At 44.8% G+C, this 71,007-nt stretch overlaps 7 protein-coding genes across 7 annotated transcripts; 3 read left to right on the top strand and 4 right to left on the bottom strand.

The window, feature by feature from the left end:
- Positions 1 to 8,783: 8,783 nt before the first annotated feature.
- On the bottom strand, positions 8,784 to 9,728 carry LOC129338579 (olfactory receptor 10S1-like). The gene has a single exon (XM_054992920.1). The coding sequence runs from the start codon at positions 9,726 to 9,728 to the stop codon at positions 8,784 to 8,786; it is 945 nt and encodes a 314-aa protein (XP_054848895.1).
- Positions 9,729 to 18,404: 8,676 nt separating this feature from the next.
- LOC129339798 (olfactory receptor 10G6-like) lies at positions 18,405 to 21,300 on the bottom strand. Its single transcript, XM_054994377.1, has 2 exons — positions 20,399 to 21,300; positions 18,405 to 18,510 (listed from the first exon to the last, which is right to left on the bottom strand). The coding sequence occupies exons 1-2, from the start codon at positions 21,298 to 21,300 to the stop codon at positions 18,405 to 18,407; spliced, it is 1,008 nt and encodes a 335-aa protein (XP_054850352.1).
- Positions 21,301 to 37,063: 15,763 nt separating this feature from the next.
- Positions 37,064 to 38,017, bottom strand: LOC129339797 (olfactory receptor 10G4-like). The gene has a single exon (XM_054994376.1). It carries the CDS (start codon positions 38,015 to 38,017, stop codon positions 37,064 to 37,066), a length of 954 nt encoding a protein of 317 aa, XP_054850351.1.
- Positions 38,018 to 43,368: 5,351 nt separating this feature from the next.
- Positions 43,369 to 44,298, bottom strand: LOC129339796 (olfactory receptor 10G4-like). Its single transcript, XM_054994375.1, has one exon. It carries the CDS (start codon positions 44,296 to 44,298, stop codon positions 43,369 to 43,371), a length of 930 nt encoding a protein of 309 aa, XP_054850350.1.
- A 6,655-nt stretch (positions 44,299 to 50,953) lies between these two features.
- Positions 50,954 to 51,883, top strand: LOC129340232 (olfactory receptor 10G6-like). The gene has a single exon (XM_054994892.1). It carries the CDS (start codon positions 50,954 to 50,956, stop codon positions 51,881 to 51,883), a length of 930 nt encoding a protein of 309 aa, XP_054850867.1.
- Positions 51,884 to 59,664: 7,781 nt separating this feature from the next.
- Positions 59,665 to 60,591, top strand: LOC129339795 (olfactory receptor 10G6-like). The gene has a single exon (XM_054994374.1). The coding sequence runs from the start codon at positions 59,665 to 59,667 to the stop codon at positions 60,589 to 60,591; it is 927 nt and encodes a 308-aa protein (XP_054850349.1).
- A 6,738-nt stretch (positions 60,592 to 67,329) lies between these two features.
- Positions 67,330 to 68,256, top strand: LOC129339794 (olfactory receptor 10G6-like). The gene has a single exon (XM_054994373.1). The coding sequence runs from the start codon at positions 67,330 to 67,332 to the stop codon at positions 68,254 to 68,256; it is 927 nt and encodes a 308-aa protein (XP_054850348.1).
- The last annotated feature ends 2,751 nt before the right edge of the window (positions 68,257 to 71,007 follow it).

Below are 71,007 nucleotides of genomic sequence, written 5' to 3'. Positions count from 1 at the left end.
CGAGCAGGTTCAAATCTCCCACCTCGCCCTGGAAACTCACTGGGAGACCCTGACCCCGTTCCAGTCTCTCAGTCTAGCCTACCTCACAAGGTTGTTATTGTGAGGCTTGAGTGGTGGAGGGAAGAATGATGTAATAAGCTTCTTTGGATCCCAGTTAGGGGGAAAGACAGGATATTAACATAAATATAATGAAATGAGGCCATTCAACAGCCAGGCCTAAGAACACAACAGCAAATGGGCATGATCAGATCAGTTCATCTGGTCTAGCATCCTGTTTCACAGATACCCCCAGAAAGCCTACAAGCGAGGCATAGAGGCTGAAGCCTCCACCTGCACTGCTGTTCGGAGGGTTACTGCCCCTGAACATGGAGGTTTCATTTAATCATGACAGATAACAGCCATGGATGAACCTCTCCTGCCATGCCAGAAATTCCTCAAGTTAAAGACTTTTATGAGTTCAGTAAGGAAACCTATCTAGCCATTCATTGATGATCAAAATAAGCAGAGAAACATCGGCTTGGAGAGTGAAGAAGGGCCACTAGATGGCAGCATGTGAGAGGGAAAATACAGTTGCAAAGTAAAAGCATCACACCAAACTTGTAGCACTGTAATTTGCAAACAGGAGCTTCGTTCATATCCTGGTCTTCTCAAAATTTCGTGTTTCAAATTTCTGTGACATGCGTGTTTATGTTTTTAAAAAGCGGGAATAACCGATAGTGTCTCGTTGTCTGTACTTTGAATAAGTCTCTTCCTAGATGAGTTTGGAGAATGGAGCACACTTCTGAAAATGTCTGAAAGAGATTTGGGGAGAGGTTGTGGATCATTGCTAGAGTTCATGCTTTGTACACGAAAGGTCCCAAGTTTGATCTTTAGCATCTCTAATTAAATTTAGGATGATGGGAAAGCCCTTCTTCTGAGGGGGAGCCGCTGCTGATAAGAAAATAGAAGCACTGAGCTAAATGGCACATTGACTGGAATTGGTATTTATTTAGGTAGTTATGCCTCACTTTTCTTCCCCAATGGGGACCCAAAGGAGCTTTTATCATCATTCTCTCCAATTCCTCACAACACCCACCCTGTGAGGTAGGTTAGGCTGAGAGAGAGTGACTGGCCCAAAGTCACACAGAAAGCTTCCATGGCAAAAGTGGGGATTAGAGAACTTATACCTCCCATTTCAACGCACTAACCACTACTCTACACCATGCTGGCCTCATCTGTATGGATTAGATCACACATGGCATTTTTTCCTGTATGGAGTTAAAGAAAAAAAATCATCTGTATTCACCATTACATGTGAAGATATGTGGCAATGCCAATAAGGGCGATGATTATAGGTGCGTAAAATGTAAATGCAAACTAAAAAGGCAGATTCCAAACAGGCGATCATGTTCATCGGTAGAGGCATGAAAAAAAATATTATTCCTGCTAACCAAGGCTGAGCCAGATGTTGCAGTTCTGCAATCAGATTCTGCAAGCACAGATATAGCGCTGAGTGCAGAATTCAGCATCTTCAGAATAGCCCCCTATCAAGCAAGAGCTACACGTTCCCCTTTCTTTGTTGGCAAATTAAAACCACATTTGTGAACTCCAAGTACAAATCTAATCTCCAATCAAACTCTAGCCAGCAATATGAAAAGTTAACTTCTCTATAATGCTGCAGAGTTTTTGCCCAGGCTGCCACAGCACCTGCCTCAATGTGCTTCCACAGCACAGAAGTAGGTGGCGGCATCTCTGAGACGGACCTCTGAGATGCGTAGACGACTTGACTTCTCCTGTTTGTTAAGGTTGGCACTGAAGTTGGGTTCCTCGCTGGCTTCCTTTCCAGTTAGTGTGAGCAGATGTGTAGGCATCTCTCCTGGGAACTGTCTGTACCATTGCAAGCTATAGAAACTGCTTGTTTCATACTTGCAGGCGATGGTGGAATTCTCTCCTTCCCTGGTGTACTCCCGCAGGCTCTGGTTCACCTGGACTTGGCAACTGACCCCTGCATGAGAGTGCCTGTCAGGATAGGCTTTGGAAATCCCTGGATGAAACTCCCACTAAAATGGGGAAATATCTATGATGTTCTACAGAACTTAGAGCCAAACTAAAAGTGACGTCTTACACAGGTTGGACACTAGTCGGCTTCCCTCAAGTTTGGATGGGAAATGTAGGCATCCTGGTCTTGCAGCTGTAATGGAGAGCCAAGCTGTAAAACCAGGACGCCTACATTTCCCATCAAAACTTGAGGGAAGCCGACTAGTGTCCAACCTGTGTAAGACGTCACTTGTAGTTTGGCTCTTAGTGTCACTGGGAGAAAAGAGGACACCTTAAACTGCGAGACGCTTTGCTGTGTCAAAGAGGAGAAAAGAATAGTCAATACATACCAAGAACAAATATTGACAGTATAATAGCCAAAACCCACTGGAACATCTTCATCATAACTCTTGATTTTTTTCTGCTTGAAGCCCCAAGCGATACCAATTCTTTCAGCTCAGAAAACATCACAACAGTTAAATCATTCACCACACACATGAGTCTTAGAGCTATACTCAGCCAATCCGAAGGAAGGGTGTCAGCCTATGAGGGAGGCATATTTTCAGTGCTTTTTTGTGGTGTCGTGCTTGAGGAAAAACTCAGCGGAGTAATGGTTTACACCAGGAGGGGAACGAATGGTTGATGTGGTTTTTGGTTAAGCCTCATTTCCCCAGCCCCCTTGAGAAGAACAATGGGTGAGTGTACAGCCACCCAACCCTCACCTTGATGCCTTCCCCAAGCTTTGTGCGCTCAAACTTTGTGTGTTGCGGGGGGGGGGGGGAGAGTTCTGTGCAATTTTGGTGCTATTCACTGCAAAAACAGCTGCCCCCAAAGAGCCTGGAAGCCCTCATTGCAAAGAACAGGTCATGATAACGGGAAAAAATCAAATGGTTTAGATCCAAGCTGGTGATGCCCAAACTGAAAAAAAAAACAGTAATGGTACATAGTTGGTTTGGAACCCCCAGATCCGAAACAGAAATGGAAATTTTTTTCAGCGCACACATCTAGTGGGGATCCCAACCTCTAATAGAGGCCTGCAGAGGTGTAGACTAAGTACTGGCATTCTTTGGAGGAGGGGGGGGTTTCTCAAGTTCCAAGAGGTGGGAATTGGTGGAAATCAATGCTACCTTATATATGAGTGCCAGCATCTCTTCTTTTCCACAAAAAAGCATTGAATATATATATAAATATGCTGTCCTGTCCTCATTTAGTTCCACTCTGTCAAAAAGATGCCGTAAGAAAAATTAGATTTGAATCAAAGTTCAGCATTGGGATGCTCAAACACCTACCAGTTCAGCAAGGTTTCTATGGTTTTACCATTGCTAGAGCTGCCCCACGTCACTTTCAAGTTTTCCACAGAAATGACACTGTGACATGGCTGATGTTGCTTTAATCTCCCAGTACTGCTTGAAGCCCATTCTGAGTTACATCAAAGATTATTCCAGAACAATCTTCTGGTGGGCGTAGCCAACATAGACTTCCTGGTTGCCCACTGGTGGCAGGCAATCTCCCAGAGGTTTGCCTAGTTGCCCCCCGGTGATCACCTGCCACTGGCAGGCAACCTAGGGAAGCGTGCACCGCCACACGCCTGGTGGGCATGACAACATAACTTCCTAAAGTAACATCATCATGCCAGCCGTGAGCTTGCTCCCATGCTTTGCTGGGGCCAATTCTGGCTCCAAATGGGTCAGAATGAGTCCCAAGCAAAGCACAGGAGTGTGCTCATGGCTAGGGTGATGACATCACTTCCTGGAAGTGACATCATCATGCAAGTTCTGGGAGCAGCACAGCAGCACACACAAGGCATGAGGTAAGTGCCAGGTGCCCCCACCCCTAACGCTAGGTGAGTATAGGGACCTGGCAACCCTAAGCCAACATCCAGAAAATGTGGGTGCTGTGTCCTCTCGTGGCTTTTATTTGCCTACTTTTGAGGTAGGGCTAGCCCTGTGTTGGCAACTCTCAGGAGCTTTTGGGGGTGGAGCACAGAGAAGGGCGCATCGCTGATGCAAGGAGCTCATTTTCAAGGAATCATCTTGAAGTGAAGTCACCGCATAGGCAATGCTGTAGGAATTCTCTATGGTAGGGTTGTGAGTGGGGAAAGGCGCAGGCAAGAGATGTTCGCTACATTGTGACAGGACTTGCTGAAAAGTCGATGGTAAAACTTATGGTAAATTTCCTATGTCACGATCAGGTTTTACCCAGAAGTGATGTGATGTAGCCAGCATTGCTGCTTTTAATTTTTTTTTTCAGAGTAGACAACAGGAAATGTGAGTGGGACATCCTCTACCCCCACTGGAGGTGTGGAAGCTCTAGGGTGGAGCCTGGGTAGGACAGGGTATGATGCCATAGATTCCACCCTCCAGAGGAGCCATTTTCTCCAGGGGAAACTTATCTCTGTAGCCTGGAGATCAGCTGTACCCCTCCCTATGCTGAGCAAAATTGCTGGGGTTGTCTTTGCTCACAACTGGCCATCAGGGCACAGTGATGCACCAGGAAGCTTCCTTGTAAGCTAAGTGCCCAGTCCATCCCTACATCTAGGGTTGCCAGGTCCCCCTAGCCCCCCAGCAGGAGATGTACAGCTTGGTTCCTAATGTTGTTGTCTCTCTTCATGTGTGCACTCCCAGCTAGCATGATGACATCGCTTCTGGGAAGTGACATCATTGTGTGGTTCACCGGCTGCCCTGGGAGTGCTCCCGCACTCCCCGGGAGGCTGGATCAATCATTTGGCATGATTCGGCCCAATTGGCCCGAATTTGCATAGATTCGGGCCAGATCAGACTCGAATCAGCTTGAATCTGGCCGCTGCAGCATGCAGGAGCACGCCGCACTGGCCAGCAGTGCACCGTGCTGACTGTGGACATGCCCAGGGAGGTGTGTTCCCCACCACTGGCCAAGTAAGCAGGGGCAGGGGGTGGAGGGTGGGAGTGGAGGATCCCCTGCCCCTGGTGGGGGACTGGCATCCCTACCTGCATCCTTCCTCCAAGGTGCTTGCAGCAGCCTAATGAGTGGCCCGAGGTCACCTGGTGAGCTTCCTGGCTGGGTGGAGACTTGGACCTGTGTCTCTGCAATCTCAGTTGGTACCTCAATGACTACATCATATTGGCCTCATTCTGAGGACAGAATTTCCTTGAGAGGATCATGGACTCCAATTAGGCAATCCCAGACAGCCTCACAAAACTACTATTCCCAGTGATCCTTGCACAAAAACATTGTTTTCTCTAGAGTCAATATATGCCTGAGCAACCAGTGCTCCGTAGGTGGCAGCAAAGGGCTAAAAACCATGAATAGCTCATATGGGGGCTGCCTCAGCAGGGACTTCAAGGAGCGATGCTCCTAGAGTGCTTTATCTAGAGCTGCTTACAGTGGCAGATTTAAAGGCGCACTGAACCCTGGGAAGTTCCAGTACGGATAATAATGTGAATTCTTTTCTAAGCTGCCCGAGACCAAATCTGACCATGGGGAGTGGGGAAGAGCTTGACTGTTCCTGCAAATCCCCCTTTGAGAGATGCAGCGCTCGCTGTACGGGAGGGTGTTTTGCAACATAACAGTGAGTTCTGTTGGATCTTCAATGAGTTGGATCTTCTACTCATAAAGGAGACGTCTGCCGCTGCAGGGACCCCCAGCCTGAGCGACGATTCCTTTATGAGCTAAAAGTTACTTTGGGATCCTACATTTTAGATGGAGGGAGGGAGGAGAATGCCCTCAAGTCATAGCTGACTTATGGCACCCCCCTAGTGGGGTTTTCATGGCAAGAGACTAACAGAGGTGGTTTGCCTTTGCCTGCCTCTGCAACCCTGGTCTTCTTTGGAGGTCTTCCAATTACTAACCCAGGTCAACCCTGCTTAGCTTCTGAGGGCCAAGCTACCAGTGACGCCTGACACAGGTTGGACACTTGTCAGCTTCCCTCAAGTTTTGATGGGAAATGTAGGCATCCTGGTCTTGCAGCTTGGCTCTCCGACTGCTGTCCAATGGACTTTTCAACTGTCACTTGTCCAACGTTCTGCCAAGTTGCCTACATTTCCCATCAAAACTTGAGGGAAGCTGACAAGTGTCCAACCTGTGTCATTCGTCACTTGTAGTTTGGCCCTCAGTTACATCGAGATCTGGCTTGCCTGGGTTATCCAGATCAGGATCCTATATCCTAGAGAGACTGGCCCAATATGTTTTTTAAAAAATTGTAATTGTAAGTCCAATATTGTATATACAGTATTTTAATTCCTGAGCAAGGCCCCATACTTTTGAAGAGTCCAACAGGCCGAACTGTGATAGGTGAAAATAGATATTTTGTCTACCAACTGCACTGGCTTCTCAGACCACACTTGGTTTATGACTATTTTACACCTATCATAAGGGCCAGAAACTTTCTTGCAAAAGAAAAAATGCTAAGATTTATCAGGATGCTGAATTCTGCCCTCTTAGCAGTGTTTCTATCTTCTCCCCGAATTGCCAGCACTCTTGCAGAAGTGAATGATTGTTAAACACTCAACTGTCTACCATCAGAAACAAAAAGGCAAGGAAGAAGACACCTCTAGTCAACTTCCTCCTTCAGAGATACTTTTAGTTTCCCGGTTGCTAAGACACGTGGTTTCCATGTGAACTTCTGATCCTCACTGGAACTTATTAGAGGCACCGGCAGTTCTCAACTTCGCATAATCTTTAATTGTCTCCTTTGCTGCTAATAGCTTTCAGGGCATGCAATTCCCCATGGTTAATTAAGCAGTGCCTGTAACTCAACTCCCTCCAGTGTCTTGTTAGGCACAGCCGCTGATCACAACAGTGTTTGGAAGCTTGGAGAGCCCCAGTGCGAATTCAGCACCCAAAACTATTTCTAGTTTCACAGAACTGGAATTTGGCCAGCACAGCCAGTTAAATAAGACAATTCCCTCTAGGCCAATTAGAACAGAAGACATAGCAACAGGTATAGAAGGGCCAGGTGTGAAGTTGCTACGGATCCGAATTGCTTTGCATCAAGTTGCATGTTCAATTACACCAATCGGAGGTCACTTTTATTGGAATCATTAGGACCGTTCACCACATGGAGTTTTCTCTCTCCCAAAGGATCTCTTGCTAATGAAATGAACATGGCAGGCTGGTGAGCAGATGGTAAGGCTAAGAGAAAGTGTATCATATAACATTTCCACATCAAATGGCCTAGCATAACCTTATGGATCTCATTCCTTGGGGAATGAAAAAGAAGTTCTTTGCCTCTCCTGGGACTCATGCTATGTGAGTGGAATGAGTTTAGGAATGGCCTTCTAATGTCAAAAGAGATGAGTAGCAGCCCTCTTAGATGCCAACATTCCTACACTGTACTATTTCAAACTGAGAGCAGAACCACAAGTGACAAAAAGCACAGATTGGACACTTGTCAGCTTCCCTCAAGTTTTGATGGGAAATGTAGGCATCCTGGTCTCGTAGCTTCGCTCTCTGCCTGCTGCCCAATGGACTTTTCAACTGTCACTTGTCCAACATTCCGCCGAGCTGCCTACATTTCCCATCAAAACTTGAGGGAAGCTGACAAGTGTCCAATCTGTGCCTTTTGTCACTTGTGGTTCTGCTCTGAAAAGAGAGGGCAGAATATTTCAGAAATATTCTGAAGAATATTCAGGGCAGCATATAGGATTGCCAGTCTCCAGATGGGGCCTGAAGACCTCTCAGAATTAGAACTGATCTCCATATGACAGAGATCAGTTCCCCTAGAAGTAATGGCTGCTTTGGCGGGTAGACTCTATGCATTATACCCCACTGAACTACTTCTACACTTCAAACCTGGCCACCCCCAAAATCTCCAGGAATTCCCCAAGCCACAGTTGGCAACCCTAGCAGCACACCTGGTTCTCCTTTCCCCATTTTATCCTCCAGACCACCCTGTGTGGGACATTAGGCTGAGAGAGGGTGACTGGCCCCAAGTCTCCCAGCGAGGTTCATAGCAGAAAGGAGGACTGAAACCTACTCTGACATGCTAACCACATTGGTACGTGTGAGAGACTGTTCATATGTACAAAACTAAAGGAAAAATCAGGACTCAAAACTCCTGCTGATCTTAAGTGCATATAAGGAGCATTTAGTTGAAAGGGAGAATTCCTACTTTGGTTCTCCTATCTGGAGTTTAATTCATAGAGGCCATGTCCCCCTGGGAGAGAATATGCCCCACTACTCAAAGAACCCATTTGATCCATAGTGTCTCCAGATAAAGGGTCTGAAATAGCGCATGTTGGGAAAGACCTTTCTCCATCAGATTCCTTGATATTCAGTGTAAAGTCTACCAAATACATACAATATGCAAAATGTTCTATATTAAAAGAATGAAGTGGAGAGAGCCCTCAAGTCATAGCTGACTTACAGCAACCCCTGGTGGAGTTTCCATGGCAAGAGACTAACAGAGGTGGTTTGCCATTGCCTACCCCTGCAACCCTTGGTCTTCACTGGAGGTCTCCCATCCAATTACTAACCAAGGCCGATCCTGCTTAGCTTTTGACCAGATCAGACTCACCTAGGCTATCCAGATCGGGGCATTTTAAAAGGATAAGTTCAAGAAATAAGATTTGTTAAAGTTCTGAGGTAAGAACCGTGTAATTTTACTTCTAGCTAAGATTCCGTACATTGCACTGAGATCAAAACTCCATTTTTCACATATTTGGTGATGGCAATGGGATCAGCCCTTCATGTTCTGCACTTAAATCCTCTCAAAAGGCCCTCTTAATCTACATGCATAAATCTGTCTACCACCCACCAACAGATTTGGTTTCTCCAGTGAACTGCTCGTTCTATCTGTCCTGAAGAACTGTGTGTCCACTGAAAAGTTTCCACAAAGCATTTTTCACTTCCTTGTTCCTCAACGTGTATATGAATGGGTTCAACATCGGGGTGACGATGGTGTAGAACACAGCCAGTGCCCCATAGGTGGAGTCACTTGAAGACGGGCGCATATATATAAAGACTGGAGGCCCATAATATAGCAGCACCACTGTGAGGTGAGCACTGCACGTGGAGAAGGCCCGATGTCTTCCCTGCGTTGTTTGGATTTTCAAAATGGCGGCTGCAATGTAAGCATAGGAAATGCAGATGAGCATAAAACAGCCAGCAGCTACTATTCCGATGTTGGCTAATATGACGGTGTGGTTCACAGCTGTGTCGGCACAGGCCAGCTTTAGCACCGGGGGTATATCGCAAAAGAAATAGTCAACATGGTTGGGTCCACAGTAGGGCAGTCGAAAAGTTAGGCTGGTATGTATGGCAGCATGAAAGGAACCAGTGAGCCATGTGCCGGCTGTAAGCCCGGAGCAGACTCTCCTGTTCATGCGCGTGGCATAGTTCAATGGGCTGCAGATGGCAAGGTAGCGGTCGTAAGCCATCACGGTATAAAGGAAACATTCGGTGCTTGCCAGGAAATGGAAGGCATAGAGTTGGATGATGCAACCTGCAAAAGAGATGGTTCTATATCTGGACGTTAAGAAACCTGCTAAAATTTTGGGAACCGTGACAGAGGAGAGGCATGTGTCAAGGAAGGAGAGGTTGCAGAGAAAGAAATACATGGGGAGATGGTTAAGTTGGGATTCAGACAAGATGGTGAAGAAGATCAGGAGATTTCCCAGCACTGTCAGTAAGTAGATAATCAAGAAGATAAGGAAGAAGAGAATCGGGAGTTGGGTGGTGTTTGGTAGCCCACCAAGGATGAAGGTATTCACTCCAGTTTGGTTTCCTGGCTCCATCGGACAGAAGAAAAAATGGATCTAATCAAAGGACAGAAAGAACAGAATATTGATAACAGTCAGTGCATGGTCATGTTGGGATTATTTACTGATAGCTTGCCCAACCTCGATCTTGTGAGATCTTGGAAGCTAAGCAGGGTCCACCTTGGTTAGTAATTGGATGGGAGACCTCCAATGAAGATAAGGATTGCAAAGGCAGGCAACGGCAAACCACCTTTGTTAGTCTCTTGCTATGAAAACCCACCAGGGGTTGCCACATGTCAGCTATGACTTGATGGCACTCTCCTCCACCACCATCACTGATAGTGCAAATAAAATGACACATTTTGAAATGGGGCCTATTTTGCAAAATCCAAATCAAAACTGCAGATTTCCTGTTCTGCTGTTATTTTGACACCTGAGCTCTCACAAATTAAAAAGTTTTGCCGTTTGAAATTTTTATTTCAAAAATCAATGGGGGGGGGGTTGGGGCTTTTTATAAACATTTTTAAATATTCTTGAAAACTGCCCAAGCAATGGTGTATTCAGTGTTCGTTCATCACACTGGTTTTTGAAAACTTGAATTCCTAGGACCACATCTCCAAATTACATGATCCCTTAATGTGTTTATTAAAAGATCTGTATGCCAGCTATCCAGATAGCTGCTTGAGGCTATAAAAGGATAAAGAACAAATTTAAAATTCAATCAGCTGAAACACAACCAGGGCTCATTTTGAGGGGGAATGTGCAGGAACACAGTTCTAGTAGTTCTCCAAAGAGGTCACATGTCAGGTGGCCCCGCCCACCTGATTTTTGGCCATTTTGGGCACATTTTGGCCTGGATTGGGCCCAAAATGGCGAGGATTGGGCCTAAAACAGCCAGGATTGGTCCCAAAACAGCCAGGATTGGGCCTCTGACAGGTGGTGGATCACTCTCCCCGCTCAGCAGTGGCCCAGTTCTAACCATTTTGGGCCCCTTTTCAGCCATTTTCAGCCTCCTTTTGCCATTTTGGGCCGAATTTCGGCCCTGAATGGCCAGGATTGGATCCAAAACAACCAGGATAAGTGAGGTCAGGGGGTGTGGCATATGCAAATCAGTTATGCTAATGACACACTTCCAGTGATGGCAAGGGGTGTGGCATATGCTAATGAGTTATGCTAATGAGTTATGCTAATGAGTCCCTGCAGCTCTTTTTCTACGAAATGACCCCTGAACACAACACAATCAAACTACCCATGCCAGTACTGAAGCCATCCCAATAAAATCTCCAGGCAATCAGGCAGCATAAAACAAACAAAACAGCCAAAAAGAATGGAGTAAAACTTCCGTTAAAAGCTTGGCGGAACAGAAATGATTTAGCCTGGTGCCTAAATTCTGCGGGGGATTCTCCACTCCCAGCCTCTGCCACCTGCTGCCACTCACCTGCCAAGCAGGGTGAAAAGGCCCCGGAGGGACAGGCCCTGGAGGCAAAAAACCTCCCAGGCCAGAATACTGTGAGCATGCTCCCACAGGCATGATGACGTCACTTCCGGTGACGTCATCATGCAGGGCACCAGGGCCGGCGCGCCCATGGAGGCCAGGTAGGCGGTGGCCTCGGGCGCGCGGGCACTGGAGGGGCGCTGGAGGGGGTGTTGGGGGCAGAGGCGTGCGCAGCGAAGCTGGCATGACAGGGCCGCCTGTAGCTACTGCTGCAGCCAGCCAGCCAGCCAGCCCCTTGCTGCCGCCGCCGCTGCCGCCGCCACACACCTCAGCCGGGCGCAGCCTCTGTGCGCCGCTCGAGCAGCGGCTCGCGGCTTCTGCGCCCAGCTGGGGCGCGCGGCGGCGGAAGCACGGAGCTGGCTGGCTGGCTGCAGCAGCAGCTGTAGCCAGCCACGCCAGCTCAGCTGCGCGCTCCTCCGCCCCAGCCGGGCGCAGAAGCCGTGAGCTGCTGCTGGGGTGGCGCACAGAGCAGCCTCCGCGCGCCGCTACAGCAGCAGCCCGCAGCTTCTGCGCTCGGCTGGGGCATGTGGCGGCGGCGGCACGGGGCTGCCTGGCTGGCTGCAGCTACTGCTGCAGCCAGCCACCTCAGCTCCGCTGCGCACTTCTCCGCCCCAGCCGAGCGCAGAAGCTGTGAGCTGCTGCTGGGGCAGCGCACGGAGCAGCCTCCACGCGCTGCTCCAGCAGCAGCCCGCAGCTCCTGCGCTCGGCGGTCCGCGCGCAGCCCAGCCCCCCTGTGGTGCGTGATGACGTCTGCGATGACGTCATCACGCCTCCCGTGGGGCGCGTGTGCGCCCGCCGCCGCAGGCGCTAAAACCTCTGGCGCCGGCCCTGCAGGGCACACTGCCCCGCTCTGCTGCAGCTACCTGCGCTGCCACCCCAAGGGTGCAGCGCAGTCTCTTATGCCCCCACAATTTCTGCACCCAGAGCAACTGCCCCTCTGCCCCCCTCCCCATGCTGCGCCACTGCTGTATCTAGCTATCATCCACTTCTCTCATGAGTGACAGCACAGAGCAGGTTTGAGACAAAGGTGATGATCTGGGCAGCACAGGTGAAAGTGGTTAATCAGTTACCCCAGTCCTGAACTGTTAAGGGTTTCATAGGTGAGCACCAGTATTTTGAACTGTGCTCAGAACCAAATACTTCATTTATACCCTGCTTTTCTCCCCTGTAGGGGCACTGACCTAACCCACCTCTGAGCAGCCCACTTCTGTTTCATCTTTGGTTGGTATCCAGCTCTCTGTCTTCAATTTTATGTATTCTTGACTATAAGATTTATGGGCAAAGGAATAACAACTCCTGCTTAGATGCATTGCCCTGACTTTATGTTGTTCTGGGGCAGAATTCTAATGAATCCACTCCACGTTGTTTTAAATTTCATCTCAGTGTTTATTGTGTGCTAGGTTGTGTATGTTTTATGGAATATATTGATGGGGTACTGTTTGTGAAATTTTTATACTACTGAGGAAGCCTTTTGTCTGGCTTTTGAGGGCTTTTTACAAACATATTGAAATTTTCTTGAAAACAGCTCAAGCAATGATGTCTTCATCATTTTGGTTCTGTACCTATGACAATGAAATGTATTATTATACCTGTATATTAGTGATTTTATTATGTATAGGTAAAGGTAGTCCCCTGTGCAAGCACCGAGTCATTACTGACCCATGAGGGGACATCGCATCACGACATTTTCTTGGCAGACTTTTTGTTATGGGGTGATTTGCTGTTGCCTTCCCCAGTCATCTACACTTTACCCCCAGGAAACTGGGTACTCATTTTACTGACCTCGGAAGGATGGAAGGCTGAGGGCCAAGCTACACATGACGAAAGACACTTGCCTGGCAAGTGGATTGAGTGGAGGGCAAGTGAACAGGGAGAAATACACTTGCTGTTCAAGTGTCATTCGTCATGTGTAGCTTGGCCCTCAGTCGACCCTGAGCTGGCTACCTGAACCCAGGTTCTGTCAGGATTGAACTCATGTCGAGAAAAAAGCTTGGGCTGCAGTACTGCAGCTTACCACTCTGCACCACAGGGCTCCTTATTTATATATATAAGATTTTAGTACTTCTATGTACAACCATATTAAGAATGTTTTCAATCTAACTGTTGTGTTTCTAATTGATTTATTAAAATTTATACCAGTGTTTCTAATTCATATTTTAGTTATATTCAATAATTGAAAATATTTTCTTTCTTTTGTTCCAACCTCTTTGGCTTGAAGCACCTGAAGAGCCAAGCAGGACCAGAGAGGTCCAGATGCCAAAGAGGCCCCGGCAGACCGTGCACCAGCAGATCCAAAAGCAGCTTACAGCTGCCCCCTCTCTAGAGTTGCCATCTCCAGGTTGGGAAATTCTGGGAGATTTTGGCTGTGAAGCCTAGATAGAATGGGGTTTGGGGAGAAGAGGGACTTCAGTAGGGTATAATGTCATACAGTCCATCCTCCAAAGCAGTCATTTTTCTCCAAGGGAACTGATCTCTATGGCCTGGAGATCAGTTGTAATTTGGGGCGATCTCCAGCCACCACCTGGAGGCTGGCAACTCTACTCCTCTCCTCTGTTGTATCCTCACAACAACTTAGTGAACTAAGTTAGGCTGAGAGGGTGTAATTGGCCCAAGGTCACCCAGCAAGCTCCCATGGCAGAGTGGGAATTCGAACCTGGGCCTCACAGATCCTAGACAATGCCTAGTCTGCCTTCTAAAGAGAAGCAATTGGTCATGTGGCCTTGAAGTGGCAACAAATGTATGGAAGGTGCACAACAGCTTTGATCTCCAGGTCAGCATCTGGGACTGTGTGGCATTCATGGTTGTTGTGGATTTTCCGGGCTGTATCGCTGTGGTCTTGGCATTGTAGTTCCTGACATCAGAAACTATAATGCCAAGACCATGGCGATATAGCTCGGAAAATCCACAACAACCATTGTTTTCCGGCCGTGAAAGCCTTCGACAATGTGTGGCATTCAGTTATAAGACGGGATGGAGAGATTTTCAGTTGAACGTGTGTGTGTGTGTGAGAGAGAGAGAGAGATTATCCATTGGCTAACATTCTGGACTGTGAATATAGTGGATGGATCCAACCACTTTTTCTACTGGTGAAAGAAGCTTTAGAAGAGTGCATAGTAAACAGAGAAACATGGGGCATGGGAGCCTGCACTGCAGAGTATGCATGGAAAAGAGAAACAAACTTTAGAAAAGAAATAAGAGTTCTTTGTTGCTGGAACTCCCTACATGATAAGAAAGACGAGAGAGAAATCTCTATCTAGCTATCGAGTCTAAAGATGCCAGTAGATGGCAGGATAAGAGGTCCTCCATCCATAGTGCAAGAAAACAGATGGAGATCGTGACAAAGAGAGGAAGATGAGGTGTCACGAAGAAGAAGTCTGCGAATAGCATTCTACACATTGAAGGATAGTGCTAGTATAATGAGAGCAAAGGGTAAACAGATCCATGACCTCTCTATCTTTCTAACTCTGAGGTTTGTCCCCCTCTGAAACTTAAGCAAGGGACAGCATCAGCCCTCCTCTTTTTACAAGGGAGATCAAAAAGTCTATGCCTAGGATGATGGGATCCATATGGACACAAGTTTTATGGAAGGAAAACTTTAATGAACTGGGAAATATCAAGCAGGCAAGTTGATAGGATCCAACCCTGTGTGTTCTTAATAGAAGGAACATTCTGAATTCAGATGTACTCACCTCCCATGAAGCTGTAGTGGATGGGTATTAACATGGCCTTCAGTATGGTGAAGTTCTTTAAGATCCATACTATATATCTATGCATCCTCTGGGGCATACCGCCTATGGGCACCTTAGAGTGTCTTGCCTGGAAAATCAAGTACACTCAGTGCTCTCAGCTTGCTGCATGTCTGATAAAGCAACTTTGTGTTTCTTGTCCCAGTGGAGATATACCCAGCTCGGAAAAAAATAAACATAGGGTTGTCCTTTGGGTTCTCAGCCAAGGAAAGCTGCATGATTCATTTCCATTCTGTATGTTCTGAAGGATCTGACAGCTACCACAAAGAATAGCAGAAATGTGAAGGCTGAGTGACATTTATGAAGTTGTTAGGAAGGAGGCAGAGAGGTTGTTTAGGGTTCAGCGAGTGTTCTCCATTCAATTTCTTTATTGCTCGTGGAATTTCTCTGCTATGGGTTTCATTCGTATTGAATTCTGGTTCAGTTTGGAACATTTCCAAAGATTAATTCCTACACCAAAACATACACAAATGCTTTCTCTTCCTTCATTTCACTTGCATCTTGCCTCCATTACTCATCATTGATAAAGCATTGCATAAAAAGCTGCCTTAACGAGATCCTAGTTACAATTAGAGATGAGCATGAACCAGAAAAAACCCAAACCATGTGGTTCATGATTCGTCAAATTTCATGAACCACGAACTTTCACGAACCTGCCCCTGGTCCGTGTACCGGCTTGTTTGGTTTGTGAAAATGTCACATCCAGGTCAGAAAATCATCACTTCGGGGTCAGCAGAAGTCACTTCCGGGTCAACAGAAGGTCTGCAGGAAGTCCATCCCCTGTTGCCTAGGAAACTGATTGATTGGCACCAGGCTGTCTGCAGTCACGAACCAAAAAATGAACCAAACGAATCAGCCTAAAGTTTGCGGCAGTTCGTCAAAAATGGGATCTGATGAACCGCGGTTCGCGAACCACGAACCGGCTAGGTTCGTGCTTAATTTTGGTTTGTATTTCAGTTCGTGCCCATCTCTAGTTACAATCCCGTCAACGTTCTTTTTGAGAACCTTGTGCCTAGGATTTGAGTCCTATGGCGCTTTAGAGATCAACAAGATTTTCAGGGAATAAGCTTTTGAGAGTCAGAGCTCCCTTCTTCATGTGCCTCCACTGATAAACCACACAAAAGAACCTTGATACAAACACATGCACAAGCACAGTAACATTGCTTTTTGGTGGCGTTTTATCATCCTACTATATAAAAGGATAAGCGTGTTCCCAATGACTCACATTTGGCACAGGTGCAGTTGTGCCCTTGCCAACTGGTCAGTCTGGGAAGGGGCAGGACTGCCAAGCACACAGCTTGCCCTGCCCAGCTGATCTGCGGCAAGTGGGCACTGCAGAGCCTGCTGCTCAACTGGGCAAGGAGAAGGCAGTTCACCCGCCATCTCCCTGCCCAGCTGATCCATGGGCAAAGGGGGGCTGCAGAGTCTGCTGGCAACCCGCTGCTACTTGAGCAGCCAGCTACTGAGGCACGGCCAGCTACTGGGCGGTTTGTCCCAGCAGCCCTCTACAGTGTAGGCTGGCTGGCTGGCGCCCTGCTAGAGCCCACTGTATTATGACACAACAGGCTCTGGTGCTAGTTGCACATAAGAGCACGTGTGCATTGACAAGACGCCACACAAAAAAAAATTTAATATAGTCATATATATCAGTGTTTCTGAAACGGAAGTCCATGGCTTGGATCCACTCACTTGTTTCCACTTGTGCTCCTCTTTGTCCATTTCAGAGACAACCCTCCATTGCAGAGTGCCTTCCTTTTGCACTAGCAGTTTTTGGCTCCCTGAGGAATATGCGCTCCACAGCACAATGGATGAAGACCACAAGCAAAAACAAGGTATAAGATCTAAACTTCTGAATTCCTAGGACTCCATGCAGGACCTCAGTGATTCATGACTGACCATCTTGTTGCAACCTTTTGGACAGTGCTTGCCATAGGAGACAACAGCAGTGATCAAACCAAAATGCCCAGGACTGTGGCTTGGCCTCAGACTTCTCAGGACAGAGGCCTCCAAGGGCCTTGTGTGGCTTGAAAACAGCACTTTGAAAGGGAGTGGGAGGTGGCCAAGGAGAACTCATTCTGCATCCTGCACAGACAAGGTGGAGGCAGAGATAACATAGGAGAAACAGGTGGCAGTTGACCCCCTTTCTCTCCATTAAGGAGGCAAGGATCAATCTGGCATGTGGTAGCTACCAGATGGGGAGAGACTGAATTTTGATTTAGAATAACCCCATCCATTTGCCCAAGTGGAAACTTGTAAACCACTGTCACTTACTGTGATATTTTGTGTAAGTGAAGGGAGGTCAGGAATCCTAACTAGGAAGAATAAGATCTTGGGAGCTAGATGTTGTGGGGATGGAGGTGGATTCACAGGATATTTCCACCGCTGTGTTTCCTCAGTGACAACACTGGGATATGAATACTGAAAAACTGCAAATGTGGACTCTGAGTCAGGCTAACGGGGATTCTGGACATGCCATGATAATGGTTGTTGGGGGTTTTCCGGGCTGTATTGCCGTGGTCTTGGCATTGTAGTTCCTGACGTTTCGCCAGCAGCTGTGGCTGGCATCTTCAGAGGTGTAGCACCAAAAGATGGAGATCTCTCAGTGACACTGAGAGATCTCCATCTTTTGGTGCTACACCTCTGAAGATGCCAGCCACAGCTGCTGGCGAAACGTCAGGAACTACAATGCCAAGACCACGGCAATACAGCCCGGAAAACCCCCAACAACCATCGTTCTCCGGCCGTGAAAGCCTTCGACAATACATGCCATGATAACATCAGAACTACTGTTTAAAAAGTAACCTATCTTGTGATGACTCATACCATGATTGTGACCAGCATCTTCATAATAAAACTTTTGGGAACATGCCCCAAAGTGGGAGACTTTAAAGTCAGTGCTCTGTTTCTGAAAGCTCCATACCCTTCCACTGACTCATCAATGGTGAACAGAAAGTCAAGATATCTTGGGTAACATGTTGGCATTTAATGATGACCAGGAGATGCGAATGTTTATCGTTCCATTTTGTGAATTCTAATCAAGTCCTCTCCTCCCGAGATTGCTAAAGCATTGGGTGGAAGGGAATTGTACATCCAGTGTGGGTGGAAGGGAATCCTACATTATGTAAGCGGTGCCCATAGAACGCTTTTGCACTCAGACAACTGGTAGTCACAGATATGGCAAGGATGATCAGGGCCATTTCCGCATGTCCTTACAGGGACAGCCCACTCATGGAACACTGGCGGCTTTTCCCCAGGAATCCAGACATCTCCGTTTTCAAAACAGTTGCAGGCTATTTGGTTTCCGTTTTTCAGGCACCTTTTTCTGGGACCACAGGAAAGTGTGGTCTCAGAAAAGGCACTGAAAGAACAGAAACCAAATAGCCTGCAATCAAACATCCTGCAACCATTTTGCAAACGGAGACATCTGGATTCCTGAGGAAAAGCTGCCGGTGTTCCGTAAGTGGGCCGTCCCTACAAGGACGTGCCGAAATGGCCCAATTCTTGGGTACAAGTGAATCTAAGCATGACTTTCCTTCTCCTTCCTTCCTTCCTTCTCCTCCTTGACTGGCGACCAACCCTGTCAAAGATCATGAGACTAACCATCTTTGGTCTGGTGGAGCACATTTTCTTGTAGAATGATTTGTATGCAGCCCAACCAAGGATTTCTAGATAGAATCTTCTATCTGTGTAGGGAACATGGAAGAACTCCCCCACTCCTTTCCTTTGTTCATTTTATACTCTTTAAAATTAGGAAACCTACCTTTTTCTGTATGCTGCAATTTGGCAAAAAATAAAATGACGTTCAAATACCAGAAAAATGTTCAAGTCATTTGGAAAAGAAATCGTAAAGAAAATGTTTCATTGAATTTCTTAGAATAAAAATGATTTATTTTTATTGAAGACCATTTGACAAGTTTACCCAATTCTCTCTGAGGAGCAGCCCTTCAATTTCCTTGTATGTGGCTCATCCTTAGCAGCAAGGCTCAAAAGCAGATATGATCAATGGTCCCTACTGGCTTCTGGGCCCGATTCAAAGTGCTGGTCATTACCTTTAAAGCTGTAACTGGTATGGTACCTGTGAGCTTAAAATACTACTTATTCCAACAAGCACCTGCCTGCCCCCTAAAACCAGGTCATGTTCCAAGGCCTTTTTGGTCCGCTGTCAAAAAAGCTTTCAAGGTCTTTTCTGTGGTGGCTCCTTTTCTATAGAAATGGCCTCTCCTTGGCTGCTTGTGTGGCACTTGATCTTCTTAGGGTCAAGCTACAAGTGACGAATGACACTTGAACGGCAAGTGGATTTAGAGGAGAGCAAGTGAACAGGGAGAAATACACTTGCCGTTCAAGTGTCGTTCGTCACTTGTAGCTTGGCCCTTAGTTTCAGGCACTCAGCAGAAATGGTTCTTTTTAACCCAGGCGTTGGACTGTTTTTCTACCTCTCCCCTTTTTATCCCACCTGTGGAAATGTCAGCCCCCATCCAGCCATCCATGCTCAGAACAAAGAATTTCCCCAAAATTCATCTCCCTGCAGCCCTTTCCAGTCTCCAGAAATATCATTCCAGGGGTAACATTACATGACCCATGTGGACCAATAGCAGTGCTGGAGTGAAGAGTGTCAAGAGGTGAAATCGGTCCTGCACTCTATTCTGCCAGTGTACTGAGAAGAGGGGGAGATCTCATCCCTTTGTTTTACCTCCAAATCAGGGCATAGCTATTTCTATATTCCGGTCCCATGATCAAAGGAATGATCTTTCCGGAGATCAGAAGGGGCTGCTGGAATGGAGAGGAATATGGGGACACTCTTGATGTCATCCAAGAACAAATGATTCGATACAAACCATTAACTGTGTTTTTACCTTTTCTTTTCAATTCTTAGTTTCTGAGTGGCAATTAACTGGTTTTGAAATAGATCAAGATGGGTAGCCATGTTAGTCTGTCTGTATCAGTGGAAAAGAGCAAGAGTCCAGTAGCACCTATAAGACTAACAAAAATTGTGGTAGGGCATGAGCTTTTGTGAGCCACAGCTCACTTCTTCAGGTACTGCTATAGAATGCGTGTCCATCTATTCTTATATCTTGGAGAGTGGAGTGATTACAGAAGCCAAATGATAATAGCTGGTGAATGACAAAGGCAGGCGTGATTATATAGGGTGGGGTATGCAGAGGGGTAGCGGGTGTGGAGAAATTAGCGTTGGTAATGAGACAGGAAGCCTTTGTCTCGATTCAGTCCAGCGTTGTCTTGAGCTTTGTTGTCAGTTGCAATTCCCCTCACCCTTTAAGAAAAAAATAAATGGACTTGGACAAATTCACCATGGACCAGATTCTAGGTCCCATTGGCAAATGGATGCATTTGTATTGTCCACGGAACAGACATGTTGTCTGTTTTTATGTTCACAACAGATGAACATGAAAATCCTTGTCACCCGAGCACTGATTTATTCTGCCTGCAAAGATGTCTGCTTCACCCACAATTTCTTTAAAGCCGATTTCATCTCTTTGTTCCTCAGGGTGTATATGACTGGGTTCAGGAGTGGCGTCACAGTGGTGTAGAACACAGCTACCACACCATCCAGGGGGTCCCGGGAATCTGGCCTCAGGTAGATGAACACCAAGGGGACGTAGTAAGTTACCACTACAGTGATGTGAGCAGCACAAGTGGAGAAGGCCCGGCGGCGTCCCTCAGCACTCCGGATTCTCAGGATGGCAGAGATGATGTATACATAGGAAGTGAGGATGAGGCAGAAGCAAGTGATGGCCAGGAAGCCAATGTCCACAAAGGTCGTCATCTCATTGAGCGATGTGTCCGCACAGGCCAATTTCAACACCGCCGGGATGTCGCAGAAAATATATCCCACTTGGTTCCCACAGCCATAGGGCAAGTGAAAGGTCAGGGAGGTCTGTATCATAGAGTGCAGCGAGCCGCCAAACCATGTTCCAAAGGAGAGGCAGAGGCAGACTTTCCGGTTCATGAGGGTGCCGTAATGGAGGGGCTTGCAGATAGCTAGGAAGCGGTCATAGGCCATCACGGTGTACAGGAAGCATTCTGTGCAGCCCAGGAAGTGGAAGAAGAACAACTGGGCTATGCACCCACCAAAGGTGATGACCCTGCCACCGCTTATGAATCCAGCAATCACCTTGGGTACCACCACAGAAGAGACAGTCATGTCCAAGAAGGACAAGTGGCAAAGGAACCAGTACATGGGCCTGTGCAGCCGGGGCTCGAATCCCACGGCCAAGAGGATGAGAAGGTTTCCTAAGACTGTCAGCAGGTAAATGAGAAAAAAGAAGAAGAACAACGGGAATCGTAGCTCGAGGGGGTATGGGAAGCCCACGATGATGTAGTACAGTTCTGTTTGGTTTTCAAACTCCATTCATGTGGTATCTGCTTGTGCCAGCGAAAGGTGGGGCACCTTAACAATGTCAATTAGACTACAAAATGCAAAAGGCAGAAGACGTTTGCATGCCACCGCAGCTGTTCAACTCAAGGTAAAGTCACGTGTTATCTTTTCTGTAGTTTCTATTAGGAAAAAAATGCACATTAATGCAGGACGGCAGCCAGTGCCACTCCCCAGTAAGAATACTTTTTAAAATTTGGTACAGATTTCAACTTTCACCATTTAGATACGAGCGAGAATATTTTGTGCCTTTTCCAAAACAGAAATTAGTTTTTAACTCGCATTTCCAAAGACAAAATGTGAAAAAGGGCCCAGAGGAAATTTCTGTTTGGGTTTCCGTGGTGGATTTTGGCTGTCTTTCCCTTTCTTGGTATTTCTTAAAATTTTCCAGCACACAAAAAAAAATTCATTATGTCGCAATAACAGAGTTATGTTAAAAAAATAAAAAAACGAAAACAACTTTACACGGACATTTGTATCGTGGTGTGTTTTTGGGTTAATCTTTCTCCAATGGCGATTGAGTCATTTTTACTTCAGCAGAAAGTTTGCATAGTGTTATGTCGTTATGGCATTATAAGGACATAATAAAATTTTTAAAAGGGGAGTTGAGGGAAGAAATGGATTCTAGGATTGAAGGGAGGGCATAGGGCGTTGTGAGGCGAAATACATCGATGTGAGGCATTCACACTGAGGCACAAAATAGCACGACTATCAAGCACAAAGCAGAAGAGAGAAAATCGCTACAGTGTTGGAATAAGGTGGGTATTTGCCGGGAAATAGCGCCATTTTAGTGCTAAATAAAAGCCCATATGACGACGGCCAGGATCTCAAGATAGCTGAGCTAACAATGAATGTTAATTCTGTCTGAGACTCTGATGAGCTATTTTCAGTCAGGACAGATAGTACTGGGCTAGATGGACCAGTAATCTAACTTAATACAAGGCATTGTTATATAAAGCATCTAACAAATCTAACAAATTCTAAATATCATACCTTTGCACTTGATGCAAGGTGGATGTTCCATAGCCAACTGAAGTTACCTTTAATTTGTGCTTCAGTCCTTTGCAGCACTTCCATATCCTTGTTCTTCATCATTGGATGGCCACCACTCTCATCCATAATGCTGAGCTGATAGAAGAACACCAAGCCATTCCCTTCTCATCTCCTTAAATGAATTTCAAAGAAGCTGAGAATATGTAATTGGCCTAAGGTCTCCCAGCAAACTTCTACGGCAGAATGGAGAGGCGAACTTGGATCTCCCAGCTGCTAGCAGCAAATTCTAGCAGATCTACAAGAGTCTAGGACCAGAAGCTGTAGCATTTATAACCCTTCCTTTGTATGCTATGTTCTGCCCTGCTATTCCAAGATTCAATCAACTCTCCTGGATTGTTGAAACAGAGTCTTTATATTATGAAGTCACACCTCCATCGCATGTCGTTTCACGAACCTTCTTCCCTCAAGATTACCCACAGGTGGCAGTGAGATTTTATTTGTTTTCCTAAAAATAATTAATGACGTCTCCTGGTCATAAAACCTAATGAGATGGGGGAGGAGAGATATGAGCACAGATCACTTATATCTTTAAGTAAAGGAAAGAGAACAGCTGTCAAAGAGTGGAACTACAAGTGACAAAAGGAACAGGTTGGACACTTGTCAGCTTCCCTCAAGTTTTGATGGGAAATGTAGGCATCCTAGTCTTGCAGCTTCGCTCTCCGACGGCAGTCCAATGGACTTTTCAACTGTCACTTGTCCAACATTCCGCCAAGCTGCCTACATTTCCCATCAAAACTTGAGGGAAGCTGGCAAGTGTCCAACCTGTGTCAGGCCTCACTTGTAGTTCCACTCAAAGTCCTAGCTAGAGAAAATGCTGGGAGACCTGCGAATGGCTCTTCCTGGAATTTTCAAAACAGTAACCACTGTTTGAATTGGAGGGAGGGTTGTCAGGTTCCCTGGGCTTGAAACTAGGGGGCGGAGGGGGTTGGGGGCGCACCAGGAGGACTTACCTTGTGTGTGCATGTGTGCGTGCATGCAGTATGTGTTCTGGAGCATTTCCTCATCACACCAGCAATAATGTCATTCCTGGCATGACATGGAAGTGATGGGTCATATCATATGCAGGGCTGATATGATAAAAATCAGCCCCAAACACAAGACTGCGGGCCACTTTTTATCAAATCAGCTCCTGTATGATCCATTGCTTTCTCATTGCACTAGGAATTAAATCACGGGATAGCACTGCAGGGTTCCCAGACCCGTTTCCACATCCCCCACCCTGCCAGCCAGGTAAGAGGTGGGGGGCACAGGCTGGAGCAGGGGATCCCCTGCCCCCACTGGAGGAACAGGATCCCTAATTGAAGGTGTTCAGGCAGGAGAAGGAATGGTTTAATCCTTCTTCTCCTTTGTGATTTCGCAAACCAAAACTGACCACCTCATAAACAGTGCTATAAGCTCTCAGAAGGCACATCTCTCTTTTTTTTTCTTCCAAAGCTAATGATAGTGTGTGTGTGGGGGGGGGGTGTCAGTTGTACTTAATGAATCCTTGGAATCCCTGTAAAATTAAACCACTACACATGTTTACTGGGACTTGAATAGCCCAGGCAAGCCCAACCTCATCAGATCTCGGAAGCTAAGCAAGGTTAGTCTTGGTTAGTAATGGGATGGGAGACCTCCAACGAAGACCACGGTTGCAGAGGCAGGTAATGGCAAACCACCTCTCTTAGTCTCTTGCCATGAAAAACCACACCAGGAGTCACCATAAGTCAGCTATGACTTGATGGCACTCTCCACCACACCTGTGTTTACCTGGTCCAAACAGGTGTCCTTCTCAACTGATGTTACGATTTGAAAAGCATTGCGAAGATTTCATATCTTATCAACTCATCTAGTTAGGTCCTAAGTCGCCCGTGATATTATTTTCAGGCAGGGCGGGGCAGTCCTCAGGCAAATTTTAAACGTGTATTCTAATTCTGTGGGGATGCACAGATTCCTGCAGTGTTAACTCAAGAAGAATATCACCATGGTAAGAGCCTATGAATTGAGCCCAAGCTGAGAGACGGACTGGGTGATCCCAGCGCCCTCCTGTTCAGACTAAAGTACACATGAAGGTGAAAGTACACATTAAAGACATGAGTCAGTATTATCCCTTCTGATTGGCAGTGGCACACCAGGGTTTATGGTAGAAGTCTTTCACATCACCTACTAACTGATGGTTCTTTACATCACCTACTAACTGATGGTTTTATGTCCTCAGAGCATTGACACTGTGGGCCAAGCTACACATGATGAAAGACACTTGAACGGCAAGTGGATTGAGTGGAGGGCAAATGAACAGGGAGAAATATACTTGCCGTTCAAGTGTCATTCGTCATGTGTAGCTTGGCCCTGAGAGAGTGTCAATCAGAGCATTGACACTGAGAGAGTGACATGAGAGCATTGGGACACTGTCCGTTACCACTCCATTTTTTAGTTGCCACGTCCGTGTTGGGAAATACCTGGAGATTTGGGGGGGGGGGGTGGATCCTGCAGAGGGTGGGGTTTGGGGAGGGAGCTCAGCAGGTTATAATGCCATAGAGTTCACTCTTCAAAGTAGTCATTTTCTTCAAGGGAAGAATCGCTGTCATCTGGTGATCAATTGTAATTCTAGACCTTTAGGCCCCAGCTGGAAGAAACCCATTTTTCTGCCATTTTTCTCATGTTGCCCAGCTGAGCAGCAGCAAGAAGCATGCATTGCTGGCAGGGGATCCCCCATAAAAAGCAGGACCTGGCAAGACTAGTCAAGGTTCCTCTCAAAGTATGGTTGCCAGAGGGCCTTCACAAAAAACCCAGACAGGGCCGTTGAACTCACTTGGAGCATCATCACTGGCATGTGGGGACTGGGCAAGAGGATGGGCCTGCTGGCCTCTTCCCCAGCTCGCAGAAGGCTGGGTGAGTGAGTGAGCCAGTCAGCCACTTGCCTGGTGCACAGAAGGCTGAGCGAGTGATCGGTCGAGCGAGTAGGCCGTCCATCCACTTCTCTGGCACATAGAAAGCTGGGCTGGCTGACCTTTCCCCTGGCTCACAGAAGGCCAGATGAGCAAGCAGGCCAGCTGGCAACTCCTCCCTCCCACACAAAAATACCGGAAATTCAGATGTCTGTTATTTTAGCCACGTTTCTTCCAGACAATCCACTAAAAAAACAGACACCTGGCAACCCTATCCCAAAGTGTGGGCAGAATGGGAGTTTAAAACAGCCCTGGAAAGGGGCCCCCTTCCACCACCATGCCCTCTCCTGCTCCCATGTCCCCTCCCGCCTTCTCCTTGAGGGTTTGTAGCAGGCCTCAAGGAAAATGTTTTATATTATATTGATTATTAACTAATAAGTGTTATAATATTGTTCTGATTAACTAACATTTAGAAAGATTAAAGAAAATCCTTCTTCAAAGTAAAATATAGCTGTGAGGTTGACTCAGCTAGATACTGTTAAAACAGGAAGCCTGTAGCCTGGGAAAAGGGGAAGTTATGGCATTGTGTATCTTAGAATAGACTGCTTGAAAGATAAGACTGATGATTTAGGAGAATTTGTCTGAATTTACGCCACATCAAGAAAAGGTCATGTCTGGGGCAATGATCTTGATGATAGAGCTAGATAATGATAAACAAATTATAACCGTTAGCTAGTGAATGACCACCTTCTGTGACGTAACTGTAAGCTGTGCTATATCAGAGAGGTTGCTTCCTTATACTGGAGCTCAGTTCTTTGTGACACTAGTCACACTGAGCTCTGCCGGCAATAAACATCATTCCTTCCTGAAGATTCTGTCTGGTCTCAATTCTTGGGAACACGAAACCCTGCTACAGGTTGAAGAGCCAGATGGTAGGGAAAAAGTAACACCATGCTCTTCCTCACCAACTAGGGTTGCCAGCCTCCAGGTGGTGCAACAACAGCAACCAGAGGACGCCACAACAGTAATAGTTGTATAATAATTTATAATAAAGTGCAAAAGTGCAATGGTGTACAAACAAGGTACAAAAATTCAAAAGATGCAATAATTACAATGAATACGGAACAGCAGTCTGTCGCCAAGGAAATTAATTTTACAACCATACAATGATGGGCTCAACTGGAGGTGGAGAGTGCAGAAAGGAAGGGTTGGAGAGAAACAGTCCAGAAGATCACGCCAAGAGTAAAAGGGACCACGCTAGCCGACGGGCTAAAGCTTCCATTTACAATTCCCGTTTCGGAGCTTCTTCTTCCAGGGCTAGTCTCTAAGGGTTGTTAAATACAATATAATAATAAATAATCGCTGGTAAACCACATTCCTACATGTACCCCCCAACTGTAAACATATATAACAATAAATACTCACTATCCGTAACCAACACTCCTCACACACCCACCAGTACAGAGCAGAAATTCAATCGACAGGTGTAAGAGCTCAACGACACACCCCTCCATTTATACTCACTCTCCTGGGTCACCGAGTCATACAGAATTAAAGGGATCGTACCACACTGGACTACAAGTATACAACCATACAACGAAAATAACGAAAACAAAGCTAGACACTCACAAAGAACTGGACCACCGGTAATTCATTAGCCAAGAAAGCAGGTATAGTCAATAGAGAGGTTCAAACCCCCTGGGCTCATGCTCTGGAGGGCGAAGATCCATTTCGACTCGGATCGTAAAAGGTTGGTGGTGCAACCAGCATCCAACACCTCCAGTACCGAGACAGACAACTCCCTGGGATCATTATGGCAAGATATAAAATGTTCAACTAAGGGGGCCTCCCTAACTTGATTTTTAATTCTAGACAGGTGCTCCTGTATCCGGACACGTAGCTGCCGTGTGGTGCTGCCAACATAATTGAGGCCACACCCGCATTGAATGATGTATACCACATTGGGAGATTTGCATGTGGAAAATTTAATCGGGAGAGTTCTCCTGGGGGTTATTAAGCTCGATAAGTCCACCATCAAATTGCAAACTGAACAGTCGCCACAAGGGAAATGTCCAGATGGAAGAGAACGACCAGGAGTTGATCTACTAAACTCTGATCTAACCAGAATGTCTTTAAGGCTTCTAGTTCTTCTAAGACCTGCTAGGGGGTATTGCTCACAGCCTGGGATCCCGCTCACCAAATGCCAATGTCTCCTAATAATTTTATTTATGGCGCCCGTCATAGAAGTATATTCCATGGACCACTTGATTCTAGGGTCCCGCTGGCGGGGTCTCGGCTGTAAGAGTAATTCACGCGGAGTAGAAGCCGCTCTCCTAGTGGCTGGTCGTATAACCGCTGCTGGGTAGCCTCTTAAAGCAAAACTAGCCTCCATTGCTCGGCAGTGCAGATTAAAGTCAAAGAGATTGGTGGAATTCCGTCTGACTCTTAAAAATTGACCAATGGGGATATTATTTTTCAAACGTCTAGGATGAAACGAGTCATAATGTAAATAGGAATTCCTATCCGTTGGTTTAACAAAAGGCCGCACCCCAAGCGAGCCAGGTGTGCGTTTGTATATGGTGACATCTAAGTAATTAATACAACTCATACTCCCAACCCAGGAAAACTCAATGTCCGGGTCAAGAGTATTAAGCCAGTGTCCGAATTCTTCCGCGGGGGAGGGGGAGTCAAGAATGGCTATGACGTCATCAATGTATCGTTTGTAGAAAACAATGAACTTCTTAAAGGGGTTGGACTCAGAAAAAACGTGTTGCTGTTCCAAACGTGACATATAAAGATTGGCAATGCTAGGGGCCGCAGCACACCCCATTGCCACGCCTTTGACCTGGTAGTAATATGTATGGTCAAACCTGAAATAATTTTTTTTCAAGAATAATATCCAAAAGGCTAAGCAAGAATGGGGTGGAGGGACTCTGTACAGTCCGTGACCAAAGTGCGGTTTCCACCACGGCTCTGGCGCCCTCATGCGGTATAGATGTATACAGGGACCTGACGTCTAAGGTCATCAAATATGCTGTCTCAGGCACCTTTAAAGGTTCCAAAAGGGATATAAGGGACATGGTGTCCTTAAGGTAAGCCGCAGTTTCAATTACCAAGGGCTGGAGGAAAAAATCAATGTAAATAGATAGAGGCTCCAAAACGGAATTGGACCCTGATATTATTGGTCTGCCGGGAGGCGGACGCCCCGGTTTGTGTACCTTAGGTAGAATGTAAAAAACCGGGGTACGGGGTTGTTTGTTAATTAAAGCTTCATAGGTTTTCTGATCAATCTCATTAGAGAGTAAACCTTCGTCCAACACAATCTTAATGATCCGTTGGATATGCGCTAAAGGGTTGCTAGGGATCCGTTGGTAATCAGTGTGGATGTTAAGCTGACGTTCAGCCTCCTGCACGTAATGGACGGTGTCTTGAACTACCACACCGCCCCCCTTGTCGGCAGCCTTAATTACAATGGCATCGTCGTCCCTCAGGGACTGGAGGGCGAGCCATTCCTGTTTGGTCAAGTTATGATTACAATGAATTTTATTCTGTTCCATGCGGCCAATATCCCTGAGGACAACCTGCTCAAAGGAGTCGATCAATGGGTCCGAAATGGACGGACAAAACGTAGATCTGGCCCTAATCCCGGTGGTAGGTGCCGGGTCCCGAACATTGTCAAAAAACCTTCTTAATTTAATAAGTCTGATCAATTTAAAGAAATCTACACGCATATGGAAAGCATCATAACGTGGAGCTGGAACAAAGCCCAGCCCCTTATTTAGAACAGTTTTCTCAAGGTCTGTCAAAACTCTCGATGACAAGTTAAATATCAAGTCCGGGTTCTGTTGTTCCGTTTGAACCGGGACGAAGGCTTCCCTAAAAAATGACCCCCCGGCTGGCGAGGAATCTCCCGGTTCCTTAGTGTCCTAATACTAGACCCTTCATCTCCGGAGGTGTCTGTCTCGGACGGTTCAGTGGTCTCATATTCAGATCCCTGTTGTAAACTACTGGCCCATGTCACCCTCATGCGGGGTTTCACAGAAATATCATCCCTCCACTGATAGATACGCCCGGTGGTGTAATCCTTTCTGTCCCTTTCAAATTTCTTGAGTTTAATTGCTTTCAAACGCTCTTTGCTGTCAGCAATGCATTGATCCAATTCGGCTTTCTTACGGTTAAACTCCTCAAGAGTAACCTTAGATTTTAAATCATCCTCCATCTTTGCTGTGTCCAGCTTTATTTTTTCCAATTCAACATTAGAAGTTTGAATAAGAAGTAACATTAGATCGAAAGAACACTTATTAAGGATCGCTGCCCAACGGGTCTTAAAATCCGCGTTGTCTTTAAACATCCCCAGGGGCTTGTGGACGCGCAAGCCCCTCGGGATGAACTTGTTAACAGAATAATCCGTTAAAGAGGCCGCGTTAAGAGACAAGCGACATTTTTTCATTTCAAGTTGCTCCAGGGTAGACCAATCCTCAAGTGGTACCGAAGTGGTAGACCCAAGTAGAGACTTGTTAATAGATAGTATTTGGTCACGTTCCTCTGCCGTGAAGGCAAAGGTCTCGGCTAAATCAGCCATGATCCCTAAGGATTACAACCAAAGCCAAAAGGGAAGCCCCCGGGGGCTACAAGACATGCAACAACAGCAACCGGAGGACGCCACAACAGTAATAGTTGTATAATAATTTATAATAAAGTGCAAAAGTGCAATGGTGTACAAACAAGGTACAAAAATTCAAAAGATGCAATAATTACAATGAATACGGAACAGCAGTCTGTCGCCAAGGAAATTAATTTTACAACCATACAATGATGGGCTCAACTGGAGGTGGAGAGTGCAGAAAGGAAGGGTTGGAGAGAAACAGTCCAGAAGATCACGCCAAGAGTAAAAGGGACCACGCTAGCCGACGGGCTAAAGCTTCCATTTACAATTCCCGTTTCGGAGCTTCTTCTTCCAGGGCTAGTCTCTAAGGGTTGTTAAATACAATATAATAATAAATAATCGCTGGTAAACCACATTCCTACATGTACCCCCCAACTGTAAACATATATAACAATAAATACTCACTATCCGTAACCAACACTCCTCACACACCCACCAGTACAGAGCAGAAATTCAATCGACAGGTGTAAGAGCTCAACGACACACCCCACCCGTCCATTTCGGACCCATTGATCGACTCCTTTGAGCAGGTTGTCCTCAGGGATATTGGCCGCATGGAACAGAATAAAATTCATTGTAATCATAACTTGACCAAACAGGAATGGCTCGCCCTCCAGTCCCTGAGGGACGACGATGCCATTGTAATTAAGGCTGCCGACAAGGGGGGCGGTGTGGTAGTTCAAGACACCGTCCATTACGTGCAGGAGGCTGAACGTCAGCTTAACATCCACACTGATTACCAACGGATCCCTAGCAACCCTTTAGCGCATATCCAACGGATCATTAAGATTGTGTTGGACGAAGGTTTACTCTCTAATGAGATCGATCAGAAAACCTATGAAGCTTTAATTAACAAACAACCCCGTACCCCGGTTTTTTACATTCTACCTAAGGTACACAAACCGGGGCGTCCGCCTCCCGGCAGACCAATAATATCAGGGTCCAATTCCGTTTTGGAGCCTCTATCTATTTACATTGATTTTTTCCTCCAGCCCTTGGTAATTGAAACTGCGGCTTACCTTAAGGACACCATGTCCCTTATATCCCTTTTGGAACCTTTAAAGGTGCCTGAGACAGCATATTTGATGACCTTAGACGTCAGGTCCCTGTATACATCTATACCGCATGAGGGCGCCAGAGCCGTGGTGGAAACCGCACTTTGGTCACGGACTGTACAGAGTCCCTCCACCCCATTCTTGCTTAGCCTTTTGGATATTATTCTTGAAAAAAAATTATTTCAGGTTTGACCATACATATTACTACCAGGTCAAAGGCGTGGCAATGGGGTGTGCTGCGGCCCCTAGCATTGCCAATCTTTATATGTCACGTTTGGAACAGCAACACGTTTTTTCTGAGTCCAACCCCTTTAAGAAGTTCATTGTTTTCTACAAACGATACATTGATGACGTCATAGCCATTCTTGACTCCCCCTCCCCCGCGGAAGAATTCGGACACTGGCTTAATACTCTTGACCCGGACATTGAGTTTTCCTGGGTTGGGAGTATGAGTTGTATTAATTACTTAGATGTCACCATATACAAACGCACACCTGGCTCGCTTGGGGTGCGGCCTTTTGTTAAACCAACGGATAGGAATTCCTATTTACATTATGACTCGTTTCATCCTAGACGTTTGAAAAATAATATCCCCATTGGTCAATTTTTAAGAGTCAGACGGAATTCCACCAATCTCTTTGACTTTAATCTGCACTGCCGAGCAATGGAGGCTAGTTTTGCTTTAAGAGGCTACCCAGCAGCGGTTATACGACCAGCCACTAGGAGAGCGGCTTCTACTCCGCGTGAATTACTCTTACAGCCGAGACCCCGCCAGCGGGACCCTAGAATCAAGTGGTCCATGGAATATACTTCTATGACGGGTGCCATAAATAAAATTATTAGGAGACATTGGCATTTGGTGAGCGGGATCCCAGGCTGTGAGCAATACCCCCTAGCAGGTCTTAGAAGAACTAGAAGCCTTAAAGACATTCTGGTTAGATCAGAGTTTAGTAGATCAACTCCTGGTCGTTCTCTTCCATCTGGACATTTCCCTTGTGGCGACTGTTCAGTTTGCAATTTGATGGTGGACTTATCGAGCTTAATAACCCCCAGGAGAACTCTCCCGATTAAATTTTCCACATGCAAATCTCCCAATGTGGTATACATCATTCAATGCGGGTGTGGCCTCAATTATGTTGGCAGCACCACACGGCAGCTACGTGTCCGGATACAGGAGCACCTGTCTAGAATTAAAAATCAAGTTAGGGAGGCCCCCTTAGTTGAACATTTTATATCTTGCCATAATGATCCCAGGGAGTTGTCTGTCTCGGTACTGGAGGTGTTGGATGCTGGTTGCACCACCAACCTTTTACGATCCGAGTCGAAATGGATCTTCGCCCTCCAGAGCATGAGCCCAGGGGGGTTGAACCTCTCTATTGACTATACCTGCTTTCTTGGCTAATGAATTACCGGTGGTCCAGTTCTTTGTGAGTGTCTAGCTTTGTTTTCGTTATTTTCGTTGTATGGTTGTATACTTGTAGTCCAGTGTGGTACGAGCCCTTTAATTCTGTATGACTCGGTGACCCAGGAGAGTGAGTATAAATGGAGGGGTGTGTCGTTGAGCTCTTACACCTGTCGATTGAATTTCTGCTCTGTACTGGTGGGTGTGTGAGGAGTGTTGGTTACGGATAGTGAGTATTTATTGTTATATATGTTTACAGTTGGGGGGTACATGTAGGAATGTGGTTTACCAGCGATTATTTATTATTATATTGTATTTAACAACCCTTAGAGACTAGCCCTGGAAGAAGAAGCTCCGAAACGGGAATTGTAAATGGAAGCTTTAGCCCGTCGGCTAGCGTGGTCCCTTTTACTCTTGGCGTGATCTTCTGGACTGTTTCTCTCCAACCCTTCCTTTCTGCACTCTCCACCTCCAGTTGAGCCCATCATTGTATGGTTGTAAAATTAATTTCCTTGGCGACAGACTGCTGTTCCGTATTCATTGTAATTATTGCATCTTTTGAATTTTTGTACCTTGTTTGTACACCATTGCACTTTTGCACTTTATTATAAATTATTATACAACTATTACTGTTGTGGCGTCCTCCGGTTGCTGTTGTTGCATGTCTTGTAGCCCCCGGGGGCTTCCCTTTTGGCTTTGGTTGTAAGCCTCCAGGTGGTGGCTGGAGATCTTCCGGAAATACAACTGATCTCCAGGTGACAGAGATCAGTTCCCCTGGAGAAAATGGCAGCTTTGGATTGTGAACTCTATGGCATTATACCATTCTGAGGTGCCTCCCCTCCCCAAACCCCGCCCTCTCCAGGCTCCACCCCCAAAATCTCCAGGAATTTCCCAAGCTGTACCTGGTAACCTATCACCAACTACACTCCGCCCAGGCCCACACAGAGAAAAGCAGGCCATTGCTGTGCCTCTTCTTCCTCACCGGCCCAAGTGTGGTGAATCCAGCCCTCATTTAAGTTAAAAAAAATGTGATGGTGTGTGAGCTAAAAAATTGAACTGCCCCAGTCACCAATAGGTGGGGGGAGGGCAACAGGGCATGTTCGGGCTGCCAATTTCTGAAGAAATGCCCTGCTGCAACCCAAAATTTCCCTTATAGTTTACTATAAATGGGTCTGTATTTTATCCGTGCTCAGAGGTTACTGTGCCTTTTTCTGGCTAAACTCAAAACAATTGAGGTAGGGATGACTCATCGCCCAGACAAAAAGCTGTCTAGTTCTTGTAATACACAAACAAATCACACCTCAGCTATAGAAGCTTGGCAGGGTGGGGGATGGTCCACTGTTGCTTTCACTGGCAAACAGGAAGGACACTAAAGTTACTGCTAGGGAAGGGGCACGATAGCACTCGTGAGCAACTTTAAATACTTGAAAATTAAAATATATTGTTCGATATTAAAGGAGGTAAAACCTTGGGTACTGAATAATATATTGTAATTTTTTTTCAAATTTTGTTTTCTCACACAAAGGGATAGTGTTGGAGGTAGGGTTGCCAGGTCCAGGTTGGGAAATTCCTGGAGATTTTGGGAGTGGAGCCTGGAGAGGGTGGGGTTTGGGGAGGGGAGGAGCATCAGAATAATATAATGCCATAGAGTCCACCCTCCAAAGCAGCCATTTTCTCCAGGGGAATGGATCTCTGTCACCTGGAGATCAGGTGTAATTCCGGAAGATCTCCAGCCACCACCTGGAGGCTGGCAAGCCTAGTTGGTGGGGGTGCCTATGAATTTGGGTGGGGTTGTGTGTTGCAAGAGAGCACAATTGTGAGCTGTAACATAAAAGCTAAAGATAACACCTTGGACCCAGCGATGCACAAACAGAAACAGAAATGAACTTAGAGAAGTTCCACTTGCAAAAGATCTTGTGTAGCTCTTAGCACTTTCCTTGCTCTTTGTGATACAACCCCCAAATTGGTTACACAAGATCTTGTGCAAGAAGAAATGAATGTTTGGGCAGAACAAGTCTGACTTCATGCAAGCAGCTATTGCAGACTTTTTCTTGCATTTCCACTCAAGGCTGGTGCCACCATTGAGGTGGTGAGGTGGGTGCCATGGGTGCTGAGGCACCGGAGGGGGTGCTGGAGGGGGTGCTGGGGTGGAGGCATGCACCACGGAGCTGGTGTGCCTGGCCTGCAGCTGCTGCAGCCGGCCAGCCCCGTGCTGCCGCCACTGCTGCCACCACCAACACACACCCCCGGCCGGGTGCAGCAGCCGTGGGCCAGGCACGGCAGGCATCCAGGCTGGTGTTTGGAACCTCCCTAACCACCTGCCGCACCCAACTGGGAGTGCAGGCAGCCTCCACGTACTGTCCCAGACACCTGCCAGTCAATGGGGCCAGCTTGCTGCGTGATGACGTCATAATGTAGTGACATCATCATGCAGTCTGGGGGGCGGGGGCGCGCACACTATGTGCATATGCACATAGGGGCAGGCGTGGGCACCAGAAACCCTGGCGCTGCCCCTGTTTTCACTTGTGCAAGAGCTCTAGCACTAGAAGAAAATTTGTGCCGAATCCAAACCACTGACTTGTATCCTACAGTTTCACTCAGCCATATCTGAAAGCTTCCTCTAACCTCAGGAGTAGTGGAATAATGCTTGGGCGTCCACTGGAGGAAACTTTCAGACATGAGTGAGTGGAGTGACAGGATTTAAACCAATAAAGAACCTCCCTTTAAATTACCTTTTCTATACCAAAAGGCATTTTAAGAGGTTTTTTTAGTATTCTACCAGAAAGGACTAGATTTGAACAGTGACCTGATTTCTGTTTCTATGTTACAGAAGTTGAAGTTTCACATGGTATAATATAGAAGGAATAATGATCATTAACAGATTTTGCACCACACCGAGAGCTAGTTTTGCAGATTATTTTTATTTGTATTTATGGGCTCATTCTGTGAAAACAATTCTAGAACAAGCCCAGTCTCTGGTTTCATGAGTTGTACTCTGGTAAACATTTCTCATAATACAGAATCCCAAAATTTAGAGAGAAATTCGGCATAGCTAGATCTTGTAAACATCTCTACAAAAGCATATAACAAAAAGCAGCAGGCACAAGACCCGCAAACAACCAATTCACCAATTCACCAATTCAGTCGCAAAAATGTTTGCTTAAAATGGTGGTCTCTGCCCAGGATCTACGCCACCAAAAAAGAGCCCCGTGGCGCAGAACAGTAAGTGGCAGTACTGCAGCCTAAGCTCTGCTCACAACCTGAGTTCAATCCTGGTGGAAGTTGGGTTCAGGTAGCTGGCTCAAGGCTGACTCAGCCTTCCATCCTTCTGACGTCGGTAAAATGAGTACCCAGTTTCCTGGGGGTAAAGAGTAGATGATTGGGGAAGGCAATGGCAAACCACCCCGTAAAAAGTCTGCTAAGAAAACGTCGTGATGCGACGTCCCCCCAATTCCATTTCTGGGAATTGCACAGGGGACTACCTTTACCTACTTGCCCATCTTCATCTGAGTAAGGAATCACTACGATACAACTTCACTGATAGCTTATTCCAGAGCCTTGGCCAGGGTTCGCAGGCTCCGGTGGCACCCCTTGTTGACTCATCATTGTGCCCACCTTCACCAAGCATGTGCTGTGCTCCTCAAGAATGCTTCCGTGGCACCCTTGCAGTTGCATCACTGCATAATTTCTGTAATTAGATTCCCATTTTGATGATCCTGAGAATAATTTACTGAGCCAGTGGTTAGATGGCAGTGTACGTGCCCAGAGATCCATGACCAGGACTGCTCCTCACAGACATATAGGAACAGCATCTATAGTTTTATATGCTTGATACTGAAAAATGTCATATGTGGGGAGGATTTGGGCTTTCTTTTGTAAGTTTTAAATTGTCATTTTAAATTGTGATTTGTAACCCTCCCCCCCTCCCCCCCGAACCATTAGGAAAGGGAAGATATACATATTTTACTAAAGAAATACATGATTAATTCATACAGCATGAAGTAGCTCTAATTCCTTTAGTGTAGCACAAATGGCTCACAAATAAGATCCTACTGTATCAAAATGGTGATTACTCAGCTACATCATCATCTTCAATTATATTACGGTCCTAAGACCAGCATACTAATTGATCAAAGAGAAGATACAATTTAAAAAAGAATTATGAATTTTTAAGATGCAACTCCCATAGTTTAAGAATCAGTGCACTGAATTCAACAACTTAACATGTAATTGTAACATTTTTATCAGATAAAAACCAGTGAAGCCTTGCTTTGTTGGTGGTTATATGCCGAGGGATCATATTAAGTAATGGGGTAATAAATCTAAGATGAGCCTCCCTATAAAATGGACAGCTAAAGAACATATGCTCTACAGACTCAACCTCTCCTAGGTCCTTTCTAGGTAGGGGATTTTATTATACCCGCCTTCAATAACCGCAGATGGAATAGCTATGGAAAACACCCTTCTAAGACTACTTGCTTCCACAGAGGCCAAATACTTTCAAGAGTTTAACATCTACCAAAATTCATGCCACTATAAACAAGTTGGCTCATAAGATGTCACAAAACAATTCCCAGGAATGGAATGGGAATTCTCCAAATCCAAGCTTCATTTAAGAGAAAAATGATGTCCACTCCACTTCCCATCTCTGCAACACTCACATGATTTATGATGTGGAAAAAATGTGTTGTGTGATTCATCCCTGTCTCTTTTTTTCCTGAAGAGAAAATACCTGCCTGAAGAGAAGTTTCTTCATTGCCTTTTTGATTTCTTCACTTCTCAAAGAATAGATGAGCGGATTTAAGGCAGGAGTGATGGCGGTGTAGAAAACAGCCATCACCTTCTGGATGGAGTTGGTGGTGGCTGGTTGTAAGTATATCAGGACACAAGGAACATAGAGAGTCAAGACGACGATGAGGTGGGCCGTGCATGTGGAGAAAGCTTTCCTCTTCCCCTCCTCAGATCGCATTTTGAGAATGGTAATGACTATACGAATGTAGGAGCCCAGGATCAAGAGGAAGCAACTGAGGGCCACAATGCCAACGTTCACCATGATAACTATTTTGTTTAGAGATGTGTCAGCACAAGCTACTTTGAGCAGAGGAGGGACATCGCAGAAGTAGTGTTCAAGTGTGTAGGGACCACAGTAAGGGAGACGGAAAGTGAGCACCGTCTGAAAGGTGGAATGGAGTGTTCCAACAAGGCACGTTCCAAGCATGAGCTTCCTGAGAACCATCTTGCTCATGATGTTGGTGTAACGGAGAGGGTTGCATATGGCCACGTATCTGTCAAATGCCATCACAGTGAGAAGAAAGCCCTCCGTGCCCCCAAAGAAGTGGAAGAAATACAGCTGAGCCACACAACCCTCGTAGGAGATGCTCTGGGAGCCATTGATGAAGCCGGTGATCATTTTGGGGACTGTGGTACTGGAGTAACAGACATCCAAGAGGGACAACTCAAAGAGGAAATAGTACATGGGGGAATGGAGCTGGGGGCTAAGGCGGATCGTGAGGAGGATAATGGTGTTCCCAAGCAAAGTCAAGAGGTAAATAGCTAGAAAGAGAGCAAAGAATAATGACTGAAGACTCTGCATTTCGGAAAACCCCAGGAGAGTGAATTTAATCACCACAGTGAAGTTGACTTTCTCCATTCACTCTCGAGTCTGTTGTTCTGTTTGTTCCTATAGTCCTGAATGAGGAAAGAAAATGGGAAAAGTTGGAGACAGAAAAGTCTGAGGGTTGCGAACCTGAGCTTATTCAGATAGGAGCCATTGCCCCACTTTCTTTTATCAGCCAGAGTTAATATTTTGTAGATCAATGCAAACCAGCATTATAGATTCAACTATAAAAACAACATTTGATTTACTGCAGAGTGATAAGCTGCGGTACTGCAGCCCAAGCTCATGAGTTTGATCCTGGAGGAAGCTGGGTTCAGGTAACTGGCTCAAGGTTGACTCAGCCTTCCATCCTTCCAAGGTCAGTAAAATGAGTACCCAGTTTCCTGGAGGTAAAGTGTAGATGACTGGGGAAGGCAATGGAAAACCACCCCGTAACAAAAAGTCAGCCAAGAAAATGTCATGATGCGATGTCCCCCCGTGGGTCAGTAATGACTCGGTGCTTGCACAGGGGACTACTTTGACCTTTTTTTTTTAACCTTCTGGATAAGTTAACACCCACTCAGAGCAGTTTACAAAGTATGTTATTATTATCCTCACAACAATCACCCTGTGAGGTGGGTAGGGCTGAGAGAGCTCCGGAGAGCTGTGACTGACCCAAGGTCACCCAGTTGGCTTCAAGTGGAAGAATGAAGAATCAAACCCGGTTCTCCAGATTAGAGTCCCATCCTCTTAACCACTACACTAAACCACTACACCAAATTTAAATCCCACCAAATTTAAAATGTTTGTTGAAATGTAATTTCAGTAATATTTTGAAGAATGTATTTCTTTCCATTCTTATCCTGCTTGCAATGTATCTTGAAAAGAGATCAGGAAATCCTCAACTGGAAAAAAATGTGGGTGGATTTGTGTGTGAATGTGAAAGAGTGCAGTCTGTTGAGTTTGCAGGTGTAATGAATATTGTGTGTGTGTAATGTGCCATCAAGTTACAACTGACTTATGGCAACCTCAGCAGAGGGCTTTCAAGACAAATGAGAAGCAGATGTGGCTGGCCAGTGCCTTCCTCCGAGGTGTCTTCCTTCGAGGTCGCCCATCTGACCCCGCTTAGTTTCTGAGACCTGATGAGATTGGGCTATACCATGCTGCCTTCCCTCCCTATAAAGAATATTAGGCAATGCAAAACAGTAATTCCTGACAATTTACAGCCTGTGTATGGACTTACCTGACTCCTAAAATTAGTTGCAAGTGCGTTTGTTTGTTGTAATTGCATTTGTCTATAGAGACATAGTATAGTCATACCAATCTAAAGGAAGATCTTCTCTTCATAAAGATCTCAAGGACTCTCAAAAATCACTCTACAGCTGCACCTTCGAAGGAAGATGAAACATGTTTGAAGCAAGCAGCGAATGTCTAGGTCCAAAATAAATATCTTTCTGATCACACTTCAAGGTTGCTCAGAAAGTGGAGACATTCTAATCTTCCATCTTACTGTGTCTGTCGTCTTATTGAGGGTATGAATTGCCCCCAGACATGTTTTTATGTTGGATTGGTAGCTCTGGGACCAACCCCCTAAAGACATTGAAAGACGACGTCCCCACCTAATGAGGCATTACTGTAGAGTTTACAATTATAGCGTTGATGTAGAAGAATTATCAGCAAGACAAGAAGAACAAAGCTTTATTTTTGCGTTGTTGCTTATTATAAGTAATTGCTTTGCTTTATTATTCTAAGGTAACAAGTAGGGGTCTGCAAGCAAATGTTGCAGATTGTGTTCGGATTAGAGATGGGCACGATCCCAAAAAAATTAATGATCCAGCTGATCGTGGATCGGCGCTGGCGACAATCCCGAATAAACGATCCACAGCTATCATCTCCCGTTCCCAATCCGTGAATCGTGAAGCGTGGATCGTGGAAGCCAAAGCGGGGCACGCTGCTATTCCCAGCTATGTGGGAAGGTGGGTGATGATGGTGGCCACCGGGCCCGGCGGGCACGGGGAGACGGCAACGAGCCACCTCTCCTCAGGGGGCGGGGGGTCTGGCTGCTTGACAGGGACACCACCATATGCCCGCCCGCCAGGCCAAAAAGGAGCGCGCTGGCAAGAAAAGAACGGTGGGTGATGACGGTGGCTGCTGGGCCTGGCGGGCACGGGGAGGCGGCGATGAACCGCCTCCTCTCAGGGGGTGGGGGGTCTGGCTGCTCACTGGCGGCACCCCCATGTGCCCGCCCACCAGGCCAAACTGGAGCATGCTGGTACTCCCGCCGGGAAAGGAAGGTGGGTGAGGACGGTGGCCGCTGGGCCCGGTGAGCACGGGGAAGTGGTGATGAGCCGTCTCCCCTCAGGGGGCAGGGGGTCTGGCTGCTTGCTGGCAGCACCCCCCATGTGCCCACCCACCAGGCCAAACAGGCCACTAAAGCCAAGCACAATTGTACTCTCTCTCTCTCTCTCTCTCTCTCTCTCTCTCTCTCTCTCTCTCTCTCTCCCCCCCCCCAAAGGCTAGCGAGTGGCAAGCAAGAACTCTGTCCCACTCCACTGCTCGCAGAAAGTGAAACCCAGCCTGAGCCCGTGGCTATTTATAAACATGGGTCCCATTCAGCAACGCAGGAGGTCTGTGTTTGGCCATCAGAGCTGCCTATCAGGGTTTGCAGGGATGAGATTGGAGTGCCCATGGCTACAGAACACCCCCTTCCCCCTCCCTCCCCTGGGTGTCTTCTCCCAACTGGTGAGTGCTTTGCTGCTCTGTGGTTGGAAGGAAGCCCTGCTGATCAAGGAAAGCTGGGCCTCCATTCGGGCTTCCAGGGTGACAGAAGGAGGGCAAACACAGCTCAGGCCTTCCCCTGGCTCCATTGCCAGGGGAATTGATTGCTGCCGCTTGAGTGTCTGGCTTCCTGATCTGAGCCTGATCACCCCGATCCAGCCCCGATCCAGGCCCCTCCTGACCGCTGGATCGTTTGCTGTGGATGGCACCGATCCGCCGGGTCACGATCGTGCGATCGCCTTTATCGTGGGTTTTTTTTTATCGTAATGCGGGTAGTGCCCATCTCTAGTTTGGATGACATGGGAGGTGAAGGAGCCATACTGAGTCTTACAGTGCCAGTGGTCCAGGCAGGAGGTGATATTTGGGGTGGGGTGGGGCAGTTGCAAGGAGGGGTCATTTCAATCCCCACCACCACCTTTCAAAGTTTCCTTCCCTGTTCCTGCCCTCTTCCCAACGATCCTCCTTGTTTCTTCCTCAATTCTAAAAGATCCTTCTCTGTTTCTGTCCCCCCTTCCCAAGGATCCTTCTTTGTTTCTTTCTCTCCATTTCAAAGGATCCTTCCTTTTTTCTCCAGCCTAAATGTTTCCCTCTCCCACTCAAACATGTTTTGCCTTTCCAAAACACTCTTCTCCCTTTTCCTGTCTACCTAGGGCAGCTGGGCTAGGGTTGCTGGCCCCACACCGGGCCGCACTACCCAGTGGTAAATCCCACTCTGGAGGAAAACACAATAAATATACTCCAAACAATTATATATATATTTAATATTTAATATATATATATTTAATATATTGCGTGTGTGTGTGGTCCTGGGCCCGGCGGTGTGTGTGTACCACACACACACACAAAGCATACTCTCACATATGTCTAGTAAGACATATCCTTTCTTTAAATTTCACATGGTATAGCTGAAGAAAGCTATTCAGGAAAAGTCCAGTAGTTCAACAGGTAAGTATTCTGGTAATTCAATAGGACAAGTAGTGCTAATCCTTTTTTCTCTTTTTGTTGGTTCTTTTTAGGTGGAGCTGTAGAGATGGAGCAAGGACTCAAAGGGATCCCCCTGCCCGACAAGAAGCCGGCTAATGGATTTTGCTTGTTTCATGTATACAACACTTCATCAGGGTCCAGAAATCAGTCCTCCAGATACAATAAATTAATGCTAATATGATCTAAGACAAAAGTCCTGAGAATAAGATCCTCCAATTATGTACAGTTCATCAAGGGGTGGATGTGTTTACATTCGGTGGTATAAGGGCATCAGTTATTGCCCAAGATGTGCTGACCATCTGATGGGTTGACTGGTTCTCCTTCTTTGTTTCATTTCTGCTCTTTATCAAAGATGGCACAAGTACTGGTACTAATGTCTAATGCATTCATAAATTCAAATTTTCATACTATTCCTGCATTAATCACCTAGATGTCAATTTCCACTCCAAGAAGGAGCTAAATGCGCTTGGCTGTCTAAGATGCACATCTTGGACTATGCCTTTGATGGAATTGTGTACATTGTTTACATTGGTTTTGTATGAGAAAATGTAATATTGTTACACTGTACCTGTTGAATATTAGCACTTCGAATGAGCAATTACAATACTACATCCATTGAATATTAGCACTTTAGAGGTATAGGACATAGGATTTATGAATGGATTACTAGTACATAGCTAGGCACAAGCACTTTCTGTATAAGTTCTCACGGCTGTTTGTGTGTCAGAAGTGTTCTGAAGGCAGCAGTTTGATACGGAGTAAACTTTGTGATATAGAATGGTTGTATATCACTTTAAATAATTCACAAATACAAAAAATATCTTTGAAAGCTGTTTATTATTGTCTAAATGTTGAGCTTAGTAAATTTTCATGACTTTATTATTTTGGCTAGGGTAAGGGGACCTGACAACCTGATATACAACATTAATCAGAAGTGCAGTTTTCCTGTCATAAAATCAAACAGATCCTTAAAGATAAAGATGTCTCTCTGGGAACCAAGATCAAGATAATCCAAACTATGGTATTCCCCATTGCCATGTATGGAAGTGAAAGTTGGACGGTAAAGAAAGCTGACATGAAAAAAATTGATTCATTTGAAATGTGGTACTGGAGGAGAGTTTTGCAGATATCATGGACAGCCAAAAAGACAAATCAGTGGGTATTAGATCAAACCAAGCCGGAATTCTCCTTAGAAGCTAAAATGACAAGACTAAAGCTATTGTACTTTGGTCACATCATGAGAAGACAAGATTCTCTGGAAAAGTCAATAATGCTAGGAAAAGTGGAAGGCAGCAGGAAAAGAGGAAGACCTAAAACGAGGTGGCTTGACTCAATAAAAGAAGCCACATCCTCCAGTTTGCAGAATCTGAGCAAGTCTGTTAATGAAAGGATGTTTTGGAGGTCTTTCATTCATAGGGTCGCCATAGGTTGGAAACAACTTGATGGCACATAACACAGACACACACAAAATCAAACAATATCAGAATGCATAACAAAAAACAATACCAATGAACATGTTTTTTGATATGCACCCTCTGAGAAGTAGGGAAGCAATTTAAACCTCCAAATTAATCTAAAGTAAGGTTTTTAATTAATCAGAGCTGTTCATAGTGTGTTTCTCAAAGCACCTGCATCACAATCTTTCATGAACAGATCTTGTTGAAAATAAGTTTCCTCGTGGCCTTCTTGATCTCTTCATTTCTCAAAGCATAGATGATAGGATTCAGGGCAGGAGTCACGGATGTATAAAAAATGGACACGCCTTTCAATATTGGGTGGCTGGTGGCTGGTTGCAAGTAAATGAGGATGCAAGGGCCGTAGAGGAGGATGACCACGGTGAGGTGGGAAGCACAAGTGGAGAAGGCCTTCTTCTTCCCTTCCTCAGAGCGCATCTTGAGAATGGTGGTGACGATGCGGATGTAGGAACCCAGGATCAGCGCAAAACTGCTCAAGGCTACGACGCCAATGTTTACCCTGACGATAGTTTCATTCAGAGTGGTTTCTGCACAGGCCACCTTCAGTAAAGGTGGAACGTCACAGAAATAGTGGTCAAGTTTGAAAGGGCCACAGTAAGGGAGACGGAACGTTAGAACTGTCTGAAGAGTAGAATGGAGAGAGCCCACCAGACATGTTCCAGCCACCAGCTTGGCACAAGTTATCTTGTTCATGATCCCAGCATAGTGGAGGGGGTTGCATATGGCCACGTACCGGTCATACGCCATGATGGTTAGCAGAAAGCACTCAGTGCCCCCAAAGAAGTGAAAGGCGTAGAGCTGAACTACACAGCCCTTATAAGAAATGGCTTTTGATCCCGTGAGGAAATCCGTCAGCATCTTGGGCACGGTAGCACTGGAATACAACATGTCCAAGAGGGACAGCTCACAAAGAAAATAGTACATGGGGGAATGGAGCTGAGGGCTGGAACGGACAGTGAGGAGTATGAGGAGGTTGCCAAGAAGTGTCAACAGGTAAATGACTAGGAAGAGCATGAAAAAGAGAAGCTGGAGCTCCAGAATTTCAGAAAACCCCAGAAGAGTGAATTGAATCCCAGCAGTGAGGTTAGGTGTCTTCATTTGCCTTTCATGGTATTCCAAGTCTCAGGAGCTCATGATCTTGTACCTAATCAAGTGAAGGAGCATATGAAACTGATTTCACAGAAGAAGAGCAAAATAGCAGACCCAACTGAGATCTAAAGGGCACTCCTGGGTGGCTAGAAGATCTAGTAGAACTTCCTCAATGGTGGACCAATCTCCTTGAAATAAACCAAAAGAGCCCCAATTCTGCAAATATTTAAGAATCTGTGTAATATATTCCTATTCTGAGAGCTAAGTGATTTGTTATATCCCTTTTAAATGGGATTTCTCTCAATTTCTTGGCCTGAAAGGTTGTGGGGTTTCTTAAAGTGATTATTGTAAATATTATGTAAACTGCTTTGATATTTTTGAAAATGTAGTAGTAGTAGTAGTAGTAGTAGTAGTAGTAGTTAGGCCAACCTCCAGGTGGTGGATGGAGATCTCCCAGAATTATGACTGATCTCCAGGTGACAGAGATCAGTTCCCCTGGAGAAAATGGCTGCTCTGGACAGGGGACTCTGTAGGATTATAATCTGCTGAGTTCAGCCCTTCCCCAAACTCCACCCTCCCCAAGCTCCATCTACAAAATCTCCAGATGTTTCCTTACCTGGAGCTGGTAACACTAGTAGCAGTAGAGGTTGTGAGCAGAGTCCTACTCAATTCTACTGAATGGGGTTTACTCCCAGGAAACTGTCCTTAGGACTGCACTGTAAACTTCATTTATCTATCGGTATAATAAAACCTGATGCATCTTTTTAAAAATCACCTTACTTTCTGCCCAGTGCTGGCTGCCACATACAAACACGATGACGACGATTATGTATATATCTTACCAACTAAGGAGGGGGGGGGGTTCTCTTGGCAGTTTGCACAGTTTTAGCATACAATAAGACAAAACACAATAAATGCGTGTTAACTAAAGTCTAAATTTTCAAAATACTGCAAAACCACAGCAGGGAGCTCTGACTCTCAAAAGCTCATACCCTGGAAATCTGGCTGGTCTTTGGGGTGCTTCTGGACCCAAATCTTGCTCTTCTACTGCAGACCAAATCGGCTGCCCACCTGAAACTAACAACAGTAGGAGCGATAGGTAAATCAAACAGAAAACAACATAAATATAGCTTTCAAACTGGCCAAGTCAAACATGAGATACCACTTCTTGAATCCAGTGGTTCACAAGCTGAAACATAAATACTTAGCACAGTCCCATCCATACAAGATCTTGTGCAAAACCCAGCATTTTCCGTACTATATGTCATAGTTGCCAGAAATTGGTTGCACAAGTAGAAATGCAAGAGTAGAGACAGGAAGTCTGACTTAGCCGAAGTAGATGTGGCAGACAGTCTTTTTCTAGCATTTCTGCTTCTGCAAGAGGAGGCAGAAATTTTTTTGAGTGACGCTGTCAAAGCACACAGCCCAAAATTTTAAAGCAGTTTTTTGCGCCACCCCCACAAAAAAGAACATACCAAGAACATGTGCAATGCATGTTTTAAAACACCTTGATATTCACAGCATTCATTAACATTCTCTGGATTGTGCTGAATACATTTAATTAGGTTTGATCTCTCTTCATTCGGAAAAAATAATTGTATCTGACTTACAAGATCCATTTTTGTCTTTGCAGACAAAAATGTCAAAGCTTCAGAAGATGCTGGAAGATGAATTCATTCGTGGGTACATCTGGAACAAACCGTCATTGAAACTGTGTTCTAAAAGATCAGCGTGACACGACTGTAGTATTTATAAAGCTTTACTGGTTATGCTGACTGCTCGTGATCTGGATAGAAATGGAGATGTTCTTTGTAACAAACACATTTTATAAATAATTCATGGCCCGAAGGGAAGGGGCGGGATCATGTTCCCTGAAGAGTTTATAGGCATTAGCAAACAATCACTAGGTTGAATTTATTGGAATAATCCACAGAAACATAATACAGCAAATAATATTTTAATAATATTAAAATATACTCACATAACATTTTAGTAATTTACTGAAATTAAGAACATTAAGTCTCTATAGAAGTCCTAGTACTTCAACTAAATATGATCATTAACTACTAGGCCAGAGACCGTTGTATGATACAACGGGTTGTAGAAGGGTGCCAGACAGCCGGCTCGTGCCACGGAGGGCTGCTGGGCCAGGCCGCCCAGCAGCTGGCCTTGCTGTAGCAGCCAGGCCGCCTAGGGGGGCAGTGGGCCACCGGCGGGCTCCGCAGACCCCCTTGCCCACAGAGCAACTGGGCAGGGAGAAGGCAGATTCGCCAAGGGTGGGAGCCCACTAGGACTCATGGAGGGCTAGGGCCCCCCATTATTCTACCTCCTTATACTTTCTCTGCTATCCTTCTTTCCCTCCCTCTCACAGCAATGGTTTCCAGCCTCAAGATGGTGCCTGAAATTCTCCCAGAATAAGAACTGTTTTCCAGACTACAGTGATCAGTTCCCCTGAAGAAAATGGCAGCTTTGGAGGGTGGACTGTATGGCATCACATCCCCCACACGCACAAAAACATCATCCCCAAGCACTGCTCTACGGTTGCAAGCCAGGGGGGCTGTGGGTGGAGATATGGTGGGAGCAATAACACTGTCAGTGATGTCTTGCCGCTTCCTGTAAAGAAAAATATAAGTGACATAGGTAACTCTGGGAATAAACCATAGAGTTTTCAGTGATTCCTAGAGCTGTCCCATGTCACTTTCAGTTTTTATAATGCTGAAGGTTTTTTAAAATATATTTCTCCTGCTGCCACTCTGAGCGCTTCAGGGCAATAGGGGTGGGAGATGGGGATCCCATTCCCCCACTAGGGGAATGGAACCCCTACATGACTCCCAAATTTCCTTTGCCAGAGTTGGCAACTGTACTCACTCCTGCAGCTTATCTCCTTTTCCTTCAGCTTCCTCTCCCAGCCACTTACCGACCTTTATCTATTTCCCCCAGTATTTCACAATTCTGCTTTTGTTCCCCCTAACAGCTCCTGCAGCCTCTCCTTTTCTCCCTCTTCTTCCTTCCCTCCAGACCTCATTTCCAGCTCTTGCTCTATTTTTCTTCCTTCTATTCTAGTTTCATTCCCCCATCCATCCATCCATCCATCCATCCATCAATCCCTTTTTGTTCTTTTTTAAGTATCAGTAATACCTTTGGGGTCCCTCTGGTATATGCAGATACTCCCCCCCCCCAACACACGGACATTATCTGTGGGGTTTTTTGCTGCTTATGCTCTCAGTTTTTATTGGCTGGGTTTTTAATGGTTCATTAAACATTGGGTTTAATTTTGTGAGCCACCTTGAGCAAGTCTCTGGAGAGACAGCATATACATCTTATAAATAAATAAATAATCCAACCAACAAAGTGAATAATGACACTGTTAGGATTGATATAAGACTTACAGCGCAATCATAAACTGAGTTACACCCTTCTAAATCCAATGAAGTCAATGAGTTTAAAAGGTTGTAACTCTGTGTAAGATTATATGGCTATCACCCATGAATTCAACTGATTTCTTTTCTAAAGCCGATAGCCATCTCCAGGCATGGCACATATGGAGTGGTAGGTCTCCCATTAGGGAGGGAGACAGGGAATCACTTCCAGTGATCCAGGCCTCTGTACACCAATCAGTGGGAGGAGGCAGGCTAGGGAAATGGTCATACACACAACTGCAGCCCAAAGCCTATTATGTCACTCCTGGTATGACCCAGAAACAATGGCATTGCACTAGGGCCAATACCTTAAGAACAGGTCTAAAACTCCACCTGAGTAGTGCCAGAAGTGATGTCATTATCCAGGGCTGCAGGTGCAGTAGCATGCACATGCGTGGGAAAAAGGGGTGAGTCTCCGTCCCCTCAATTCTCACCAGCTGCCAGGGCGGACCTTCTGGCAATTCCCAACATTCACCACAGGCAGAGAAAAATGGGGCAATGAGATGGATATACCATTGTTGGGGGTGGCGCACTAGGATTTATCAAAACAAGTTCAAGTGATGTCTAGTTTGACTGTAAGTTGGGGGGAACCATTTTTACCATAACAACACATCCATCATAAATCATAATACCATTACCTAAAAATATTTCAAACCACCCACAAGACCAGAGCTTGGCCCCAACTGTGCCCCCCCAGTGACTTCACCAGGGTCAAATCCACATTACTCATTCTAAGTCGCATGTTCCCCACATTCCCCATGCAATCCCGAGTGCCGGTCACATCACCTCATTAAACAGACGCATTTCATTCGCATTTCTCCCAAATATGTGGTCACAGGTTTTCAACAGGAGTTTCACGGTGGCCGTGAACGGGCCAATGCGCAATTTACGTGTTTTTTTTAAAAACCACCCCCCTTCCTGTCTCTCCGGCCGTTCCAAGAGTTCCTATTGGCTGATTCAACTTGCAAGTGCTCCGTAGTCTGCAAAAGACTGTTTTTGACTTCATAGCATTGGATTTATTGATTATGCTGTTTCTGAATCAAATCTGGTAGTTTGAAAAATCATTTTGGGGTGAATCCATCCTCAGAACGGACTCGCGAAACTTCCTTTTTAACTGTTTTTTATTTTTTTTATTTTATATTACTGTAATATCGAAATTATGAAATATCGAAATAATGACACTCCAAGGAAGTGAAACTTCAGTAAAATTCAGGCACTGAACTGTCCTGCTTAGGAAATGCCCACGAAAGCTTCCCACATGCTTCCAAATTTCCAAAAAAGAAACGGGAGAGAGCCATCAGTTCTGTCAGTGGGGGAAAGAGAGGCATCATTATCTTCAATGATGTTTCTTTATAAGGCAAGATCGAAATAACGGAAAAGTGCGCTCAAAAAATTTTTAAATTTTTAAAGCGGTTTTTCGAGCGGCCGTGTGACCGGAGGGACGTGCAAGAAAGATGGATTGGAAGCAGGAATGTGAACGAAGAGGAAAAAATCGCGGATTGGAGGCAAACGGAAGATATCCGATAAACATGCGGGTAATGGGTGAATGTGGATTTGACCCATGTCAAACTGGCTATATGGATCTTTCAGGTAAGCATTAGAAGTTCTTCCATTTTTCTTACTCAGATCACTGGCTGGGTAATTTTGCCAAAGCAAAGGATCTTAGTAAAGGTTGTAGCTAAGTTTTTTACCCCCTGTAGGAAACAAAATATATAATTCCTCCAAATAATAAGTTTAATAACACTCACTGGAATTACCGGAAAGTGTTTATAAGAAACATCTTAATTGTCAATGGTGCACATGCTGGCAAGACTTTGGGGAAATAACTGAGGTGGAAGCACAAAACTCACAGATGATAACCCACATAAAAACATATGAAAAAGCAGAATGTATCTCAGCTGGTGGAGAACCTTCAGCCAACCCATTGTTCCTAGCACCAGATGGACCTGGATTAAAGATGACCTCTTCTCCAGTCTGGACACATCTTTCTGCCCAGCTTGTCTGTGCAACACTATCTTCAGATGATAATCCCTCCATTTAGAAGACAATAGAATGGAAGCAATATCATCATCAGCTAATGGAAACATTTGGACGATATAGATTTGAGAATAAAGCAAAAACTCTACAGAAAGTGGAAGAAACAAAGAAGTGGAAGAAACAAATAAGAAGATATGGGAAAGACTTTGGCCAAGTAGGCGCTAGACTATATGTCATGATATGTAATTGTCTGTAAAAGCCACAATACTTGTTGCTTTGGAGAAGCTTAACTTACATTGCTCATTGCAGAGCCAGATATTTCATCAGTACAACCTCTGATAAGTTTATAGATGAAGCAAAATGAAATTAAAGGAAGCAAGCAAGTAACAAGTAAGCTTTCATAGCTTCTGGTGTCTTATTAAATTATTATCTTTTATCCCTATCTATTCTTCTAGGACAGACCTTTAGAAATTTTATTGCAGGCATTCCACCTCACTAAAATCATTTCACCGGTACTGATCAATTAAAGTTGGGTCTGTGGCCTTGGCGAGGTGGTAAGATGGATTGTAAAGCTCCTTCCAAAGGTTTGCACAGCTATTAAATAAGCCCTTGAAATGGCATTCTGAAACTGTTACGGGAGTGAGATGCTAGTTTAGGTATTCTCCTGGACAATGTTATGAGTCCTCTTGAAGCAGTCCAGTAAGGTTAAGAAAAGGCCAAAATCAGGACTTCTAAATCTCATTCTTAGTTATTAGAAGAAAGCTGTTCACTGAACTTAATTAGTGAGAGAGGATTCTTTAATACACGAGTACTGTTCCTTTATATTTAGGGTACTTTTGTACCTATACAAAGTGGAGCCTATTCCTTTAGGTGGGAAGGATCTAGCAGTGTGTATGGTTTGACCTCATATTCCCAATATCATGTTCCAGAGTATTTGTGAACTGTGATGTTGAACTGATTACTTAATGGTTTAAGTGCCAGCAGTACAATTAGCATTGAGCCGCTTATTTTAAAATCAGTGTTTCTTCAATTTCTTCAAAATTTTTGAATTCTAGCACCTCCTAAACTTGTGTTATGTTCCATGGACTTTCAACCTAGCAAGGCCATCTCTTTCACAGAAGAGTATGTAGATCCTCTTGTTTGAATAACCTGCTGTTACATACGAGATGTTGGAATAGGAACTGCCCTGCCCATATTGTGGAAAAGTAACCAAAATGTCTCCCTGATTCTGTTTCGATGGCTATCTTCCTGAAATAAACGTTCTTTGAATGGAGTGTCCAAATCAAACAGCGCCAGCTGCATTCATCATCTCTGGCTTCCCATTCCCAAAAGAACTGCAGGTTCCTTTGTTGCTCTTCTTCGTACTTATGTATATTCTGACTCTCTGTGGAAATTCCCTGATTGTCTGGGTGGTGGCATCTGACGTTCATTTGCACAAACCCATGTACTGGTTCCTATGCCATTTGTCCATCCTAGATATGGCTTTCTCCTCCATTGTTGTTCCCAGAGTGATTGCAGGATTCATTCCTGGTGGGAAAATCATCTCTTTTGGAGAATGTATGTGTCAGGTGTTCTTTCTGCATTTCCTTGGATGTACAGAAAGTCTCCTTTACACTGTGATGGCTTATGACCGCTTCATTGCTATATGCAAGCCCCTCCACTACAGCAATATCATGAATTGGAGAACCTGCCTCATCCTCTCTTTGGGTACAATGATGGGAGGCTGCCTGAACTCAACGTTAGAGACAACCCTCACCTTTCGACTGCCCTATGGATGGAGAAACCGTATTGACTATGTCTTTTGTGACATCCCTGCTCTTCTGAAACTGGCTTGTGCAGACACAACTCTCAATGAGATGGTGATCTTGGTGGATGTCGGCTTGGTAGCCATGACCTGCTTCATCCTTATCCTGACCTCTTATGTGTATATTGTGGCAGCCATTTTGAGGATCAGCAGCAGTGAAGGGCGTCGCCGGGCCTTCTCCACTTGCACGGCCCACATTACTGTGGTGGTTATATATTATGTGCCAGTTGTTTTCCATTATCTCAGGCCTGCCTCTCAGGACTCTATAGATGGCGTGGTGAGCATGTTTTATACCACCATAACCCCGTTTCTGAATCCTGTCATATACACACTCAGGAATAAAGAGATGAAGACCGCTCTTTCGAAACTGTGGGCTGGGAATCCTCCTGAGTAAACAGCGGCATGTTCCTATGCGACATTTTGCCCTGTGGTGTCATCACAAATCAACTCAAATTGATTTTACCAGGTCTTGAGCTGATTGTTGGACTGGAGATGGCGTAGTGGTGGCTGTAGACTTGCACCCCATTCACTTCACAGTATTGACATTGTCTTCCAAACCCCTTCATGTGTTGTAATCTGTTCCCATTAGAAAATACTGATACCACAGTCAAGCTCAGCTATAATAATTAACAATTAATTGAATGCTGATAGACCTAATAAAAGCAGTGATTGCTATAAGCAATTCAAAATTGCTTAGTTACTCTGAGAAGCTGTGTTTAGTTACATTAAGTGATAGAAGCGAGAATTCAGAGATAACGGTACAGGCTAGTATTGTGTGTTTGCCAGATACATCCAGGCAGAAAGGAATTCTTGAAATGTATCATATTCAGACAATGGCTTATTCTGTAGGGTCACACATGTGTAATGTAACAGGAGCTGACTTTGCACTTTAGAAGGTGACATGCATACTAAAAGTTCTGACCTCAACATAACTACCAATCATATTGTAATTGATTGCACTGACGTTCTGATGTCATGCTTTATAGAAAAGTTGTTCTGCTTAGGGGAGGATCAGAGGGAACCATTTTTGGCACTTTGTTCTCTCTCCTTTCACTGCAATTAAAGTTCTAAAGACCACTTCTTCCACTCTAGCCCTTTGTGTCTAATTGGGAAGGATGCAGAGGGTGAGCTGTTTCAGGCATAACAATCAGACATCAGTTGTAGAAAAAAGCGGGGCCTATTTTGTAATAACCTGGAGGCACTCAAATGGGATCCCTGAAGAGGCCCATTATTGTGATACATGTAGGGCTGCTGAACCCCCAGTGGGGGTGTGGGATCCCCTTTAAAAAGGCAGCATTTCAAGTGTATCTATGTCACTTCCGGGGAAAATCAGCTAGAGACATGCCAAGATTGGTCCAGGGCCACGACCACCTGGCTAGCCCGGCTACAGCGGCAACAATGGCCACAACCTCTCTCTGGTATCTGTGTGAGGATAAGGCCCATGTGGAGGGCCTGCTTGGGGAGCTTACATCTGCAGCCCAGCCAGCCCCTCCAAGCCCCCCTCCAGCCCTCCTCCCCTCTCGCTGCCCATGGCACGGCATGGGATCAGCCCCGATGACACAGCTGTAGGACCAAGAGGCCTCCTCACCTGTGAGGGCTGCTTGGGGCCCAATGAGTCAGGGGGGCACCTCATTACTAGGGGGATGATGCCATGTGGTACTGCTGCATAATCTATCCACCTATCACTAGGCTTCGCATGAGGCGGGTCCCGGGACTCAGCCTGCTGTGCTAATTTCCCTGGTTCTGGTCCCCCCTGACAACCATCTGGGATACCTGTGTGCCACCCACAGATCAGTAAAGTTTATTACAGACAGTGAATGGCTCCCTGTGTGCTTCCTCACCTGTGGTTGAGGGCCACCTCCCATCATGTCAAAATGGCTGTGTCAATCTTCTAGAGGTGCATTAAGTGTATTTTCCATCTCTCATCCCTGCTGAAATGCTTGAGAAGAGGAAGCTAGTGACATGTTTGGCATACATGGATTCCCTGATGTGATTGCAGGCTTGAAAAAAAGCATTTAATTAAACTAAGCAACATTTTTAATATAACTTTCTGGAGTCTGGCAAAAGGAACAAATAATAAACAATTTTATTCTCACCTGAGCACACGCTTAGGACTCTGAGGGAATAAGACGGGGGGAGTTTTGTGACTCAAAGACAAAGAAACATTATAAAGACATCAGGAAAAGGGGAAAGTGTGCCTGTTGATACACAGTGTTCAGCCAATGTATAGCAGCAGGTCAAAGAAGAACTCTCGTCTAGATAGATCCATCCAACTCAGCTGTCCCCACCGAAGAGCCATCCCTGGATAGTTCTCTCTCCTTTTTGGTTGGCAGCGCAACAAGGACACATCAATACAAGGCAAAAGAAACAAGCAAGAATGGGAGGAAAACATCTGGCCAAGGGTCATCCGGCCCACAAAAGTATCTTCCATCAAACATTTAACGTTTAGATTGACAAGGACCTACTGATGTCGCTTCAAGTCTAACATCTCGAGAAGAAAATCTTGATCTCAGAACCTTCTGAAAGAAAAACTCCACTTGCAAAGGCTGGACCTAGTTGAAGCTATGTTTGGAGCACCTCAAACTATACTACTCTTATTAAACAGCCAAATCTGCTATTGATGAAACTTGTGGTGAGTTTATTGAAGTAGAACGAACAGCAATAATAAGAAGCTAGCAATCAGGGAAGCTTCTCTGTGCCTTTGCTAACATTGGACACCCCAAGCCCTTTCTAACATCCATCAACAACGTCTATGGACTTTTCCAGGCAAGAAATTCTGCTGCAAGCCTTTCATTGTGTCAAAGCGATTGTTTCTCTATCACCCCTCAGAAAGAGCTTGGACGCCTGTCCTAAGTAAAGTGGGAAGGTTAATTATATAGCTCTTCCTAAACTCGGCAGCTGTAAAAAAGCAGTAAAGACAGATCATACCACAAATTTTATGCAAGTCTGATAAGATTTCAGTTGGTAAGTTTTTCTGGTTGACGATTTATCAGTCCTGGCCTCCTAGTTTTTATTTACCCAGCTTTTGAAAATCATTGAAGTCTAGGGAGTTTACACATAAGATTGACTAATTAGAATTTCTGGGTTCTCCATGACAAATGTTACAAATGTGTTGGGAGTAAACATATATGTGGAAGGGGAAGGAGGTCAGGAGGACCCCATTAGTTCTGTGCATGGTGTTCAGAGCAATGTCTTCTTCAATTCCTAAATTATAAAACAAGCTCTTGACTGAATGAGAGATGTTAGGCTACCTGAATTAATTCAGGTATTAGGCTACCTGAATTAATAAATATCTATTAATATCCTGGGCATACATTCACTTCCTTTTTCAAAGTTCTTGGATTCTGGTCGCCTTCTGTATTTATTCTACCATTACCCAAATCAACATCAATCATCAATTCTTTGGCTACTAGACAGAAATCTTCATCTGCAGTTATGCATACATGACTCATTGAGGCATTTGAGGATCTGAAGGTAGGGATATAAATCCTGTTCTAGAATTAGAAGTTTTCTCTGACACCTTCCTCCAGCCATATCTATGTATGTATGTAAAGCAGCTGTTTTAATGGACTTGATTGATAGATTGATTGATCGATCGATTGACTGACTGATTGATATCCATGTTTTTTATTGTATTTGTTATTTTACTGTGATCTGCTCTGAGCCCACTTGTGGGGAGAGCAGAATATAAATTTAACACAATAAATAAATAAATTTGTGGCATGTCATTTCAACTGACTTATGAAACCTCAGCAAGGGGTTTTCAAGATAGTGAGAAGCAAAGGTGATTTGCCATTGCCTTTCCCTGAAGAGTCTTCGTTGGTGGTCTCCCATCTAACTACTGACCCTGCTTAGCTTCCTAGACCTAATGAGATCAGGCTATATACCATAGCATTCTACATCCCCCTTCAGCCATACACAGTGGAAAAAGAAACAAAGCAGCTTATCCTTCTCAATTTAATTCTTTCCATATGATAGGGGATGGTGGGAAAATGAAAATACACAATACCAATATGGATCAGTGAGGGTCTACTACCAAGGGGCAGCAAAAAAACAAAGTCCTGCTCTGGGCAAGTCAATCTCGGCTGCCCTGCAGGGGAAGGGAGAGTCGCTCGAGGAATTGGTGCGGAGGGCGGTTATCAAAGCCATAAAACCCTTTGTTGACAAGCTGAACGAAACAGATCAAAGGGTGGGCTTAATTGAGAGCGAAGTGAAAACCATTAAGGAAGCAGCGGGGGGGGGGCAGAGAAGTCTGCTCGGGAAAGTGCGTCACTCGTGAAGGCTACGAATAAAGAGTTAAAGCTGGTGGAGAACCAGCTGATCGGGCTACAAGTGGAACGAACACAGACAATTTTGCGCCTCCAGAATGTGAAAGAGGAGGAAAATAAGAATTTATGGGGTCTGGTCTCGGAACTGTTGGCGACACCCGCGAAAGCAACTAAAGAAGAGGTTAAAAGCGCCATTTTGGAAGTCCACCGGGCTTCTTCAAAATATGCAACGAAGCGTCAGCTGCCTCGCGAGATCATCATCGATTTTTCATCTAAAAGGATCCGAGACACTATCCTATACAATTCATATAACGCGGATCTGGACTTTTTGGGTAACAAAGTTAAGATACTGAAAGACGTCCCATTTTTAGTTCGGAAAAGACGTTTTAAGTATAAAAAGCTCGCAGCTCTTCTGAGGAAACGTGGAATAAAGTACAAATGGCTATTTCCGGAAGGAATCTGGTTCAGTTACAAAGATCAAGCTTACAAGATATTATCAGAAGATCAACTAAGGGATTTTGAGGACAAAAATCCGGAATTTCAGCGCACCAAGCAAGAAGAAAAGGAGAAGTCTGAGACGGGGGGGAGGAAACGAGCACTGTGGCTGCAGTTGCTCAGAGAGAACTGCATCCGGGACCCAGGAGGGGGAGGAAAACTTAATTTGAATTTGAATTGTAATTTGCATTTTGTAAGGTCAACCACTCCATCAATACTATACAAAGCTTTAATTTTTTTTAATAATGGCAGTATGAAGGGAAAGCATTCTGTGTAGTGTAGTTGTTATATGTTGTTGTTGGGGTTTTTTTTCTTTCCTTCCCTTGTTCCCCTTTCTTTCCTTTGTATTGTTAGTTAATGTAGTTAATAAAAAAAAATACAAAGTGTGTTATTATTATCCTCATGACAAACACCCTACGAGGTGGGTGAGGCTGAGAGAGCTCTGAGAGAGCTGTGACTGACCCAAAGTCACCCAGTTGGCTTCAAGTGGAGGACTGGGGAATCAAACCCGGTTCTCCAGATTAGTGTCCTGCCACTCTTAACCACTACACCAAACTGGCTGCTTTGGGTCCCTATTGGGGAGAAAAGCAGGGCAGAGAGAGAGAGAGAGAGAGAGAGAGAGAGAGAGAGAAGTAAATAAATAAATAATTCAAATCACTAGGTACAATAATTAGTTATTTGGGGGGAGGATAGAAATGGCTGTAGGCATATAGCTCTCAAATTGTGGCTACAGTGGCAACAATGGCCACAATCTCTCTCCGGGATCTGCGTGAGGGAAGGGCCCACATGGAGGGCCTGCCCAGGGAACTTAGGGCTGCAGCCCAGCCAGTTCCTCCAGCCCCCCCTTCAGCACCTCCTCCTTGCTGCCCATTGCATGGCGTGGGATCAGCCCCGATGACACAGCCGTAGGACCAAGAGGCCTTGCCACCTGTGAGGGCTGCTTGGGGCCTGATGAGCCAGGGGGCCCCATCTAATTCCTAGGGGGCTGCTACCATGTGGCACTGCCGAATGGTTTGTCTGCCTATTGCCGGGCACCACATGGAGTGGGTCCTGGCACTCAGGCTAATTTCCCCAGTTCTGGCCCACCCCAACAACCGTCCAGGATACCTGTGTGCCACCCACTGATCAGTAAAGTTTGTTTCAGAAACTGAATGGCTCCCTGTGTGTTTCCTCGCCTGTGGATGAGGGTCACCTCCCATCACGTCAAAATGGCTGTGTCAGTCTTCTAGAGGTACATTGTTTTTTCCAACTCTCATTCAAATCACTGGCTAGATTATCGTGCCCTACTGAAATGCTTGAGAAGAGGAAGCTGATGACATGTTTGGCATAAATGGATTCCCTGATGTGATTGCAGGTTTGAAAAAAGAATTTAATCCAACTAAGCAACACTTTTAATATCACTCTCTGGAGTCTGGCAAAAGGAGGAAATGATAAACAATTTTATTCTCATTTGAGCACGTGCTTTGGACTCTGAGGGAAAAAGAGAGGGGGATTTTTGTGACTTAAAGATGAAGCAACATTATAAAGACATCAGGAAAAGGGGAAATTGTGCCTGTTGATACATAGTGTTCAGCCAATGTACAGCAGCAGGTTAAAGAAGAACTCTCATCTAGATAGATCCATCCAACTCGGCTGTCCCCACCGAAGAGTCATCCCTGGATAGTTCTCTCTCCTTTTTGGTTGGCAGCACAACAAGGACACACCAATACAAGGCAAAAGAAACAAGCAAGAATGGGAGAAAATCATCCGGCCAAGGGTCTTCCAGCCCACAAAAGTATCTTCCATCAAACATTTGTTAACTTTTAGATTGACAAGGACCTATTGATGTCGCTTCAAGTCTAACATCTTGAGAAGAAAATCTTGATCTCAGAACCTTCTGGAAAAAAAAACTCCACTTGCAAATGCTGGATCTAGGTGCAGCTATGTTTGGGGCACCTCGAATTATACTACTCTTATTAAGCAGCCCAATCTGCCATTGATGAAACTTGTGGTGAGTTTATTGAAGTAGAACAGCAATAATAAGAAGCTAGCAAGTATCAGGGAAGCTTCTCTGCTCCTTTGCGAACAGTGCACACCCCAAACCCATTCTAATATCTATCAACATCTATGAACTTTTCCAGGTAAGACCACTGGAAATTCTGCTGCAGGCATTTCACTGTGTTGAAGCGATCGTTTCCCTATCACTCCTCAGAAAGAGCTTGGACACATGTCCTGAGTAAGTTGGGAAGGTTAATTATATAGCTGTTCCGAAACTCAAAAGCTGGAAAGACCTTTGAAAAGACAGATCACATCAAAAAATTATGCAAGTCTGATAAGATGTCAGTTGGTAAGTTTTTCTGGTTGATGGTTGATCAGTCCTGGGGATTTATTGTCGAAGGCTTTCACGGCCGGAGAACGATGGTTGTTGTGGGTTTTCCGGGCTGTATTGCCGTGGTCTTGGCATTGTAGTTCCTGACGTTTCGCCAGCAGCTGTGGCTGGCATCTTCAGAGGTGTAGCACCAAAAGACAGAGATCTCTCAGTGCCACAGCTGCTGGCGAAACGTCAGGAACTACAATGCCAAGACCACGGCAATACAGCCCGGAAAACCCACAACAACCAGTCCTGGGGATTATTTATCCAGTTTTTGGAAATCACTGAAGTCTAGAGAGTTTACACAAAAGATTTACTCATTAGAATTTCTAGATTCTCCAGTTCATTACAAATGTTACAAATGTATTTGGAGTAAACATATATGTGGAAGGGAAGGGAGGACCCCTATTAGTTCTGTGCATGGTTGTTCTAGAACTCTGAGAAATGTCTTCAGTTCCTAAATACTAAAACAAGCTCTTGACTGAATGAGAGATGTGATATGCATTGTGTGTATGTGGTGCCCTCAAGTCATAGCTGATTTATGGCAACCATAACAATCTGAAGTGGTTTGCTATCACCTGCCTCTGCAACCCCAATCTTCATTAGAGGTCTCCCATCCAATTACTAACCAAGGCCGACTCTGCTTAGCTTCTGAGATATGACAAGATCTTGCTCACCTAGGCTATTCAGGGCAGGGCATGATATTATTAGGCTACCTGAATTAATAAATATCAATTAATATTATGGGCATACATTTACTTGCTCTTTCACACTTTTTGAATTCATTTCCCCATCTGCTCCCTCATCCAAATCAGCACCAATCATCCATTCTTTGGAGACTAGACAGAAATTCTCATCTGTAGTTATGCATACATGACTCACTGGGGCATTTGAGGATCCCTCCCTGCACACCATCAGCTGACAGTGCTACATCCTTGCTGATGTCATGTCCCTCACACTCCAAGAATAACACTGGTTGATGCAGCAATATATTTTTCATCCATTCAGTGGTTAACCAAAAGAATAACCGGAAATTATCTTCCCGAAATAAAAATTCCATTCATGGAGTGTCCAAACCAAACAGCACCGGCTGAATTTATCCTCGCTGGGTTGCAATACCCAAAAGAACTGAAGGTTCCATTGTTGCTCTTCTTCTTGATTATGTACATTTTGACTCTCTCTGGAAACTCCCTGATTCTCTGGGTGGTGGTGTCTAACTCCCAGTTGCACAAGCCTATGTACTGGTTCCTCGGTCATTTGTCCATCCTGGATATGGCTTTCTCCTCTGTTGTGGTTCCCAGAGTCATTGCAGGATTTATTCCTGGAGGAAAAATAATTTCTTTGGGTGAATGTGTGGCCCAGATATTCCTGTTCCACTTCACCGGAGGTGCAGAATGCTTCCTTTACACCCTGATGGCTTATGACCGCTTCATTGCTATATGCAAGCCCCTCCACTACAGCAATATCATGAATTGGAGAACCTGCCTCATCCTCTCTTTAGGTACAATGATGGGAGGCTGCCTGAACTCAATGTTAGAGACAATCCTCACCTTTCGACTGCCCTATGGAAGGAGAAACCATATTGACTATGTCTTTTGTGACATCCCTGCTCTTCTGAAACTGGCTTGTGCAGACACAACTCTCAATGAGATTATGAGCTTGGTGGATGTTGACCTAGTGGCCATGACCTGCTTCATCCTTATCCTGACCTCCTATGTGTATATTATCTCGGCCATTTTGAGGATCAGCAGCAGTGAGGGGCGTTGCCGGGCCTTCTCCACTTGCACGGCCCACATTACTGTGGTGATTATATATTATGTGCCAGTTGTTTTTCATTACCTGAGGCCTACATCTCAGGACTCAATAGACGGCATGGTGAGTATGTTTTATACCACCATAACTCCGTTTCTGAATCCTGTCATATACACACTCAGGAATAAAGAGATGAAGACCGCTCTTTCGAAACTGTGGGCTGGGAGTCCCGAGTAAACAGCGGCATGTTTCTATGCTACGTTCTGCCCTGTTCTGTCATCACAAATCAACTTAAATTGATTTCACCAGGTCTTGAGCTGATTATTGGACTGGAGCTGGGGAAGTGATAGTGATGGCTGTAGACTCCATCCAGTTCACTTCATGATGTTGGCATTGACTTCCAAAGGCCTTCATGTACTGTAATCTGTTCCCACTAGAAAATGCCTATTAGAGATCAGTTGAGGAAAAGAGCTGGGCCTTTTTTGTAATTTCCTGGAGGCAATAGAATGGGATTCTTGAAGAGGCCCATTACTGTGATTCATGTAGGGCTGCTGAAGCCCCAATGCGGGTTAGACATCGCATTTAAAAAGGCAGAATTGCATGCATGTCTATGTCACTTCCAGGAAAAATCAGGGAAACAGTTGTTTTGCTAAACTACCGTAGCATTTTACTGATCTTGCAATTCTGATTTCCCTCCTGTAACTTGCTAGTGGAATAAAGACTGCAAACGTGCAAAGTGCAAAGTGCAAATAAATAATATGCAACGAATACAATAAATATAATAATACAATTCAGTTGTCCAAGTCATTATATGAATGTCCGAAACAAACCCACAATGGGGGTATATTAAAGAGGAAGTCACAAGGCAGTCTTATGGTGGTGGCTCAAGTCCAATGAGATGTAAAATCCATGGGTGCCGACGGGATTATGCAGGCATCTTATACAATCCCCGTTTCGTATGAAACATACTTCTTCCTGGGCACAAATACAACTGGAAGGTTGCCAATCCACTCCAACGTGACTGCTCAAGACCTATTGCATTTCCAAATGAATGACGGACATAGGTGAGGTCAGTCATTCATTTGGAAATGCAATAGGTCTTGAGCAGTCACGTTGGAGTGGATTGGCAACCTTCCAGTTGTATTTGTGCCCAGGAAGAAGTATGTTTCATACGAAACGGGGATTGTATAAGATGCCTGCATAATCCCGTCGGCACCCATGGATTTTACATCTCATTGGACTTGAGCCACCACCATAAGACTGCCTTGTGACTTCCTCTTTAATATGCCCCCATTGTGGGTTTGTTTCGGACATTCATATAATGACTTGGACAACTGAATTGTATTATTATATTTATTGTATTCGTTGCATATTATTTATTTGCACTTTGCACTTTGCACGTTTGCACTATTGAAACGTTTACATAAAAAGTTAGCATTAATTACATATTTCCGGACTTGTTGTTTGTACCTTTCACTATCCGGTTTTCTCCCCTTGTTCGGCTTAGTGGAATAAAGACAGCTGTTCTTTAAGATTAATTTCTCTTCTTCTTCTTTCAGAGTGCTATCCCTGATCAGGACACTAGACAGATCAACCCCAAATAAATTGCCCCTGCAACACATGTCTTAACTAACACAAAAATGTTGTGTGCATTATGGGCCATACACCTGAATCGATTTTGGTAATCAGTGAATCCCATTGTTTTGATATTCATCTTTTAAAGCAAGATATCAAGAGTAGAGATGGGCACGAACAGGGTGGGGGAAATGAATATGTTGTTTGTTGTTCATTGCCATCCACGAACAGGGATTCACGAACATCAATGAACATGACCTGTTCACGAACATGTTCGTAGTTGGAGATTCATGGGAGCCAGAATGGCCCCCTTGGGACTTAGCTGAACTTGAGCCAGGAAAGGCATGATCCATGGGTCTCCCCCTTTCATGTCACTTTCTCTTCACAGTGGCAAAACCTGGACCGTCTGCTGGAAGCTACTTTGAGGGGTTACACACTGACCTTCCCAATGTCCAATACCCACCAAAGTTGCAGGGGATATAGTCCTCACGGTCCTCTGAAGTCCCTCCAAGGTTCAGAGAGATTCCACCCCGGGAAAGGCATGATCCATTGGTCCCTCCCTTTCCTGTCTTTGAGTGATTCCACACACGTTGAATAATGCACTTCCAATGCTCTTTATAGATCATTTGGAACTGATTTTTTTGTGTGTGGAACAAAAAATCCACCTCAAACGATTGATAAAGTGCATTGAAAGTGCATTATCCAACGTGTGTGGAATCAGCCATTTTCTCTTCACAGTGGCAAAAACTGGACTGTCTGCTGGAAGCTACTTTGAGGGGTTACAAGCCAGAAGGAAAGCCAGAAGGAGTTCAGACAGTCCATGCCTATGTTGCCAGGGGAATTGATTGAAAGACTCCAGATTGTCTGACTTAACAAACGGCTGACGAACGCAACAAATGAAGCTTGCAACAACCACTTGTTGGTTTAGAATGAGGCCTCACATTTAGAGGAGCCTCACGAACAGCTTGTTCGCGAACAGCAGATTGGGCTGTTCATGGCCTTTTTTTATTCGTATTGCTGTTTGTGCCCATTTCTAATCAAGAGGTGATCTACTATTTCCTTTTTTGCTGTTTTGAATTTTTGTATGGTTGAATTTTGGATTTTGATGATTTTTTAAATTAAATTTTTAATTGATTTTATTTATCACCTTTTTAATCCCACCTTTAGGGAAATGGATATGATTCCATACACATCCATTTTATCCTTACTACTGCCCTGTGAGGCAGGTTAGATTGAAAGAATGTAACTGCCCAACGCCACCCCATGGGTCTTCATGGCAGAGGTGGGTCATTTTTCAGATTTTAGGGTAAATGGTCCTAAAGGACTTGACAGGTAGAAATGCTTAAATACATACATACACAGTCATTCCATCACCTCATCTTTGCAAACTATCTCATAGTATAGCTGAGTGTTGACTTGTTCATATCATGTAATTTCTCTCTATTCCTGAGATTAATATTTCCTTAGTATTCTTCACTCACACCCCTCACACACAAACATATCTCTTGGGTTGAAGAGAGCAGAGCGAGGGCGAAAAGAAAAAGAAGGAGAATGAAATGGAAAAGGAAGCAAAGAGGCACAAACAGAGGAAAAGGGTGGTGAGGAGGAAGATGGCTATGGGTGGAGCCTACTGGAGCTTAGAGTATAGCCTGGACCAGAGGTGCTTCTCCTCTTCTGTATTTTGGATCATTAATTGTACATAAAGATTATTTCGAGGACACACAACCAGCACCTGAGCTCCCTGTTCCTGAAAGACTGGATGGTTTGGCATGCCTTTCCTCTGGATGTCCACATACTGTGACCTAGGTTCTAATTACCACACTTCCATGAAAGCGCCCTAGGTAACCATGGGCTTTCTCTCAGCCTAATCTGCCTCATAGAGTTATTGGTGTGAGGATAAAGTGGAGGATGTGCTATCCATAAAATGAGTCATGTTAGGGCAAAAAGTAGGGAGTAAATAAAATATAAATAAATAATAGATAATAAAAATAACTCAGAGCATCCACAATACCAGAGCTTAACCCAAACAATGGCAACCTATAGAAACTTTATTATGTCAAACTGGATCCAGAGGTACATTAGACACTCTTCCATTTCTTATTCGGCCAGTGTGGAGTACTTGTTAGCATGTCAGACTAGGATCTGGAAGACTCCAAATTTGAACTCCCCAGACTGCCTTGGAAGCTTGCTGGATAACCTTGGGCCAGTCGCACATTCTCAGGGCCAAGCTACAAGTGACGAATGACACTTGAACGGCAAGTGAACAGACTCACTGTATTCCTCCCTGTTCACTTGCCCTCCACTTGCCCTCCACTCAGTCGAATACACGTGAGTCTGTTCACTTGCCGTTCAAGTGTCATTCGTCACTTGTAGCTTGGCCCTCAGCCTAATTTACCTCAGAAGGTTCTTTTGAGGCTAAAAATGGAGGAGAGGTGAATTATGCAAGCTCTTTGGATCCTTATTGGGGAGAAAAGCAGGGCAAAAACTGATGTAAATAAAATAAATAATTCAAATCAGCAGGTACAATAATTTACTATTGCTGGGGAGCATAGAAATGGCTGTAGGCATATGGCTCTCAAATTTATTTATTCTTTAATTTTATTAATGTCAATTATAGTCTGTCTCACTGAGACTCAAGACGATTTACACAGTGTGAGACCAGTACAGTCAATTTCAAGGATATTTCCATAAACAATGCCATAGGGTAAGTAAACACAAGTTTACAAAGACATAGCATTAGTAAGAATCCAATACAAAGTTGAAGAAATACTGAAACAGAACATAAGCAATTCAATTTAGACCACATGAAGCACAGGTAGCTCATAGGAGCACATATTTAAGACAACAAATAGTACATAGGGTAACATAGTGATGAAGTCTACGGTCCTTAATTCATAAACAAAGCATCTGAGAACACCTCTCTACAATACAAAAGCCTTTTTGAATAATTTGGTTTTGCATCATTTGCAGAAAGCTAGGAGAGTGGGGGCTCTCCTGACCTCCTCAGGCAGACCGTTCCACAAGGTAGGGGCCACCACAGAGAAAGCCAATCTATGGGCTGCTGTTGATTTCACCCATAGGCAGGGTGGCACCTGCAGGAGACCCTGTTCAGATTGTGGATCACAACTGAAAAGTGGGTTGCCCAATTCTTGTCCAAGATGTTCACAAGGCCAACAGAGAGTAGAAGGAACTGAGGGCGCCTTGGGAGGCTTGATGAAAATTTTAGGCCTGTTCAAAGTAGCCATGCAATGCAGTTTGTTGCTCAAGAATGCTGTATTTCTAGGTAGTAAAGATGTGATATAAAATTGTTTCAATACTAATTGCTGTGAGGGAGGAACATACAGGGGAGTTAATTTGCAAGAGGGTCCCGAAAAGTATAGTAAGTTAAGAAGTTGGAGCACTTCAAAAAGTTTGAGAACAACTGCAATAGGCTAATCATACCAAATCATTTTCCCTCAAACAAACAAACAAATATATCCCTCCATATAACTCCTGTAATAACACTCACAGGAATTAATTCTCGATAGGGCACAGGACTGTGAGACACGGAGGGAAGTGCAAAGTGGAGGCTTGGGACTCGCTGATGATCAAATAATTTAAGACTTACAAGAAAGTAGTATGTGTTCCTGGCCTTGGAGAATACTCAGCCAACACATTATCCCTAGCAGTTGATGAACATGAATTAAAGAACAACTTCCATCTAGATGTATCTTTCTGCCCGGGTTGTCTATCCAAAAGAGTTTTCCCCAGTTAACAAACTCTCCTTGAATGACAACATGCTGCAAGTAAAATTATCATCCTCTAACTGTAAGAGTGGGAAGGCATGGATGTGAAAAGGTAAAGCAATATCTCTACAGAAGATCAAAGAACTGAAGCAGTGGAAGGAACAAGAAGAACTGGAAAAGAATTAGGCCAGGTGGGCTCAGGTCCCTTTGCCATAATTCTGACAGTCTTCAAGAAGCCCCAGGATTCTTTTTTGTTTGGAGGGCATCAGAAGACATTGCTACCATTTCAGAAGGAAATCTTTGCTTCAGAATCTCCTGTGCCAGATGCTTCGCTTTCAAATGCTGAGGAAGACATGTTTGCAGAAGCTTACCTTACATTACTCGTTGAGATGCCAGATCTTCCGTCAATAAGACCTCTGATAAATGTATTGATGAAACAAACTGAAATATTAAGAAAGCAGCAAGTAACAAGTAAGCGCTTGTAGCCTCTGATGTCTTATGAAACTGTAATGCTTCTTCAAAAATCCATTGATGGCATTTATCAGTCCTTCTAGGATCGAGCATTAGAGATCCTATAGTTCTTCTAGGACAGAGCATTAGAGATCATATAGTTCTTCTAAGACAGAGCATCATAGATCCTTTAGTTCTTCTAGGATCAAGGATTAGAGATCTTTCAGTTTTTCTAGGACCAAGCATTAGAGACCCCATAGTTCTTCTAGGACAGAGCATTAGAGATCCTATAGAAGTCATACCACGTCACTAAAATAACATTTTCAACAGTAATAACCAATTAAAGTTGGGTTCATTTCCTTGCTGAGGTGAGAAGACCAGTTATGACGAAGCACTTTTCTAGTTTACACACAGGCACTCAAACAGTTTTTAAAGAGACATGTCAAAAACATTAGTGAGATGCAGAATTTTGTACCCTGCTGGACAATGAATGAATCCTCTTGAAGAATTCTGAAGTCCAACAAGCTTAAAGAAAAGTCCCAAAACTTCTGAATTCTATTTCTAGTCACATTAGCAGGTAAAAGTTCACCAAATGTAATGAGTGGAGAGGGAACCTTAAAACTTCAGCATTGTTCTTTAATTTTGAGAGGCCGTTTTCATTAAATATATGAATAGAAAAGGAATAGAATCCATTCCTTTAGGGGAGGAAGTGTTCTAGCGGGGTCTCCTTTGAATCAAAAAATGAAAAATCATATTTTTGACAATGTGACAGATCCAGAGGAGCTAGCCATGTTAGTCTGTAGTTGCAAAACAGGAAAGAGTCCAGTAGCACCTTTAAGACTAACTAACATTATTGTAGCATAAGCTTTCAAGAACCACAGCTCTTTTCATCAGATGCAGATTCTTGACTATGTGAGAAACTACTAAGTGGTCTAAGTGACATCAGTACATATGACACACATCAGTTTTCTTTCAAATCAGTGTTTTTTTTAAGCAAACACCTTTTAAACATATATAGAGTTTGGTGGAGGGGTGGGGGTGGGGTCTCCTAGCTACTATTGCCATCAGTTTCACAGATGAGTGAGCAGAGCTCCTTGTACAAGGTTGTGCGGATATCCTATGTTCACACGCAAAGATGTGTGAATAGGAATTGTAACCCTACATTTGTACTGGAAGAGAAGCAGAAAAGGGTTGTGGGCCCCTTCCTAAGATAAATGGTCCATGAATGGAGTGTCCAAATCGAACAGCCCCAGCTGTGTTTGTCCTCTCCGGCTTCCCATTCCCCAAAGAACTGAAAGTGCCTTTGTTGCTCTTCTTCTCGTTTATGTACATTCTGACCCTTTCTGGAAATTCTCTGATTGTCTGGGTGGTGGCATCTCACCCCCAGTTGCACAAGCCCATGTACTGGTTCCTGTGCCATTTGTCCCTCCTAGATATGGCTTTCTCCTCCGTTGTTGTTCCCAGAGTGATCGCCGGATTCATTCCAGGTGGGAAAATCATCTCTTTTGGAGAATGTATGTGTCAGGTGTTTTTCTTGCAGTTCTTGGGGTGCACAGAAAGTCTCCTTTACATTGTGATGGCTTATGACCGCTTCATTGCTATATGCAAGCCCCTCCACTACGGCAATATCATGCACTGGAGAGCCTGCCTCGTCCTCTCTTTGGGGATCATGATCGCAGGTTGCCTGAACTCAGCCTTACAGACAAGTGTCACCTTTCAACTGTCTTATGGATGGAGAAACCTTATTGACTATGTCTGTTGTGACAATCCTGCTCTGTTGAAACTGGCTTGTGCGGACACAACTCTCAATGAGATGGTGATCTTAGTGGATGTTGGCTTTGTGGCCATGACTTGCTTCATCCTTATCCTGACCTCTTATGTGTATATCGTCTTGGCCATCTTGAGGATCAACAGCAGCGAAGGGCGTCGCCGGGCCTTCTCCACCTGCACCGCCCACATTACTTTGGTGGTTATATTTTATGTGCCCGTAGTTTTCCACTACATGAGGCCAGGATCACAGAACTCAATGGACAGTGTGGTGAGCATGTTCTATACCACAATAACCCCATTTCTGAATCCTGCCATATACACACTCAGGAATAAAGAAATGAAGGCTATTCTATTAAAACTATGGAGTGGGAATCCTAAGTAAACACAAGTTCATCTGCCCATGTTCTCTCACCAGCCTTTGTCATGTATCAATTCAATTTCATGGTGTGGTAAGCTTACAGTGTGTAGAGTTGAGCAAGGGGTTGCAGTCAATGGGTTGGCTCTAAATTTGGACCATTCACAGTGTTGTGGTTGACCTGAAAAAGCCTACATGAAATGTTATCTGCTCTGTTAAAAAACATGTCTCAGAGCTGGCTTGCTAGGATTGCCAGCTCCAGGTTGGGAAATTCCTGGAGATTTTAAAGGTGGATCCTGGGGAGAGTAGCGTTGAGGGAGGAAGGGACTTCACTGGGCTATAATGCCATAAAGTACACCCTCCACCGCAGCCATTTTCTCCAGGGGAACTGATCTCTGTGGCCTGGAGATCAGTTGTAATTCCAGGAGATCTCCAGACACTACCTGGAGGTTGGCAACCCTATTTCCTGCCAATGAAACTTGGCAAAAAGGACTCTGGTGAGATTGCTAGGGGTCAGGTTTGGAAATGAGAAAACCCTTCTCTGAAATAGCCCTGAGGCACCAAAATAAATCTCCTCAGAAGACTGGTTAGTATATCCCTTCATTGCAGAGAGGTTTCATTTTAATACCCTTCTTTTGTAGCAGAATTTCAATAATTAATCTACTATTTCTTCTTTTCTCTATTCTTTCAGTGATAGAAGGTGATAGGTTAATTTTGGATTTTAAAGATATTTATCGTTTTCCTTTGTTACATTTTAACCCCATGTTTCCCCAAGGACCCCAGAATGATGGACAAGATTCCCTTCCCCTCGCCCTCCACTTTATCCTCACAACAACTCTGTGAGGTAGATTATGCTAAGAAAGTAATGATGTTCATAGCACATGGAAAATATTTGCCTGGTTTTAGACTGCTCGGAGGTATGCAGAAGGTAGAACTCTTGTAATTAAAATGAATAAATAAAGCTAATGTTTTGGTTTATTTATTGCAATTAATCTCATCTTTGCAAACTGTCAAAGCATACCTGTTTATAAATTGTTCATAGCATGTACTTGTTCTGTGTTTCTCAGCTTAAGGATTCTTTACCTTGCCCATCACATATAAAAATAATATTTTTACATGGTTTATAAAAATTGAAGATTATTTGGTATGTATGGTAATCTCCTCCCTAAATTCTCTATGCCCCTGGAAACACCAATATGAAAAAATGATAGGCTTCCCATTTGGGAAACATAGAAAAGTTTGCTTGCTTTGTATATGGGAACTTCACTGCTGCAGTACGGGCAACTGGGTGGCTAGTTTTATAATATTAACTGGTTGCTGTTTCTCTACTCCTAGTTGCTGACTCTTCTGTTGCCGTGATCTACCTCTGCAAAATGAAAAAGAGAGGAAATCCCCCTCCACCCCCCCAAAAAAAGGTTCGCAATACAATATTAAGAACAGGGTTTTTTTCAGCTGGAACGCGGTGGAATGGAGTTCTGGAACCTCTTGAAAATGGTCACATGGCTGGTGGCCCCGCCCCCTGATCTCCAGACAGAGGGGAGTTTAAATTGCTGCACCGTGGCGTGGAGAGCAATCTAAACTCCCCTCTGTCTGGAGATCAGGGGGCAGGGCCACCAGCCATGTGACCATTTTCTCTGAGGGCAACCCACGGAGTTCCACCACCTCTTTTCCCAGAAAAAGCCCTGATTAAGAATATATGTAAACTTGTCTGAAAGAGGTGAAGATGCAGCTACACTAATACATGTTTTAGGTGGGTAGCCGTGTAGAAAAGCAGGGTATGGATGTAGTGGCACCGTAGAGACCAACAAGATTTTCAGGGTATAAGCTTTCGAGAGTCAGAGCTCCCTTCTTCAGATATAAGATACTAGTCTAGGTGACATTCATGTCTCCATTTATGACTGCTTTGGGATCACATCACCCCCTTAAACAACACTCTTTCTGGTACAAAGCACACCCCACCTACTGTTTAATTTAACCTGTTTACATTCTGACCATATCATTTTAGATGTACATTTTTTACTGTATTCACAAACTGCAATTACCCAGAAAGAAGTAAAAAAAGGAAGAGGTTATGGGGGCTTTCAGGGAACAGAAATAGCTGGAGAGGGGAAAATGAGGTCCTCACATTCTTGTACGTCCCCTACTTTGTGTTTTATTGTTAACAATGTTTCATTCAAATCTGCGAGTTATAGTAACCCTTTACCATGCTGTTGCCAACTCTGGTTTGGGATATTCCTGGAGCCTTGGGGGTAGACCCTGGGGAGGGTTTGGAGAAGGGAGGGACCTCAGAGGAGTATAATACCATAGAGTCTGCCCTTCTAACCAGCCATTTTCTCCAGGGAAACTGTTGTGTGGCTATCAGTGATAATTCCAGGAAATCTGGACCTGGAAGCCAGCAACCCTAATTTTCTACATTTCAATAACAGTTGTGGTTTAAGATTCAGTTCAGATTTTAATGGGGGCAACAACAGCGTTGATGACTACTGATGCAGTGTGGCCCTGTACACGGACAAGGGTTCAGCTATAAGGGCTTTTCATATGCACCAAGAGAGAGAGAGAGAGAGAAAGGATAAAAATGAAACCGACAAATCACATAGGTGAGACAGCAACAATTAAAGTAGGCACCCAGGCCTAGGAAGAGACATTCAAAGCCAAGATGCCACCAGAGGAAAGGTTGTCCTCATCTCAGAAGGCTGGGGTAGGGCAAAATATGAAGGTGGTAACTGATACGCAGGTTCATGCAAGAAAAGGGTCTTAGGAAATAGTCAATGTAACAAT

Source organism: Eublepharis macularius, chromosome 12 (assembly GCF_028583425.1).
Source record: "Eublepharis macularius isolate TG4126 chromosome 12, MPM_Emac_v1.0, whole genome shotgun sequence".
Classification (NCBI taxonomy): domain Eukaryota; kingdom Metazoa; phylum Chordata; class Lepidosauria; order Squamata; family Eublepharidae; genus Eublepharis; species Eublepharis macularius.
Note: the sequence above shows the minus strand (reverse complement) of the source record. Positions and strands in the feature narration are given on the sequence as shown.

What these genes read in the sequence shown, in the direction of transcription:
- LOC129339795 (XM_054994374.1), top strand. Translation starts at nt 59,665, where the DNA reads ATGGAGTGTCCAAACCAAACAGCACCGGCTGAATTTATCCTCGCTGGG.
- LOC129339794 (XM_054994373.1), top strand. Translation starts at nt 67,330, where the DNA reads ATGGAGTGTCCAAATCGAACAGCCCCAGCTGTGTTTGTCCTCTCCGGC.
- LOC129338579 (XM_054992920.1), bottom strand. Translation starts at nt 9,728, where the DNA reads ATGGAGCCAGGAAACCAAACTGGAGTGAATACCTTCATCCTTGGTGGG.
- LOC129339798 (XM_054994377.1), bottom strand. Translation starts at nt 21,300, where the DNA reads ATGGAGTTTGAAAACCAAACAGAACTGTACTACATCATCGTGGGCTTC. An exon ending in AAATCGGCTTTAAAGAAATT is followed by an intron (nt 18,511 to 20,398) that starts GTGGGTGAAGCA and finishes GATCTTTGACAG; the next exon opens with GGTTGGTCGCCAGTCAAGGA.
- LOC129339796 (XM_054994375.1), bottom strand. Translation starts at nt 44,298, where the DNA reads ATGAAGACACCTAACCTCACTGCTGGGATTCAATTCACTCTTCTGGGG.
- LOC129340232 (XM_054994892.1), top strand. Translation starts at nt 50,954, where the DNA reads ATGGAGTGTCCAAATCAAACAGCGCCAGCTGCATTCATCATCTCTGGC.
- LOC129339797 (XM_054994376.1), bottom strand. Translation starts at nt 38,017, where the DNA reads ATGGAGAAAGTCAACTTCACTGTGGTGATTAAATTCACTCTCCTGGGG.